Genomic DNA, 59944 nt, shown 5'->3' on the forward strand with positions numbered 1-59944 from the left:
CTGTCCCCCAGTTAATCCACACTTGGGTACATTAAGCATGAGTGTGACAGACACTCTTCCAAGACTTCATGCAAAGTCTCCGTACAGGTCCAGAGGTAAGTATGGCGTTCACATGAATCTTCACTGAGACTGGCTGCCCAGCTGGTGAGTGAGTCAACCCTGGGGGCTTTTTGGAAGTTATTTATTGCTCCTCATCATCACTGTCCTTCGCCCTTGGTTTTAATCAAGTGCCAAAGAAACTAGATTCATTAACATTTCAAATGTGTACAATGAAAGGAAAGGCTATGTAACTAAAAATACTACTAGTCACATTCTAGAGACAATTTTATTTTCATTATCTACTGCAATTCACGTCTAGACCATCCCCCAACAGCACTGTTGTTTTATCTGATGTCTGCACACTGGCTTCTATATAGTGTCTACAAGGATATGTGGGCTGGCTTGTTACTTTTTACCTGTTTGCTTTAGATTTAAAGACTCTTTCAACTTCTTTATCTCAACATCATTTTTTTTTAGTTTTCTTGTTGTTGTTATTATTGTTTGTTTTTTTCATCACCAGGGTTATTGCTGAGGATTGGTGCCTGCACAAGGAATCCATGATACTTTACATATTAATTTGCTTTTGTTGCTTAAGATGGCATCTTTAATCTATTTCCAAACCTACAAAATTATGCTACTACATAATTTTGATAATTGAATACAAAATTCTGCCATTTTCAGATTTTCTTTTTCCACCAGGGTTATCATTTGGGGCTTGGTGCTTGCACAATGAATCCACTGACCCTAGTGACCATTTATTTTTCCTTTCCTTTTTTTTTTTGGTTTTTGTTTCCTTCATAGTTGACAGGACAGAGAGAAACTTACATGGGTTGGGGAGAAAGAAGGAGAGACACAGAGGCATGCCTGCATCCTGGCTTCACTGCTCATGAAGCTTCTTCCGTGCAGATGGAGGCCAAGGGCTTGAACCTGGGTCCTTGCACATGTCAATATGTGCACTCAACTGGGAGTGCCACTGCCTGCCCACAGATGATTCAATTTTGAAAGGTTTTTATTAGTGATTTAATATTGATTTACACAATTATAAGACAACAGAAGTTCCATTCCTTCTCTGCCCCTTCACTGGAAACTGCAGTGGTTCTCCCAAGGTTAAAGATATGAGTTGACTTATTCCTTCTGTAAATAGTCATCTTCGAGTCACCTTCCCATAACATTTCTCCTTCCTCTGGGAGTATGGACCAGAATTCCTTTTGGGGTGCAGAAGGTGAGAGTTCTGCCTTCCGTAACTGCTTCTCCTCTTAACATGGGAGTTGGCATGTTGATCCATACACCCAGCCCATTTGTGTCTTTCCTTTGTGGTGCTCCGTTTTTTAAAAAAGATATATATATATCTTTCTAAAATTTATTATCTTTATTTATTGGATAGAGACAGCCAGAAATTGAGAGGAAAGGGAAGTTAGAGAGGGAGAGAGACAGAGAAACACCTACAGCCCTGCTTCAACTCTTGCAAAGCTTTCCCCCTACAGCTGGGGGTTGGGGACTTCAACCCGGGTCCTTCAGCATTGTAACATGTGTTCTCAAACAGGTGTGCCACCACCCAGCCCCAGACACACTTATTTCTAACACACACACACACACACACACACACACACACACACACACACCAGGCTGAACCTGGGTGTCTATGCATCTATGTTCTGTGCTCTGCTTATGAGCTATCTTCCTGGAACTTAACAGTTTTTCTTTAAGATTTTATTTATGATTCATGAAAAATTATTGGAGGGAGAGCAAGAACCCCACATCACTCTGGTAAAATTGCTGCCAGGGATTGAATTTAGGACCTCATGCTTGAGAGTCCAATGCCTTATCCACTGTACCACCTCCCAGTCCACAGAACTTAATATTAATATTTTACTTATTTAATAGAAACAGAAAAATCAATATGGAAAGAGATATTGAGAGAGAACAGGAGATAGATATAGAGATAGATAGATAGATAGATAGATAGATAGATATAGATAGATCTGCAGCCCTGCTTCACCACTTATAAAGCTTTTTCCCACAGGTGGAAACTGAAGGCCTGACCAAGGGTCCCTGCACATGTCATGTCTGCGCTCTATCAGGGGTGCCAATGCATGGCTTCCAAGCCCATGTGATTTTTTCAGTTTAACAATCATTTGAGAAATTTTTCTCCTGAAAGTGTGCATCAATTTGCAGCCAACTCAGCAATGCTCGTAAGAATGTCACTTCCCCAGCCTCACTGACACTGAGTAGAATCACTGATTTCAAAAACTAACCAAACTATGAGTCAAACAGTATTAAGTTGTAATTTTGTATAAGGGACAGGCCAGAGCACCATTCACTCCAGGACAGTACATGCTGCGGTGGGTAGTAAGCTAAGTCATCAAGCACACGCTGTGCTGTGCTCCTACTCATTTGTGAACCTTCAGTTCCTACAAGTATGTTACACATCTGACTGACTGATCCAATGAGCCTTAGAATGCAGTTGGCTTTACACTACTGAGAAAATATTAATAAGCCTATGAATACCTATGTGGCACATACCAGTCACTAGAGTTTTGATGTAACTTTCTAAGTCAATATCTACAGAAAGTCTAAGAGGTGAGTGCAATCAACTTCAGTGTCAGCAAGAGAAACTCGGCCAATTAATGAACACAATCTGTAATTAGCTAGTGGTCACATTTCTTCAGTGTCTGATTAGTTAAAAACATATCTCTAGCTGCAATTTCAACTGTAAATTGGAATGATAGTGATAATAGCTGTATCACAAGATTAAAGTCAGGACCACCTTACTGATTGGACAGTGGCAATAATAATGAAAACCATATTTTAATATGAGTTAAAGAGTAAAGGTCAGGCCAGGCGATGCTTCACCAGGTTAAGTGCACATAGTACAAAGTGCAAGGACCTGCACAAGGATCCCAGTTCAAGCCCCTGGCTCCCATCCTGCAGGGGGGTCATTTCACAAGCAGCAAAGATAGTCTGCAGGTGTCTATCTTTCTCTCTTCCTCTCTGTCTCCCCCTGCTCTCTCAATTTCTCTCTGTCCTGTCTAATAACAGAAAAAATGCCCACAGGAGCAGTGCATTCATGGTGCAGGCACTGAGCCCCAGCAACAACACTGGAGTCAAAAAAAAAAAGAGTAAGAGCCAAATGAAACACAAGTGCAAATAGTATATAAATACAATTATTGTTCATCTCCAGGGATGAGTTTTAAATTGAAAATTCATTTTAAGATCAGACATTTTATATTTCTAAAATTAGCACTGATTGTAAAAATAGCATGTAAGCATACCCATATCATTGCAAGGAAGACCTTAAAACTAGAAAATAGGGGGCTAAGCAGTAGCAGTGCAGTGGGTTAAGCGCATATGGCACAAAACACAAGGACCTGCGTAAGGATCCCAAAAAGGTCAAGGCCCTGGCTCCCCACCTCTAGGGGAGACGCTTCACAGGCAGTGAAGCAGGTCTGCAAGTGTCTTACTTTCTCTCCCCCTATGTGTCTTCCCTCCTCTCTCAACTTTTCTCTGTCCTGTCCAGCAGCAACAACAGCAATGGCAACAATAAAAGTAACAACAAAAACAAGGGCATCAACAAAGGCAGCAAAAATGGGGGAAATGGTCTCCAGAAGCAGTGGATTCGTAGTGCAAGCACAGAGCCCCAGCAATAACCCTGGATATACATATATATATGTTCCAGGTGGGATAAATAGACAGCTTTAGGATGCAGGAAAGATGAAAGATTTGTGAGCAATCCAAAGACGTCCTTGTGGGCAGTGAAAGAAATCTTGTTGTGTAAGCTCTCTAGAAAGAGTGTATCCCATTCATACAGGCACAAGGAAGCCTCTCAAAACCAGACTCACAGTAACACCTGAGGCAGCATTCCTTCTTTATTTATCTGAGTGCTGAAGACAAGGCTGTTCAAGTCAGAAAGCAGCAGATACGTAGACTCAGGTTTCCTAAAAAACCTGTAGGTGAAATCACTGGGGCTCACGGGGGGATTTTTTAGAACAGCTGAGTTCTATGGACTGCAAAGACTAGAGGGAAACAAAACAGTGAAATAACCTCAGAAGTCAAACTCATGCAGTTGAATGAAAAAATAACTGTATCTGTACTGTTGGATTTAAAATGTCTTCTCTCTGAAAGAAAGGCAAGGATACTAGGCATTGATTTTTTTTAATTGTCTAACACTGCCCTCCAGTGGCAGCTCCTCTCTTAGCACTGGGGGTGGGGGGGAAGTCCTAAACTGAACAACCTTAGACTTGGCCAATAGCCAAACAGCCAACAGCCCCAAATTCCACAATTATTTTGGTTTTTCATAAGGTGGTAAATTCACATACATCTTATAGGTATCTATGGATTTTTGTGCATGTGTGTATGTAACCTATAAGGCATAAGATAACCCAATCCAATAGCCCCAAATTCCACAATTATTTTGTTTTTTCTTACCATGGAAAATTTACATACATGTGTGTGTGTGTGTGTGTGTGTGTGTGTGTGTGTGTGTGTGTGTGTAAAAGTCATTTTATTAAAACATGTCATCCATTTCACAAATAAGGATGGATTTTTTTTAGAACAAAACTTTAGGTCACAAAGGGTTAGAGCATTGGCAAATTGAAAGCTACCAATGCATCAGCAGCCCCTGGGCTACTGTGTCTTTGGTGCACATGCTTGATCTCAGCAAGACCTACCGACATCTATGGGGCCCCAGGGGAGAAACTAGCAGATGTGTTCTACTAATGAAAGCTAACAGCTGCTGAGTCAGGCAGAATATCCCCAATAAGGAGAGTGGACGAGCAAGAGGATCCCCAGGGAGTAACTGACCATTAATAGAAACCTAGAAGGCAGGATAGCAGTTGAACTTTGTTGACTCCTGATCCAGCAAACTATGGAGACTTTCAAGTTTTTCTGGGTGTTTTGTTCTCTTAGTGAATTTGCCCAATAAAGCCATCTCCAGACTGTACACAGTTTAAAGGGATAGCACATATTTAGACAATTACAAGGTATGGAGAGACATATTTACACCATTGACCACTATATTTACAATATCTGTTTATAATCTTTAAACACCATTTGATGAATGACAATGATGTGATTGTGACATTATTTTTAGGCATTTGGCAAAATACACTTGTGTGTAAGAGCTGCTTTTTAATTTTAAAAATGTTTATATATATACAATTGTCCTTGTATGCTAATATAAATAAGAAAAGTAAACAAAACAAAACAAAAATAAAAATATGTGTTTATGGTTAGCATATGGGATATTGACCTCTCAAAGCTGTAAAGTCCTGCAGAAAAAAACATCCTATGTGCCTTAGCCCTGCATGGGAGACATCCCCTTAAGATCAACTGTTTACATGTGATACATTGAAACCGTTTACTTCAACTTTTATAGAAACCCAGCCTCACAGAATCACTGCAAATCTATCTGCTTCTCAGACAAAAAAAAAAAAAAAAAAAACCTCCAAATGCAACAGAAGAGAGGTAGCCAAAAGGCAAATATCAGATCTCCATACCATTTTCTTTTTGCTCACTGGCTTACTATTTAACTGATCCATGAAAAGAACTACTGAAATGTTACACTCCAGTATGGAACAATAAAAGTATTGGTGTACTAGTGGATGATCTGCATGACAGATATTATGTAGAAGTATCACTAAATTGGCTCACAAGACCCAAATATAGCAAGTTTCCTAAGGGACAATAATGGATTCAGAATTTGTCATTCTGAAGCACATCCTCATTGTAGACAGTAATGCTATGTGCATGAAGCTTTTGTTTGCTTATTATTTTCTACATTTAAGGAAATAGGATTTCATAATAGAAATTTTCATACATCTTATAGGTATCTGTGGGTTTTGTGCATGTGTGTATATAACTTATAAGGCATAAGATACTTCATTCTGAGTCTGAGCTATCTGGGGCAAATAATGAGAATGAAGGATGCCATAAATCAAACAAAATAAGATTGCAACTAAACCTCAATTATTTTTAGGTCAAATGATATTTTTCATTTAAAATAATTAATATCACCTAAGGAGATTTCTATAGCTTCATTATGCTGACCCTTAATACATGTATATAAACTCAGAAATAGATCACTGCTTTCTCATTTAGGATAGACATGGACCTTCCATATGACCCAGTAATTCCTCTCCTGGGGATATACCCCAAGGATTCCATAATGCCCAACCAAAAAGATGTGTGTACATCTATGTTCATAGCAGCACAATTCATAATAGCTAAAACCTGGAAGGAACCCAGGTGCCCAACAGCAAATGAATGGCTGAGAAAGCTGTGGTATATATACACAATGAAATACTATGCAGCTATTAAGAACAATGAGCCCACCTTCTCCGACCCATCTTGGACAGAGCTAGAAGGAATTATGTTAAGTCAGCTAAGTCAGAAAGATAAAGATGAGTATGGGATGTCCCCACTCATCAACAGAAGTTGAGAAAGAAGAACAGAAAGGGAAACTAAAAGCAGGATCTGATTAAATTGAGAGCAGGGCACCAATATAAAAACACTGTGGTGAAGGGGAGGGTGGCCATTGGGCTTCCCGGAACATTGGAGGGTGGGGGGGTGAGGGTGGGTGGTGGGGATGGGACACAGTCTTTTGGTGGTGGGAGTGGTGTTTATATACAATCCTATTAAAGTGTAAACATTATATAAACCACTATTTAATTAATATGAGTGGCGAAAAACTGATAATATGCCTAGAACTTCTTAAAACACAGACTGAGTCTTTTTAATACATAGGCTGTCTTTGATATGTTCTCTCCCAAAAGCCTAGACCAGGGAGAACAGAAGCAACCAACAGCACAGCTATATACAAGATGCTGGGTACTATACCCCAAACCCTATCAAAGGGACTTTCCAAAGTTAACCCTATCACCAAATAATGCAACTATAACAATAACTATCCATTGTCTTCTTGAACCCTAAGACAACAGGAACCTCACATTTCCACTATAGAGCCTATATTTCCCCATTCCTGGAACCTTAGGGTGGGGCCCACTTTTCTGCATGCTGCTCTCAATTCAAATCAAATAATATTGCATCCGCAGATCACAACCTAATCAACGCAACGAGTGCCACCCCAGCATGCTTCACTTCAGACTGTGACCAGAGACTTCAGGTGTGGAATGACAACCCTTCAGCTTCATCACTTGGGTGAGACCTTTCCTTTCATAGTATTCTCTAACTCCATTCCAGGTGTTCCACTCCCCAATAAAGTCCCCAAACCTAGGTATAGTCCAGGTCCCCTGAGATAGAGTATAGGTTCACACATGCCCATAAACTAGGGGGAAAATATATACCTGAAAGCAGAAGTACACAAGAGCATGCAGGGAATACCCCAAACACTTCATCTGCACTATTACAGTCTTTAGGTCCATGATTGTTCAACAATTTGTTTGGCTTTGTATGTTAACTCTCTTCTCAGCCACCAGGTTCCAGATGCTGACAAGACTTCCCTGGACAGACGAACCCATCAATGTGTACTGGAGCTCCACTTCCTCAGAGCCCCACTCTACTAGGGAAAGAGAGAGACAGACTGGGAGTAAGGATCGAGCAGTCAACACCCATGTTCAGCGGGGAAGCAACTACAGAAGCCAGACCTTCCACCCTCTGCAACCCACAGTGACCCTGGATCCATACTCCCAGAGAGATAGAGAATGGGAAGGCTATCAGGGGAGGGGGTGGGATGTGACGATAGGGTTATGGGAATTGTGTGGAATTGTACCCCTCTTATTCTATGGCTTTGTTAATGTCTCCTTTATTAAATAAATTTTAAAAATTTTTAAAAAATCTTACAATCAGAGAAGAGAAGAAAACTTTATCCACACTGAGAGGCTTTATCCACACTGAGAGGTGATGGTCCTTCCCTTTCAGAACATGATACATCTGGATGCAGCACTGAAAACAGCTTAGTTCTCTACAATGCCCAGGTGTCTAGGGGTAGACCTCTGCCAAGAAAAAGCATCCAGGAGGAAGATCCCACCTAGAAGTAGCCTTTGGCAAAACTTCTGTTCTGTCTCTAAACAACCTCTATAGGCAAGCTCAGAGGGATATTTTATTTATTTATTTATTCCTTTTGTTGCCCTTGTTGGTTTTTTTAATAGTTATTATTGTTGTCATTATTGGATATGACAGAGAAAAATGAAGAGAGGAGGGGAAGACAGAGAGGAGGAGAGAAAGAGAGACACCTGCAGACCTGCGGCACTGCCTGTGAAGCTACTCCCCTGAAGGTGGGAAGCCGGAGGCTTGAACTGTGATCCTTACACTGGCCCTTGCGCTTTGCGCCACCTGTGATTAACCCTCTGTGCTTCTGCCCAACTCCCAGAGGGATATTTTTAACAACAAATGATCCAGACTTACTTTATCTTAGTAGTATCATTGTCGATAAAGAAGTGACACAGTAAAACACTCCACATGTTCAAGTTACTTTATAAAATCAGCTAGAAGGATAGAGGGTTATCAAGCAAAGAAGTTAGGTTCTGTAGATAAAATAACTTTCAAAGAAAGGTGTTGTTACTATACTAAAACATGGCACTAATTTGAAAAGAGGTTAATTCATGTGAAATACATTAAAGCTGGACACACACACACACACAGGGTAGGGTTGAGTAGGGTTTGGTGGTAATAGCAGCACAAACTTTCTAGTTCTTGGCCAGTTGTTTCCAGGAGTAAGAACATATTAAGATACTGATCCAGATATCTAGTTTCATCATACTGCCTTTTAAAAAATATTTACTTATTTTACTTTTTGTTGCCCTTGTTGTTTTTCATTATTGTTGTAGTTATTGATGTCTTCGTTGTTAGATAGGACAGAGAGAAATGGAGAGAGGAGGGGAAGACAGAAAGGTGGAGAGAAAGACAGACACCTACAGACCTGCTTCACTGCCTGTGAAGCAACTCCCCTGCAGGTGGGGAGCCAAGGGATTGAACCGGGATCTTTAAGCCAGCCCTCGCACTTTGCACCACTTGTGCTTAACCCGCTGAGCTACTGCCTGACTCTCCATTCTGCCTTTCGTAATTCATAAAGACTGACCCCAATGACAGTAAGCTTATAAGGAAATTCTCACAAGTCAATTTCTAGCTTAGTATGCAATGTAATAAATATCTGGTTTTTCATGCACTTTCTTAAATAAAGGAGCTTAAAACAGAGGAATATGACAATTTAGCACTTTTCATGGCTATAGTTATTCCTACAAACACATAAACTCAGTTTCTAATTAATAATTATATTTTTAATTTATTTGAGAAAAGAGAATCAGTGCATTGATCCAATTGATATGGTCAGAATCAAATTTAGGATCTCATGCTTACAAGTCCTGCACTCTACCACTGCACAACACCCAGCCCACAAAACAAAATTGGACTCTTTTTAAAGTTGACTAGAGTGTTTCAGGATCCCTGAGGTGGATCAAGTCAGTGTATCTGTACTCTTCGAATATGAGCCTAAGGGAACTGGGCATTGGCACAGAGGGTTAAGCACACATGGCGCAAAGCACAAGAACCAGTGTAAGGATCCCAGGAGTCACTTCAAAAGAGGTGAAGCAGGTCTGCAGGTGTCTATCTTTCTCTCCCCCTCTCTGTCTTCCCCTCCTCTATCCATTTCTCTCTGTCCTATCCAACAACAAACAACAGCACTAACTACAACAATAAAACAAAAAGGGCAACAAATAAATAAATATTTAAAAAGAAGAATATGAGCCTAAAAGACCAGCAGAGAGAGCACCTTGTGTATCAGGGTAGTCAGTTGGCAATCCTTAGTGCTTGCATGGTGATAGTATTTCCTGACACCACTCCCTGCTCCTCTGCACCAAAAAATGCCATTGTGATTACTAAAATGATTAGACTTCACATCTTCTTATTTCTACTCTATGCAATTTAGATCAGAGTTAAATTATATGCACTGAAGACTGACGAAGGAAAACTCTACTTACATGTTTAAACTATCAGGCAGAGCTGAGCAATGTCTCTTTTTTTTAAATTTTTTATTTAAGAAAGGATTAGTGAACAAAAGCATAAGGTAGGAGGGGAACAACTCCACACAATTCCCAACACCCAATCTCCATATCCCACCCCCTCCCCTGATAGCTTTCCCATTCTCTCTCCCTCTGGGAGCATGGACCCAGGCTCATTGTGGGTTGCAGAAGGTAGAGGGTCTGGCTTCTGTAATTGCTTCCCCGCTGAACATGGGCGTTGACTGGTTGGTCCATACTCCCAGTCTGCCTCTCTCTTTCCCTAGTAGGGTGGGTCTCTGGGGAAGCTGAGCTCCAGGACATATTGGTGGGGTCTTCAATCCAGGGAAGCCTGGCCAGCATCCTGGTGGCATCTGGAACCTGGTGATTGAAAAGAGAGTTAACATATGAAGCCAAACAATTTGTTGAGCAATCATGGATCCCAAGCTTGGAATAGTGGAGAGGAAGTGTTAGGGGGGTACTCACTGCAAACTCTAGTGTAGTCCTGCTTTCAGGTATATATTTTGCAGTAGTTTATGGATACGTGTGCACATAAGCTCTCTCTCACAGAAACTGGTGTATATCTAGGTTATGGGACTTTGTTAGAAAGTGAACTACCTGAGATGAAATTAGAGTGTACTATGAAAGGAAAGGTCTCACCCGAGTAATGAAGCTGAAGGGTTGTCATGGGGGGTGGGAGTGGGCGGGAGGGATGGGTCACAGTCCTTTGGTGGTGGGAATGGTGTTTATGTACACTCCTAGCAAAATGTAGACATATAAATCAGTAGCTAGTTAATATGAGAGGGGGGAAATCAATTGTATGTCTCAAAGTTTCTCAAAAGACAAACTGAATCTTTTTAATATATAGGCTATGTATTTGATATGCGGACTCTCTCAAAAGCCTAGACCAAGTAGATTAGAAGCTTCCAATAGCACAGCTATATACAAGATACTGGGTACTGTCCAGTAAACCATAACAAAGGGACTTTTCAAAGTTAACCCAATTAACAAATAATGTGATGATAATATTAACTATTGATTGTCTTTTTGAACCCTAAGACAGCAGGAACCTCACATCTTCACTATAGAGCCCCTACTTCCCCCAGTCCTGGAACCCTTGGATAGGGCCCACTTTCCCGTATGCATCTCCCAATCCAAACCAAATAACATTGCATCTGCTGATTACAACCTAACCAAAGCAACGATTGCTACCTCAACATGCTTTACCTGAGCAATGTTTCTAAGTAAGACCCAAGAAAAGTTATCAGTGAGCTAACAGGAAATTCTAATTCTCCTCTATTTTTCTCTATGACTGAAGAGGGAGCTGCTACATGCTATAAAGCAAACTGTTGGAAGGAACTGCCTTTTTATAATTGTTTTACTTATTATCTTTATTTATTTACTGGATATAAAGAGCCAGAAATTGAGAGTGAAGGATGATAGGAAGAGAGACACCTGCCGCACTGCTTCACCACTCACAAAGCTTTCCCTCTGCAGGTGGAGACTGGGGGCTTGAACCTGGATCCTTCCACATTATAATGTGCACTCAATCAGGAGCACCACCACCTGGCCCCAGGATTCTTTTGTTTTTCCATAAAGAAAGAACTAGAGATTATATCAGCAACGTCAAGTAAACATTTTCTATATGTCATAATGTTCCAAAATCCCCCATAAATCTTGGCAAAGCAGCATCAAGCAAATCATTTAGTCTGGAGTCTAACAACTCTCTCATTGCGGAAAACCTGAGGTTACAACATTGTCACAATATGACAGAACTGAAGTGTTCCATATGTGACTGTAAATGTGGTGAAAACTACAAGATGTCTAATGTATATGCCACAAATTGAGCCTAAACATTTTAATTTTATTTTTAATTTATTCTTTAATTTTTTTTGATACCAGGGTTATCGCTGGGGCTCCCTGTCAACACTACGTATCCATGGTTCCTGGCAACCAATTTTTTCTTTTTTTTATCTAACATGACAGAGAGAAATTGAAAGAGAAGGGTAGAGAGAAAGGGAAGCTAGAGAGAAAGACATGTTCATCAATCATGAAGCTTCCTCCCTCCAGGTGAGAGTGGGGGTTCGAACCCAGATCCTTAAGCATGGTGATAATATGTGTACTTATCCCAATGCACCACTGCCTGGTGCCTATTTTTGATTTTTTAAGCAAGTTATTTTTTTAACTGGACTATGAACCCACCATTCCCGGAGGCCATTAGTCCATTTGTCCTTTTTTTGTTTTCCCTGTATTTTATAGGACAGGAAGAAACTGAGAGGGGCTAGATAGAGAGAGGGAGAGGGCTAGGGAGACAGCATAATGGTTCTGCAAAAAGTCTTTCAAGTCTGAAAGTCTGAGACCTAGGTTCACTCCCCAGCACCACCATAGGCCAGAACTGAGCAGTGTTCTGGCTCAAAAAATAATAATAATAAATAAAAAAGAGAGAAGGAGAGAGAGAGAGAGACACATGCAGACCTGTTTCATTTACTTGTGAAGGAGCCTAAACATTTTGTTCCAAAGAAGTAAACCGTGAGAGAAAGATGATCAAAAAAGATGGGGGAGTCAAGAAAAAAAATATTAGTAAGCCTTTATTTTTTAAAAAGATTTATTTATTCATAAGAAAGACAGAGGAGAGAGAGAAAGAAGCAGACATCACTCTGGTGCATGTGCTGTTGGGGATCGAACATCATCCCCAACATCATCAGAACCTCATCCTTGAAAGTTCAATGCTTTATCCATTGCACCATCTCCCAGACCACATTAGTAAGCCTTTTTAAAATCAGGACTTAATATTTTCCAATAAAGACTGATTATAGAAACAAGAGGTGGTGCACCTGGTTAAGCGCACATGGTACTAAGTGCAAGTTCCCACACAAGGATATGGCTTGAGCCCCTCTCTGAGCCTCCACTCCCCACCTGCAGAGGGGTTACTTTACAATCAGTGAGACAGGTCTGCAGGTGTCTCTCTTTCTCTCTCCCTCACTATCTCCTCCTCCCCTCTCAAATTTTGTCCTGTCAAATAAAATGGAAAAAAAGCCTCCAGAAGCAGTGAATTCATAGTGCTGGCACTATGCCCCAGTGATAATCCTAGTGGCAAAGAAAAAAAAAAAGGTTGATCACAAAGCTGATTAGAACACAGGAATATAATTTGATATTTTAAAGTTTACATTTTGAATCCCCAAAGACATTTTTACTGTTGCAACAATTTTACATTCAGGTAAAGAATGATAACTGAGGTACTTCTTGTAGATCCTGATCGGATAACCTGTGAGTTCCGTATTTTAATCAGGTTCAGTCCCCAGCATCACCATATCTATATATATATATTTCTCTGTCTCTTACTAATAAAACATTAAAAGCATATTTATAAAATATAATATGATAACAGGTTCTAATCAGAAATGAAAAGGGAGAAATCAGAGCTAGGATGGGAGGGGTACAGAACACAGGAATAATGCTGCAGATAACCCAGAAATAAACTTAATAAGTGCTGTTCTGAGATGTCTTCTTTTCAGAAATGATAACAAAATGAATATGAAAGATAAAAAATAATTCAGAAGAAAAAAATAACAACAATTGTTCCAGCTTTCTCATTGAATGGCGGTTTCAGTGCCTTGGCAAAATCTCCATTAAAGATTAGACCCGCACCAGGGAGGAGCTCAGCAGGTTGAGCACGTGCTAATGACAATAGGCCCTGGATTTGAAACCCAGCTCCCCGTGGGAGTGCTATTTATTACTAGAGGAAGCTCTACTGGATGGAGCAGTGCAGAGAGACCTATTCATCGTTGACTGTCTATCTAAATCTAGTTTAAGTTTGTAGCATGATTCAGTGCTGTTTCATTATATTACTGATGAGAAAAAGGCAATGATGGTGCAAGTTGAACAGAAGGGCTTTGTTCAAGAATCTGCATTTGCATCCTTGACCTGCCAACACCCATGTCCAGCAGAGAAACGATTACAGAAGCCAGACCTCCCACCTTCTGCACCTCATAATGACCCTGGGTTCATACTTCCAGAGGGCAAATAACAGGAAAGCTGCCAATAGAGGGGGTAGGATGGAAAAATCTAGTGGTGGGAATTGTGTGTGGAATTGTACCCCTTTTATCAAACGGACTTGTCCTTCGTAATTAAATCAATTTTAAAAGGAAGAAAAATACACATAACATTTATATTCACAGCAATAACATTGTTCTTTTTTTTTTTTCCTCCTCCAGGGTTATTGCTGGGCTCGGTGCCTGCACCATGAATCCACCGCTCCTGGAGGCCATTTTTCCCCCTTTTGTTGCCCTTGTTGTAGCTTCGTTGTGGTTATTATTATTTCCCTTGTTGACGCAATTCGTTGTTGGATAGGACAGAGAGAAATGGAGAGAGGAGGGGAAGACAGAGAAGGGGAGAGAAAGATAGACACCTGCAGACCTGCTTCACCGCCTGTGAAGCAACTCCCCTGCAGGTGGAGAGCCGGGGGCTCGAACCGGGATCCTTACGCCGGTCCCTGTGCTTTGCGCCACATGCGCTTAACCCACTGCGCCACCGCCCGACCCCCAATAATATTGTTCTTATCTTACACACCATCCAGTGGCCTCAGACTCCCTGAATTGCAGTCCATTTAAAATCCCTTACAAACCTTCCTATGCAAAGAGAAAATTGTAAAACCTTATAAGCTGCTCTTCAAAAATAAAAATAATCTGAACGCAAAAAAAAAAAAAAAACTGTTTTTCATTTTTAAGCATGTACTTAAGGAGAAAGACACCAGCAAACACCACTCATCTCTCACACAATCAGTGCTGGCACAGAAGCCAAAATCTCCCACATCCAAGTTTTGTGTCACAAAGATGTCACAAAGACTCTCAAAGATAGTTCTCGCCCAACTGCCCAAATCCACCTAGTCCTCAACCATCCAGCTCAGTGCTACTGTTGCCAAAAAAGAACCCGCTGCCAGCAGCTTCTCTCCTCAAGGACTAAGCTTTCTGCTTTCCACAGCACCTCAGTGCCCATCTGCCACGTGGCGCTGGTGTGGTCGGTCACAGGCAGGATACTCAGGAGACAGCATTTCAAGCGCACGAATGAGCACCACCACAACTGCAAACTGGACAGAGCCAGGTGGGCTCTCCGGGGCAGGGAGAAGCCTGTCCACCTACCTGTCTGCATCCTCTTCTCTGGGCTCACATCTCCCAGCACTGCACCGGCCGGGCTGCGGCTGCACTTCTGTCCAGGGTCCTACTGGCACGGTCACTCAGGGCTGTGGATGGAGGGAAAGGTTGTCACAGGGTGAGGATGAACAAGAACCGGGTGTGTGACCCACAGGAAGGGCAGTGGGGACCCTGCTCTGGGCCCAAGGGGGCGGGGGCTTTAGTCCTCCATCAGTCTCACTAGCAGGAGGGCCCAGCTCCACCCAGCGCCCTGCATTTTATTAAGTGAGTTCTTCCTGAATAGTAGGAATAATGATATTTTAGTGCAAAGTCTCCAGGATTTTCTCTAAAGGGATTTATTTCTTTATTTTCACCAGGATTACCACCAGGATTTGCTGTCTGTGTGAATGATGAATCGACAGCTGCTAGTGGTCTTTTTTAAAAAAAAAAAATTCAAATATTTATTTATTTATTTTCCCTTTGTTGCCCTACTAGTGGTCACTTAATTTTATTTTGGATATATAGAGAGAAATTGAGAAAGGTGAGATGAAACCTCAACAAAATGAACACAATAAAAAAGTAGTCAGGATATACGAGTAGGTGACTCTCTAAAGAAGAGATACACATGGCCCACAGACACCTGCGGAAATGCTCCAATTCACTCATCATCAGAGACTTGCAAATCAAAACTACTTTGAGATTCCACCTCACACCTGTGAGAACGGGCTCCATCAGTCAAACAAGAGAAGGTAAGTGTTGCAGAGGATGTGGAGAGAGGGGAACTCTACTGCACTGTCAATGGGATGCAAATGGGTGAACCCAGTCTGGAGAACAGCATGAACACTCCTTAAACAAATAAAAATGAAACTGCTACATGACCCAGCAATTCCACTCCTAGGCATATACCCAAAAGATATAAAAGCACTGACTCAGAGGGATATGTACACCCCCCATGTTCAGGGCCTCCTGGCTTTCTGCAGGTGTGGAGGCTGGGAGTTCATTTTTACCTCCTCTGTTCTGACAAAATGTTTCCCTGCTCTTTAAAGGGAGTTCCAAGGTGTGGGAAACCTATAGCTTCCGGCTGACAGTCCCTTTTGCCAGCTGAGACCTGCCTTGGTGATTATTTCAGCCTCAGAGCTGCAGCAGGTGGTGAAAGAAGGTTATTATTATTATTATTATTTATTGTATAGAGACAGAGAGAAATTGAGAGTGGAGGGGGAGATAGAAAGGGAGAGAGACAGAGAAACACCTGCAGCCCTGCTTTACCACTTGTGAAGCTTTCCCCCAGCTGGTGGGGACTGGGGACTTGAACCCTGGTCCTTGCACACTGTAATGTGTGCACTTAACCAGGTGCACCACTGCCTTGCCCCAGAAGGTTATTATTTTTGCATCAAGACTCTCACATGGTGGAGAACCATCATATGACAAAGGTTTACTTCACGCCTTTGTTCATGAGAGAACCATGTAGAATGTTACAACCAGTTCAATGGAGAATTCAAAGCACACATGCAGAGGGCAGTCAGGACTCTTAAATTTGCAAGTGGTGGTCAAAGGGACACTTTCCCAGAGCAATAATCACTTTAATAAAAGCATTGCTATTAGGAGTCTGGCGGTAGGGGAGTGGGTTAAGCACACATGGTGCACAGCGCAAGGACCCGCATAAGGATCCCAAGTTGGGTCCCCAGCTCCCCACCTGCAGGACAGTCACTTCACAGGCTGTGAAACAGGTCTGCAGGTGTCTATCTTTCTCTCCCTGTCTCTGTATTCCCCTCCTCTCTCCAGTTCTCTGTTTACTATCTAACAACGACAACATCAATAACAACAATAATAACTACAACAACAATAAAAATACACAAGAAGTGCAACTAAAGGGAAAACTAAAAAAAGACTATTAACCCCCTGCTATTTTTTGCATAGCTTCCATAGTCTAAGAGAGGAAGGATGAGAGACGTTCCGGTCGGTACTCTTTCTCCCCCTCAAAAATAGTCTTTTTATAAAACGTTTATTTTACTCATTTCATATGAGACAGAAGTGGTTCCCCCACCCACAAACCAGGTTTTTTGCTGGAGCCTGGTGCCTGCATGATGGATCCACTGATCCCGGCATCCTTTAAAAAAACTACACACACACACACACACACACACACACACACACACACATTTATAGAGAGAAATAGGGGCAGGTAAGAGGGAGAGAGCGAGAGACTTACAGTACTGCTCCACAGCTTGTGAAGCTTCTCCTTATCCCCAGTACCCTACAGGTGGGGACGCAGGGCTTGAATCTCCGGTCCTCATGCATGGTAATGTGTGGTGCACCACTGCCAAGCCCCATAAGTAAACCTTAGTTTAATAAAAGCTAGAACTCTTTGGGGAGGTGGGTTTGAGTTAATACACTCTAGTCTTTTAAAGACTTTTAAGCCAGAGGCTTTGAGATCCCAGGTTCAATTACTCCACTGCCGGGATAGCCTGAGGGTACTTCTTCCCGAGCTAGTGCTCTCTGGCTTGGAGAGAACTCAACTGGAGCCGATCTAGGCTGCTGCGTGGGAGAGGGATCAGGAACTTGTGCTGCACTAACTTCCGCAGGAGATACACTCTGGAACTCTCGGAGCAATTTCCAAGTGTCTTTAATCAGAAGAGCAGCTGTTTTTATACTCTCCAAGTAGGGTGGAAACAGGATGTGATAAAGAGAGGGTGGAGAGAAAAGTGACTGGTGAAAATCAGAGTGTGACAAGGAGGGGGCGGAACAGGCGAGAATCCTATCACTGAACCACCAATGCCCTGGAGGGAGTGCTTTATGTAAATGTAAAAGTGATTTATGTAAATAGACCAAAGCTTTGGATCAGTAAATCCCTATAGAGGCATATGGTTAAGCAGAAGCCAGGGGGAGGTGGCATACTACCCAACACTCCACCACCATTAACCAGAGCTGAACAGTGCTCTGGTCTGTCTGTATCTCTATCTCTCATTAAAATATAATAAACAAAATTTCTTTAGAAATCTAAAAAAGAACTAGGGAATGGACAGGGATAGGCTGGTCCGGAAAGAATGCTCACTGGGCAAGGGCACCTGTCTCGCCAGGCGCTCATCCAGGCTGGAGCCCTGGTCCCACCAGGAGAGCTGCTATGGCTGCACAGGGAGCCTGGGGTTGTCTTCTCTCTTCTCTCTCTACCTGAACAAAACCAAGGTTTGGAGAGGTGAAGTCACTCTTGCGTGAGACTTCAGCTCCAGCATTACTATTATAAATAAAGAAGTTGAGGCGGGCTGTTTGCATGTACACAAGAGGCCAGGAAAGAGCCCCACACAGAGCCGCCGCCCCACCTGCCTGCCTTGCCCACGTGACTGGAGGCTGCTCAGAGCCCAGCAGGGAGGGGCTACGTGTCCCATGTTTCCTGAGGCGCCGCCGTTGCTCCATGCAGAGGAGGCCGGGAGGGCGGCACAGGTGACAGGGTGCCGCTTGCCTGGGGTTGTGGCGGCTGGGTGGAAGCTGTTGGATCCTCCCTCAAATAGAAAGAGAATTTCCACACGTGGGCCAGGAAAATAGCTCCCTTGGGTAGTGCGCTGCTATACGGTCTGCAACCCAGGCTCTCAGAGGCTTTGATGCTGGGGCCGCTTTCACTCTCTCATTTCTAATGAGGAAAGGACGAGGTGGAGGAGGGGGAGGAAGGGGCTTTCACTCTCTCATTTCTAATGAGGAAAGGACGAGGTGGAGGAGGGGGAGGAAGGGGAGGGGGGAGGAGGAAGAGGTGGAGGAGGGCCCAATCATAATGTGCTAGGTCAAAACCGGGTTGACGCTTGCAGGGGTCTGTGATGAGGTGTTTGTTCTTTACCTCAGCTGACTGCCAACTCTGTTTCCAACTCTTGTTTGCACTGATCTGATTTGTTACAAGGGAAGAAGCAAGGCTGAGGTAGTCATTCACCCACCAAATCACACATCTTATAGTGGTTGTGAACCTAGGTGCAATCCCCAGTCCCCACCTACAGGAGAAATGCTTCTCTGTGTCTCTATTCTAACAAATATAAGGAATGAATGAAAATAAGTTTATTATTAAAAAGGGCAGGAGAAAATGCCAGTCAAACCAGCCAGTGGTGCCTCCTTGTCTGATTATAAAGGTCAACTTCCTCAGGCCCTGTTTGTCCAGACTTCCTGTCATGATGGGGTCAGTCCTGCTCAGTCACATGTTCTTACAGAATCCACTGTCACCTCCCTGCATGCTCATGGGCTCTAAACTGTGCAGATGACCAATGATTTCTAAAGAGACTGCAGGCCACTCTGGGTTCCCCCAGCCCCTGACCACTGGGGATGAGGGTCAGAGCGACTCCCTAGGGAGTCCCAGGGTAACTCTGGGTGTCGGGGGTGATGTGCTTGAGAGAAACTCAGATTCATTCAAATGCAGGAGCAGCCTTGGAAGGTGGGAAACTCATTTACTGAAAGAAAAGTCCAGCAGATATACCCTTAACTCAGGGTTAAATTGAGGTATCCATTAACCCAAACACAGAGCAACACAATGCATAGTCAGACTTTGACAAACAGACTCTTTGATCACAAGTAAAAGGTTACGGTACAAGGTTTGTTCACAAGGTTTACAATGTTCATTTTTCTGGAGGTAGACTGCAGGCCCTTTAGGGCAGCAGGGGGAGAAAGGAAGGCAGCTGAGCAATCAGGATATTTGCTGGTGGTGTTTAAGTTGATCACACCCGGTAATCCATGGCTTCTAATTAAAGAAGGAAAGGGGGGAGGTGTGGCATATGAGAGAGATTCCCATGTCCAGGGGTCCAGCTGTCATAAATTTCAGAGGTCAGGGGGGACCAGCCATATCTCAACCATGGTGGGAGGGATTGGGGACTGACCCACTCAGACCTCATGGAAACTACGGCCTGGACTTTCCCAGGCAATGGGTCCAGCAAGAGACTACTGTCCATTCCATTATTTGTATCACATGAAATCTTATCTGGTTCATTGTAAAACTAAAAATATCTGTTTCTAACATCATAGTTGGTATAATATAAAGTTCAGCAAATAACCAGAGTTTTCAGCAGAAAACAAGTCAGCACAGCAGAGAAGCCAGGAGCCCAGGAGGCATCCGTTCTGTCAGAACCCAGCCCTTCCTGTTCCTCTGAGGAGCCCCTGCTGCTCCAGGGACCCTGGGAGGACAGAGCCCCTCTCCCCTGGTCAGTGGTCTCTGTAGGAGTCATTGTGCCAAGTGTGTCAGTGTCCTCAGAGCCAGCACCTGGGCTCTTTGCATCAGCATCCCCAGTCCCCAAGGATGCCCTGTCACTGCCACTTCTGGTGACATGCTCACTGGGGCTCAGCAGGTAGGTGAGGTCACTGATCACAAGGCCATATCTCAGGGTCTGGCTGCATCTGCTCACACAGGCAGAGGCCATGGCCCCTTCCCACCAATTCCCCGTCCCTCAGCAGCAGAGAGCCAAGACCACCTGTGCCAAGAAGGAGGCACAGCAGGAGTCTGGTGAGGGACTTTCAGCTAAGGGGTTCTGTGGGGACTAGACTCCAGTCCCAGTGACAAAGAGATAGAGAGTAACATCCTCTGTTTACTACCCAACACTGCATATCTCTCTCTCCTCTTAATTCCCTCCCTCACTCTCCCTCTTGTACTAAAGAAACGACTCTTCAGATGGACCTTAACTTTTTAAATGAATGCTCAGTATTCCTTACAGAACACACCGATACCACTTTTTGGAGTGGTGCCTGGAATTCCCAGGGGCCAGTTATCAAGATCAGGAGGGTGGGCTTGGACCCTGGTACCCACTGCCCTAATGGAACGACAGTGTCTGGGAATTGAAATTTTTTCTCTAACACCTGCTTGCACTGCAGTTCAGTCAGACCGACTCTGTGACTCCTGGAGGACTCCTGTGTCAACTCCTTAGCCCGGATTCTCCCTTGAATTAAGACATCGCAGGTAAGCGATAAAACTGTACCTGCTGCAGACGTCAGTTGTTGTGGGCATGTTGTGCTTTCTGCTGTTTTCTGCTTTGCAAATATTTTTGCACCAATCAGCTTAACAAGTAACTCTTCATGTCTTTATTTCTCACTCTAAATTCTTAAGGGTTTTTTATCATAAATGGGTGCTGGACTTTATCAAATGCTTTTTCTGCATCATCTGATAAGTTCATACGAATTTTATCGTGTGTGTGTGTGTGTGTGTGTGTGTGTGTGTGTGTGTGTGTGTGTGTGGTGGATTACACTGATTGACCTGCAAGTGTTGAACCATCCCTGTTTCCCAGGCAAGAATCCCCCTTGGTCACAGTGGATTATTCTCTTAACATACAGTTAGATTCTATTAGCAAAGACTTTTTTTTAATGTTTATTTTATTTATTTATTCCCTTTTGTTGCCCTTGTTGTTTTTCATTGTTATTAATGTTGTCATGAATAGGACAGAGAGAAATGGAAAGAGGAAGGGAAGACAGAGAGGGGGAGAGAAAGACAGACACCTGCAGACCTGCTTCACAGCCTGAGGAGCAACTAGCCTGCAGGTGGGGAGGCAGGGGCTGGAACCAGGATCCTTATGCAGGTCCTTGCCCTTAAGCACCACATGTGCTTAACCTGCTGCACTACCACCTGATTCCCTAAGCCAACACATTTTTTGAGAGTCAATATTTGTCAGGGATATAGATCTCTCATATTTTTTTTGTTTGTTTTGCTTTTGTTTTTTTGGTGGAGTCCTTTTCTGTTATAGGGACCAAAATGATATATTTTCCTCATAAGAGATGTTTGAGAGGATTCCCTCTTCTTCTATATTCTGGAAGAGTTTGAGGAGAATACCCCACTCTACACAAGGTTTCACAAGTCTTGCCCTACTGCTCTTTAGTTCACGAGGGTATGAAGAGAGAGTTCTGTGGGGTGAGATAAGAATTCATCTGTCTCAATAATAACAACTTAAATTGTTTACATAATGTTTTATGTCTCGTAGATCATATAGAATGGGACTTAGTGAGGAGGGATTGTTCAGCACCATGACCTGTGACATTGTTCTTGTGACCCTGACATGACAGTGAACCAGGGTCTCTGTGACAGTGAATGGCCAGTCAGCTGTGTGTTGTGCAGGTCCGTGTGGGCAGGGGCAGGACTCTAATCACAGTCTACAGAAACATGTCCTTGTAATGAAATGGTAACTAGGATTTTCAACTATGACTGTGATGTTTACTGACAGAATTCTCACACATGAAAAGAAAATGAGAATAACAAAAACAAGAACACGTGTTGTGTGAATGACATGAGCTGTTCAAAGCAAGAAACGTCTCCACAGAACTGACTCATCTGAGTCCCAGATGTCCCCGCTGAGGAGTGTGGCAAGTGGAGAGCCCTGGTTTTACCATCATTCCCCTCCCACTCTGCTGCTGAACCCCGTGAGTCTCCTTATCTATGTCTAATCTTCGTCCCTCTGCACAGTGAGATGAGAGGAACGTGCGTCTGTGGAGACACCAGTCTGAACATCTCTGATCTTGTCTGATCTTGGAAACCAAGCAGGGAGGGGCAGGGCTGGTTAGCACCTGGATAGGAGACACGAGCCTCTGTGGCATGGTCATGAACACAATGACATTGCCCTGAGCTCAGTGCCTCAAGTAGAAATACAGACTCAATGCTAGTGAAATGCCAGCAGAGGTGGAGATTCCACTGTCTCAGTGCAAATGACAGATTGTCCACAGGATGGGCTGGACTGACTGAAGAATATTGAATTTCAGAGAACACTGTCCCTCTGCCTCCAGCCTTCTGTTCCCTGCAGGCTTCTCTGACAGGAAGGCAGACCGCTGTCTCCTGGAAGCCAGTTGAATGGTGTCTCAGCACATGGCACTGGGACTCGTTTTTGCTTTGCAGACCTCAGTGGGGACCCTGGGGAATTACTTGCTGCTTTTCCACTATGTCTCCCTGTCCCTCACAGGAGACAGGATGAGGCCCACAGACATGATTCTCAGACACCTGACCATCGCCAACTCCGTGGTCATTCTCTCTAGGGGAGTCACACAGACCATGGCAGCTTTGGGGGTGAGAGACTTCCTCAGTGATTTGGGCTGCAAACTTGTCTTCTATCTTCACAGGGTGGGCAGGGGGGTTTCCATGGGCACCACCTGCCTCCTGAGTGTGTGTCAGATGATCACCATCAGCCCCTGGACCTCCAGGTGGGCCCAGCACAAAGACAGGGCTGCCAGGAACATTGAGCGCTACATAGTTCTGATTTGGATACTGCACCTGTCAGTCAACTACATTATTTTAGCAAGTATGACTAGTACACTGAGAAGCAAAAACATGACCCAGAAACAGGATTTTGGATATTGTTCTGCCACATTTAAAGGTGGAATCGTAGCTTCACTCTACAGTGCACTGTTCTCAGTCCCTGATGCGCTGACTCTGGGCCTCATGCTCTGGGCCAGTGGCTCCATGGTGTCCATGCTCCACAGGCACAAGCAGCAGGTCCAGCACCTTCACAGAGCTCGTGTCACCCCCAGAGCTGCCCCTGAGACCAGGGCCACCCAGAGCATCCTGGTGCTGGTCAGCATCTTTGTCACCTGCTACACCCTCTCCTCCACCTGTCACCTCTGCATTGCTTTGTCAAAGAATCACACCTGGTGGATGGTGAACCTCTCTGTTCTACTGGCTGCATCTTTCCCCACTGTCAGCCCCTTCCTCCTCATGAGCCATAGCTCCAGGCTGTGTGGGCCCTGCCGTTTCTGCATGAGGGACTCGACTAACCACCACTATCATGAGGAAGGTGTACTTTCTGTGCTTTTGCACAGTATTGAGTCTGTCCTCAGATGCCCCTGCTTTATTATTCCCCTATCAGAACACAATCAACAAGGCTGAGATGGTATCTAATGCTTAAAATCCAAGTAAAATGTAGTGATTGGGAATGTAAATACAATTTATTGGCATTTTTATCTTTATTTAATGGACAAAGACAGTCAAAAATTGAGAGGGGTGCAGAGTGTAGATAGCATAATGTTCATGCAAATTGTCTCTCATACCTGAGGTTGCAAATTCCCAGATTCTATCCACTGCACCACCATGAGCCAGAGCTGAGTAGTGCTGTGGTAAGAAAGAAAGAAAGAAAGAAAGAAATTGAGAGGGAAGGGGGAGACAGAAAGGGAGCCATTCAGAGATACGACTGCAGCCCTGCTTCACCACTTGTAAAGCTGCCCCACTGCAGGTGGGGACTGGGGCCTCCAACTCAGGTCTTTGCACATTGTAACAGGTGTGCTCAGCCAGGTGCACCACCACTGGACCCCAACACTTTCTTAAATCTTTATTTGCCCGCAGAGTTGTTGCTGTGGCATGGAGCCTGCTAATGAATCCGGTTCCCAGTGCTTATTATTACCCTTTTAACTTATTCTTTTCAATTTGATAGAAATATATAAACTGAGAGAGAATGGGGAGACAGACATGGAGAAAGAGACGGAAAGACACCTGCAGCCATGCGTCATCTCTTGTGAAGTTCCCCCACAGAACTTGCTGTGAGGAGACTTGAACTCAGGTCCTTGTGAGTGGTGATGTGTGATCTCTACTGGGTGCACCACTGTACAACCCATTCTTCTCCTTCTAATTCTCCTCTTCCTCCTCCTCCTCCTCTCCTCCTTCTTTTTTGTTTCCCAACACCAGTGGCACTTGAAGGAAATACCAGTTGACACAGTCTCAGTTGTCACAAGAGAGCATTTGCATATTTTCACAAGAAGGGTGTCAGTTGACTTCATGATTTTTTTAGGTAGTTTCTTCATGAAACTGGGAAGCACACTTGCCTATATTAGCCCCAAACTGTGCTTTTAAGAGACACAGAGAGAGAGAGAGAAGACACAACAATAAAGCCTCCCCCATTGCCAAAGCTCCTTACCCATTGTACCAGGGCTGAAACATGCATCCCTTGTGTGTACAGCCCCTTCTTAACCCTGATAGTGGAGCGTTTCTGAGTCTGTGTGTTAACAGAATATTTTTTCCTAAGTCAGTCTGGAGAGTAGGCAGTGTGTGTGTGTGTGTGTGTGTGTGTGTGTGTGTGTGTGTTGTCATGTGCATTTCAATATGGCAAATTGAAACTCCCTCCTGTTATCTGGACCTGGGTTGCTGACTGGTGGTTGGTACAGATCAGGGAAAGTCAGTCAGACATGGAACCAAAGGGATGTTCAAGGGCTAAGTCACTAAAATGGTGACAGTGTTTGACATTGGATTAATCAACATACAAAGGTTGGCAAAGTCTACCTGAAAGTATTGATCCCATGATAAAAACAAAATCCACTGTAAACAGAATAATGACAATGAGATGAGAGACAAGAAACAAGTATGAACACAGGGGTGAACCTGGTTGAGTTCAGACTGCCACGTGCAGGGGCCTGGGTTCCAGCCCCGGCTCCTCTCCTGCAGGGGGGAGGCTGTAAGAGTGGGGAAGCAGGTCTGCAGGTGTTGTCTCTCTCTCTCTCTTCCCTCTCTATCTCCCCCTCCTCTCTCTCCTTCTCTAGGTCTTTTCCACTCTGGAATGATGCTCTTAGATACGGATGATAGATAGATGAGAGGGTAGATAGATAAATGAAGGTAGACAGACAGACAGACAGAGACACTGAGAGACACAGAGAATGAACCCACATCACTAAGCCATCCTCCAGTACAGTGGGCACAGTCTGGACCTGGCCCTGCTGTAGGTAAAGCAGTGCACATCAAGGGAGACATTGTTCCAGTGCCCATCTTATTTTAGCTTTGCCACCATGAACTAGCCAGGGGCTTCAATTTTTAAAAATATTTTATCTTTAATTTATCTGTAAAAAAATATTAACAACACCATAGGATAAGAGGGATACAATTCCCACCACCTGGGTTCCATATCCCACCCCCTCCACTGGAAGATTTCCTATTCTTTATCCCTCTGGGAGCACAGACCCAGCATCATTATGGGGTGCAGAAGGTGGAGGGTGTAGCTTCTGTAATTGCTCCTCCACTGGACATGGACATTCGTAGGTCAATCTATACACCCTAGCCTGTTTCTCTCTCTCCCTAGTGGGGCAGGGCTCTAGGGAGGTGGTGTTGCAGGACACACTGGTGAAGTCATCTGTCCAGGGAAGTCAGGTTGGTGTCCAGGTAGCATCTGAACTTGGTGTCAGAGTCCTGGAGCTGAAGGGTTGACATCACAGGCCTGGCATCTGTGGGCCTAGTCTGAAGTGAAAGAGGTCGAGGTGGTACTGGTTGCATTGATCAGGCTGGGGTCAGCAGATGCATATCAATTGGTATGAGTTGAGAGAAGCCTGTAGGAAAACAAGCCACAACTCAGAGGTTCCAGGACTGGCAGAAATGTGTGTTTTATGCAGAATGGGGAGGGATCCTGCTGTCTTAGAGTTGAAGAAGGCAATAGACAGGTGCCTGTGAACTCTGTCACCTGGATGAAGCACCTGCTTTTCTCTGCGCTCCAGGTTAGAACCGGGTCCCCAATTCACTGCTGGGAGCTTCAGTGCTCTGGTGTTTTCTCTCTCTACCTCCATCTCTCTGTCTCTGTCTCTCTCACTCTATATGACAAAGCCTGCAGCAGTCAAGGCCCAGTACCAACAAGAGCAGCAACACAAATGAAAATAACTGGATCAAAAGAGACAACACTTTGTGACAGGATGTGTCAGGAAAAGGAAATAATCAGCTTTTGACTCACGTGATGTCGGTACACCCTGTGCCCTGTCTCCTGTCCCACTGGTGGTTTCTCTGACAGGAAGACACACAGTTGTCACCCAGGAAGCCAGCAGAATAGCCTCTCAGCATGTAGCATTGGGACACCTCTTTGCTTTGCAGACCTCAGTGGGGACCTTGGGGAATTATTTCCTGCTTTTCCACTATGTTACCCTGTCCCTCACAGGACACAGGGTGAGACCCACAGACGTGATTCTCAGACACCTGGCTGTTGTTGAACTTCTCTGCTCTACTTACTGCATCTTTCCCCAATGTCAGCCCCTTCCTCCTCATGAGCTGGTGCTCCAGGCTGTGTGGGCCCTGCCGTGTCTGTGTGACAAACACTAACCCCCCAGTATAGTCAGGAAAGAATCACTGATGTGCTTTGGTTCAACCCTGCTTCTTCCTCCTCTTCCTCAGAGCCCTCAAGATGGGCACTGACCACGACACAGTCGAGCAGTGAAGAAGCAGCTTTGCTCCCATTAGAAAACATTCAAGAGTAAAAGCAACAGGAAGGGAGGGACAGTTCATTCTTGTGTCATCACATAAATGAATTTTAACAAGCTTGACAGTGGAAAGGGCCTACTTCTGGTTTAATAAGACAGGTCGTCATAAAATATTCTGGGCAAGGGGAGTCGGGCGGTAGCACAGCCGGTTAAGCGCAGGTGGCGCTATGGACAAGGACCAGTGTAAGGATCCTGGTTTGAGCCCCCGGCTCCCCGCCTGCAGGGGAATCGCTTCACAAGCGGTAAAACAGGACTGCAGGTGTCTATCTTTCTCTCCCCTTCTTTGTATTCCCCTCCTCTCTCCATTTCTCTCTGTCCTATCCAACAACAACGAGATCAACAACAACTACAACAATAAAAACAACAAGGGCAACAAAAGGGAATAAATAAATAAATAATTTTTTTTTTTTAAATTCTGGGCATGATATTCTGTGTGGGCTGCAATGTGACAAACTGCATCTCTGGCATGTCCTCTCTCATGGACACTGTGGAACGGAGGGGAGCCTGTGAGATGGTTGCCCACGGCGCTGAAGAGAGATTGAGCCCTCAGAGCTAGGAGGTGTCCTGGGCAGCTAGAGGGCAGCCTCACTGCGGGGCAGCAGAGATGCTGTGGTCAAAATGCAGAATGTGTGCAGCTAAGTGTGCAGTGTGGAGGGACTAGAGTGTTATCTGACAGTCATGTGGAGATGACCACAGAAGTTAGACCCGGGGGAGTCAGGTTGTAGCGCAGTGGGTTAAGCGCACATTAAGGGCACAAAGCACAAGGACCAGCATAAGGATCCCTGTTCGAGCCCCTGGTTCCCCTCCTGCAGGGGAGTTGCCTCAAAGGTGGTGAAGCAGGTCTGCCAGTGTCTTTCACTCCCCCTCTCTTTTCTATTCCTCTCTCCATTTCTCTCTGTCCTATCTGACAATAATAACTACAACAATAAAAAAACAAGAGCAACAAAAGAGAATACATAAATACATATTTTAAAAAAAGAAGTTTTAGCCACACTGCAGCGGAAATAGCAAGGCAGGCTTTCTGATTAAATGGATCAGGTTCACAGTGAAAACGAACAGGTGCTTGGCTCAAATGAGCTGTGTTTTCAGGGACGTAGACAATTTCTTTTTTTATTATTTTTATTTATAAAAAGGAAGCGTTGACAAAACCATGGCATAAGAGTGGTACAACTCTACACAATTCCCAACACCACCTCTCTGTATCCCATCCCCTCCCCTGATAGCTTTCCTACTCAAAAAAGAGTATTTATTTTGATTTGACTTGATTTTTTCCTCCAGGATTATTGCTGGGCTTGATGCCTGCACCATGAATGCACCTCTCCTGGAGGCCATTTTTCCCCCTTTTTGTTGCCCTTGTTGTTGTAGCCTTGTTCTGGTTATTATTATTGCCATTGTTGATGTTGTTCATTGTTGGATAGGACAGAGAGAAATGGAGAGAGGAGGGGAAGACAGAGAGGGGGAGAGAAAGATAAGATACCTGCAGACCTGCTTCACCGCCTGTGAAGCGACTCCCCTGCAGGTGGGGAGCCAGGGGCTCGAACAGGGATCCTTATGCTGGTCCCTGCACTTTACACCACATGTGCTTAACCCACTGCACCACTGTCCAACTCCCTATTTTATTTTATTATTTTATTTTTTTACCAGAGCACTGGTCAGCTCTGGCTTATGGTGGTGCGGGGTATTGAACCTGGGACATTGGAGCCTCACGCATGAGAGTCTGTTTGCATAATCACTATGCTATCTACCCTCCACATAGCTTTCCTATTCTTGAACTCTCTGGGAGTATGGACCTAAGGTCATTGTGGGATGCAGAAGTGGAAGGTCTGGGTCTGTAATTGCTTCCCCACTGAACATGGTTGTTGACAGGTCCATCCATACTCCCAGCCTGCCTCTGTCTTTCCGAGTAGGGCAGGGCTGTGAGGAAGCAGAGCTCCAGGACACATTGGCGGCGTTGTCTGTCCAGGGGAGTCTGGTCGGCATTTTCATTCACTCCTTTTGCGATTGACCCTTAGCCATGTCAGTAAACTGAGTGTCTGGAGGACATTCTTGATCTTCAGCATGAGGGAGCTTTGATGAAGTGCATTCCTGTAGGGAAACTGTGAGGATATGGTTGAGTGTGGTTCCTGAGGAAGGCGGTCTTCCTGTCAGCCTCTCTCTACCAGAGACTGAGCATGGGCGAGAACGGCCTTCAGGTTCAGCTTCACCTGTCAGACTCTCCGCCTCACAGGGACTCTGCACTCCCAATACAGGAGCTTACTTCCTTGTCTTAAACCAAATGGTCTGCTTATTCAAAAGCTACCAGAACCTGTCATACCTGACCCATCTTCTCTCCGCCCTCAGGACACCTCTCTGTCTGCTAGCCATGGATAACCCTCCTTCCTCATTCCCAAAACAGCTCCCTGCTCACACAGATGCTATCAGAGGCCCCTTTTCTCACTTCTTTCTTCTTGCCTTTCTGAATAGGACTAGAACCGAACCTCACCCTCCTGACACACAAAGACCCCTACACCCATGCACATCATTGCCTAGTTTCCTCATTCCTTAGATCACTCACCTGATAGTTTTCAGAACCCCTTACCTCTCTCTGTCCCTTTTCTGCTTTAACCATATATGGTATAAACAAGCTACCTCCTTCTGCAACCCCTTAAAAACCTTGCTACTGATCAATAAGTGGATCATTGCTACCAGCTTGGTCTCCGGGTCATCCCTTGTGGCGTCACTAGCAACGGACACAGAGTGAGTCCCGTAAGACTCAGCCCCTGCTACCGCGGGTGACATTCTTCTTGACCCCCACATCTGGTGTGCAACAGGGCGGGCACGCCAGGAGTCTGTGCCTGAGAAGAGGCCTCCCCATAAGAAAAAAGACACATTCCCTCACATTGAGGACATACTAGTTGTAGCTCCGTCTCAAGCAACATTACCTGACTTGCAATACTGAGACCTCAGAATAGAGAAATTCTCAGTTCTCCTAATTGCATGTGACGTTTGTTACTGCATATGTAAGGATGCAAATAAAAGAGACACATCTTCAGAAAGATCTCCTGTGAAATAGGACCACTGTTATGGGACAGCAAGTTCCCAAAATTGGTAAGGGATCTAGTGTGTTCTGTTCTCCTTTTTTAAATTTTCCCCCTTTATTGGAGGATTAATGTTTTATATTCGACAGTAAGTACAATAGTTTGTACATGCATAATATTTCTCAGTTTTCCACATAAAACTACAATCCAAAGGGGGTCGGACGATAACTCAGCAGGTTAAGAACACATGGCGCTAAGCCCAAGGACAGGCTTAAGGATCCTGGTTCAAGCCCCCGGCTCCCCACCTGCAGGGGGGTCACTTTGAAGGTGGTGAAGCAGGTCTGCAGGTGTCTGTCTTTCTCTCCCCCTCTCTGTCTTCCCCTCCTCTCTTCATTACTCTCTTTCCTGTCTGGCAATGATGATGACATCATCAACAACAATAATAATAACCACATATAATAATATAACCACATATAATAATAACAACAATAATAATAATAACCACAACAATGGTTACTAACCACAACAATGGTTACTGGGTGGGGAAGATAGCAAAATGGTTATGCAACCAATGTGCAAGGACCCATGTTCGAACCCCTAAACCCTACCGCAGGCGGGAATCTTCATGAGTGGTGAGCAGGTCTACAGGTGTCTATCCTTCTCTCTTCCCTCTGGATTTTCTCTTTGCCTCCCAATTTCTCTGTCCTATTAAGAAAGACAGTCTTTTGGTAATTGGAATGGTGTTTATGTACACTCCTATTAAAGTGTAGTCATATAAACCACTATTCAATTAATATGAGAGAGGAGAAGTTGATCATATGTCTAGAACTTTTTAAAACACATACTGAGTCTTTTAAATACATAGGCTGTGTCTATGAATTGTTGACTCTCTAAAAAGCCTAGACCATATCAAATACACAGCCTATATATTAAAAAGACTCAGTCTGTGTTTTAAAAACTTCGAGACATACAATTAATTTGCCCCTCTCATATTAATTAACTAGTCATTTATATGACTACACTTTACTAGGAGTGTACATAAACACCATTCCCACCACCAAAAGATTGTGTCCCATCCCACCCATCCACCCCCAACCCCCACCGGCCAAGGAAGATGCATGTCTACCCCTCACCACGGGGTTTTACTTTGGTGCCCTACTCCATATTTAGTCAAATTCTGCTTTTAGTTTCCCTTTCAGATCTTCTTTCTCAATTTCTGTTTTTGAGTGGGATCATCCCATACTCTTCTTTATCTTTATGAGTTAGCTCACTTATCATAATTCCTTCTAGCTCTGTCCAAGATGGGTCAGAGAAGGTAGGTTCATTGTTCTTGATAGCTGCATAGTATTCCATTGTGTGTATAGACCACAGCTGTCTCAGCCATTCATCTGTTGTTGGGCACCTGGGTTGCTTCCAGGTTTTAGCTATTATGAATTGTGCTGCTGTGAACATAGGAGTACACACCTCTTTTTGGTTGGGTGTTATGGAGTCCTTGGGGTATAACCCCAGGAGAGGAATTATTGGGTCATATGGAAGGTCCATGTCTAGCCTTCTGAGAGTTTTCCAGACTGCTCTCCACAGAGGCTGGACCAATTTTCATTCCCACCAGCAATGCAAAAGGGTTCCTCTGTCCCCACAGCCTCTCCAGCACTTGTTGCTGCTGTCCTTTTTGATGTATGCCATTCTTACAGGAGTGAGGTGGTATCTTACTGTTGTCTTAATTTGCATTTCTCTGACAATCAGTGACCTAGAGCAGTTTTTAATATATTTGTTGGCCTTTTGGACCTCCTCTGAGGTGAATGGTTTGTTCATATCCTCTGCCCATTTTTGAATGGGGTCATTTGCTTTTTTGTTGCTAAGTTTGCTGAGCTCTTTATATATTTTGGTGATTAGTTTCTTGTCTGATGTATGGCATGTGAAGATCTTCTCCCATTCTGTGAGGGTCTCTTTGTTTAATAGTTTCTTTGGATGTGCAGAAAATTTTTAATTTGATATGTGGACTCTCTCAAAGCCTAGACCAAGTAGATAAGAAGCAACCAATGGCACAGCTACATACAAGATACTGGGTACTATACAGCAAACTCTAACAAAAGGAATTTTCAAAGTTAACCCAATTATCAAATAATGTGATGATAACATTAACTATCCATTGTCTTTTTGAACCCAAAGACACAAGGAACCTCATATCTCCACTAGAGAGCCTATATTTTCCCCAGTCCTGGAACCTTAGGATAGGGCCCACTTTCCCACATGCCTCTTCCGATCCATATCAAAAAATATTGCATCTGTCGGTTGCAACCTGATCAATGCAACGATCACCACCTCAACATGATTCAGCTCAGACTGTGTCCAGAGACTTCACGTGTGGAATGACAACCCTTCAGCTTCATTACTCAGGTGAGACCTTTCCTTTCATAGTATTATCTAATTCCATCCCAGGTGGTTCACTTTCTAACAAAGTCCCAAAACCTAGATATACACTAAGTTCTGAGAGAGAGCATTTGTTCACACTTATCCATAAACTACTGCAAAATATATACCTGAAAGCAGAAGTACACTAGAGTTTGCAGTGAGTACGCCCCTAACACTTCCTCTCCACTATTCCAAGCTTTGGGTCCATGATTGCTTAACAATTTGTTTGGCTTTGTATGTTAACTCTCTTTTCAACTACCAGGTTCCAGATGCCATCAGGATGCCGGCCAGGCTTCCCTGGACTGAAGACCCCACCAATGTGCCCTGGAGCTCTGCTTCCCCAAAGACCCACCCTACTAGGGAAAGAGAGAGGCAGACTGGGAGTATGGACTGACCAATCAATGCCCATGTTCAGCGGGGAAGTAATTACAGAAGCCAGACCTTCCACCTTCTGCAACCCACAACGACCCTGGGTCCATGCTCCCAGAGGGCTAGAGAATGGGAAAGCTATCAGGTGAGGGGATGGGATATGGAGATTGGGTGGTGGGAATTGTGTGCAGCTGTATACCTTCTATCCTATGGTTTTGTTAATTCATCCTTTCTTAAATAAAAAAATTAATTAAAAAAAAAAGCCTAGACCAGGGAGAACAGAAGCAACTGGTGGCACCACAAGACACTGAGTATTATATAGCAAACTCTAAAAAGGGACTTTTCAAAGTTAACCCAATTAACAAATAATGTGATGATAACAATAACTATCCACTGTCTTCTTGATCCCTAAGACAACAGGAACCTCACATTTCCTGCTTCAGTTCAGACTGTGTCCAGAGACTTCAGGTGTGGAATGACAACCCTTCAGCTTCATCACTCGGGTGAGACCTTTCCTTTCATAGTATTCTCTAATTCCATTCCAGGTGGTCCACTTCCCAATAAAGTCCCCAAACTTAGATATAGACCAGGTCCCCTGAAATAGAGTATATGTTCACACGTGTCCATAAACCAAGATAAAATATACACCTGAAAGCAGAAGTACACAAAAGTCTGCAGAGAGTACCCCCACAACACTTTATCTGCACTATTCCAGGCTTTAGGTCCATGATTGTTCAACAATTTGTTTGGCTTTGTATGTTAACTCTCTTTTCAGCCACCAGGTTTCCAGATGCCAGCATGATGCCGACCAGACTTCCTTGGACTGATGACCCCACAAATGTGTCCTGGGGCACCGCTTCCCCAGAGACCTACCCTACTAGGGAAAGAGAGAGGCAGGCTGGGAGTACAGATTGACCAGACAATGCCCATGTTCAGCATGGAAGCAATTACAGAAGACAGACCTTCCACCTTCTACAACCCACAATGTCCTTGGGTCCATACTCCCAGAGGGATAGAGAATTGGAAAGCTATCAGGGTAGGGGAGAGGATATGGAGACCAGTTAGAGGGAATTTTGTGAAATTGTACCCCTCCTATCCTATGGTTTTGTTAATGTCTGCTTTCTTAAATAAATAAAAAAATAGAAAAAAAATTAAAGAAAGGAAAAAAATGTCCGGTACTTCTTCTTCTAGCGTTTGCCCTTCTTCCATAGCCAGTCAACAGGTCAGGTTGAAAGCTGTCAGGAGCTGCTTGTTGCTGGCTTTGAAAGTGACTGGGATCCATGTGGATTCAGTCGGCTAGGAAGGATCGTCAGTTTCCCCAATGAATGGGTACTCATGGGATGCACCACTAGAAGGTCGATCCAATGCATCCCATGTCCGGTACTGATACCCAGTCACAATCCTAGTGACAATAATAATAAAAATTTATATGAAATCGAGACAGCATAATGGTTCCTTGGATGGTGTACTGCTTTGCATGTGTGCAATTCGGATGAGACCAGCCCGCATGCACTGAAGGAGCTTCAGTGCCATGGACACTTTCACTCTGCATCCCTGTGTCTAATTTCTTTTCGTGTCAAGATGGGACCAGGGTTCCTAACTGTGAAGGGGAGGGAGCCAGAAGGGGGTGGACCCAGGGATCAGGAAGGGGTGTCAGAGGGGTAAATTGTGGTGGCACGTATTTTAGGGAGATATGGAAGTTACCCTGAGGTCGCAACTGTCTTCTACAATCATCAGATAAATAAAGTGACTTTAAAACTATACAACAGAGGGCTGGGGAGGTAGCATGTGGTTATGCAAAAGATTTTGGATGCCTGAGTCTCAAGAGTCCAGGTTCAATATCCAGCATCCACATAAATAGAAACAAACTGTCCTGTTTTTATTTTGTTGTTGTTGTTGTTTTTCATTTGTTGTTTTTGTTTATAATCTCCATTAAATAGAAACATCCAGTTGAGGGCTGGAGAGATAGGATAATGTCTATTCAAAAAGCCTTTTATGATCAATGGTCTCGGGTTCAATCCCCGCACCATTGTAAGGCAGAGTTAATCAATACTCTGATAAAATGAAAAAAAAAAAACATGATCACCCAATTGTTTACTGGTGCGGCCCCTGTGGAAAGCAGGCTGGTGAGTCCTCACACAAACAGACAAGAGAAACCTTATGAACTAAAAGTGCCACTACTGCTTATGTCCAAATATTAAAAAGCACTAGTGCAAAATGTATTTGTGGGGGGTGGGTAGTGGCGCACCTGGTTGAGCACACATGTTACAGTGCTCAAGGACCTATGTTCGAGTCTCTGGTTCATACCTTCAGGGGGAAAGCTTTGCAAGTGGTGAAGCAGGGCTGCAGGTGTCTCTCTGTCTCTCTTCCTCTCTATCACCCCATTCTTTTATGATTTCTGGCTGCCTCTATCCAATAAAAAAAGATAATACAAAATTTTTTTATTGTATTTGCTTCCTATGCCCATGGTTCAGCTATTCACGTAGACAAAATGAAGACCCAACCTAAACTCCCAACAACAGAACAAGACAAGGTAAAAGAAGTTATGGGAGTTGGAGAGATGCCTAGTGGTTGTACAAAAGAGAAAAAGAAGGATGAATATGCGATGATCCCACTTATAGACAGAAGTGAAAAATAAGAAGAACAGAAGGGAAAACACTTAGCAGAACATGGACTGGAGTTGGAGTACTGCTCCAGAGTAAAAGACTCAGGGGTGGTGGGGAGGGTTCATGTCCTGGAACAAGATGGTGGAGGAGGACCTAGTGGGGGTTGAATTGTTACATGGAAAACAGAAATGTTACAAATGTACCGACTACTGTATTTCACTATCAACTGTAAACCATTAATTCTCCCAGTAGTAAATCAATAAATGAATAAACAAAACAGATGGATCAAAAATACTATCCCTCAATCACAGAGAATCAGACTGTAGTGGGCTGGGTGATGACACACTCACCTGAGGAGACATATGCACAAGGATCTGGGTTTGAGATCCCACTCCCCATCTGCAGGAGGAAAGCTTCACTAACAGGTGAAGCAGGTCTGCAGATGTCTCTTTGTCTCCCTCTCTATCTCCTCTTCATTCTCTGTATCTCTCTTTCCTGTCAAATAGAAAGAAAAAACATGGCAAAGTGTTTTCCAGGAGTTGTGGATTCACAATGCTGGCACAGAGCCCCAGCAATAACGCTGGAGGCAATTAAAAAAATTAGAGAAGTAGATGGAATCATTTGGTAAAAGCTATAAAACAGTCAAGAAAGGGTTGATACCCATAATTTTTTCAGTTGTAGTTGGTAGTTGTAATTTTTAAATTTTTATTTATAAAAAGGAAACACTGACAAAAACCATAGGATAAGTGGGGCACGACTCCACGCAATTCCTACCACTGAAACTCTGTATCCCATCCCATCCCATACCCTGATAGCTTTCCTATTTTTTATCCCTCTAGGATTATGGGACAGAGGGTCATTGTGGGATGCAGACGGTAGAAGGTCTGGCTTCTGTAATTTCTTCCCCGCTGAACATGGGCGATGACAGGTGGATCCATATTACCAGCCTGCCTCTCTCTTTCCCTAGTGTGGTGGGGCTCTGGGAAAGCAGGGATCCAGGACACATTGGTTGGGTCATCTGCTCTGAGAGGTAGTTGGCATCATGGTAGCATCTGGAACCTGGTGGCTGTAAAAACAGTTAACACATATCTCCGGACAAATTGTTGACTAATCATATTCATAAAGGATGGAAGAGTTTATATGAAGAATAGTTTATATGAAGGTAGTTAGTAATTTTGAATTTTTTATTAGTGATTTACTATTAATTTGCAAGATTGTAAGATTACTGTGGTATAATTCCATACATTTTGCACCATAAGAGTTCCTTTCTTTATTTTTATATTTTTGAAGAGGTGTTCAACTCCACACAGTTCCCACCACCAGAACTCCATATCCCATCCCCTCCCCTGATAGCTTTCCTAATGTTTAACTTTCCTGAAGCATGGACCCAGGGTCATTATGGGGTGCAGAAGGTGGATGGTCTGGCTTCTGTAGTTTCTGTCCCCCTGAACATGGGCATTAGCAGGTCGTTCCATACTCCCAACCTGTCCACCCTGAGAGTTCTGTGTCCCATCCTCTCCATTGGAAATTTGTCTGTTCTTTATGACTCTGGGGTACGGACCAAAATTATTTTTGGTGGTGCAGAAGGTGGGAGTTCTGCCATCTGGAATTGCTTCTCCACTGGATGTAGCAACTGGAAGTTCTATTTGATTCATGCCCTTAGCTTTTTTTTTCACTTTTTAAAATATTATTATACTAGTGATTTACTAATGATCCAGAGTATTGTGAGATTAGAGAGGTATAACTCTAGGGCCAGGTGGTGGCACACCTGGTTAAGTACACACATTACAGTGCACAAGGACACAGGTCCAAGGCCCTGGTCCCCAACTGTGGGGTTGGTGGGAAGCTTCATGAGTAGTGAAGTAGGACTATGGGTATCTCTCTTTCTCTTTCCCTCTCTACACCCCCGCACTCTCAATCTCTCTGTGTCTCTATTCAACAATAAAAAAATACATTTTAAAAGTGGGATGTAGTTCCCACCACCAGAGTTCTGTCTCCTAGCCCCTTCTGTATCCTGTCCCCTCCCTGGAAGTGTCCCTACTCTTTACCCCTCTGGGAGTATGGACCAAAGATCTTTATGAGACGCAGAAGGTGGGAGGTCTGCCTTCTGTAATTGCCTCTCAGCTGGCCATGGGTGTTGAACAGCCAATCACTACTTCCAGTCTCTGTCATTTTCTTTTTCTTTCTTATTTTGTTAAAAGGGAGAAACTGCCAGTGAAGCCTGATGATGATGATGATGATGATGATGATGATGATGATGATAATGATGGCCCCTACCTACTTATTTCATTTCCCCTGCAGGTTCATGGGCTCTGAGCTGTGCAAAGAACCAAATGGTTGTAAAGATCTTCAGTGATGACTATTCATCCCATGACTTGTAGCACAGAAAACAAACACCTTATCTAGCCTGTCAGGTTCCAAATACCTGCTCATCACCTAAGAGTTGGACTCACTCAATGGGACACAGATCACTAAGGTTCTCAGCAGAAAACAAGTCAGCACAGCAGAGAAGCCAGGAGCCCAGGAGCCATCAGCTCCTGTCAGAGCCCAGGCCTTCCTGCTCCTCTGAGGAGCCCCTGCTGCTCCAGGGACCCTGGGAGGACAGAGTCTCTCTCCCCTGAGCAGTGGTCTCTGTGGGGGCCATTGTGCAAAGTGTGTCACTGTCCTCACAGCCAGCACCTGGGCTCTTTGCATCAGCGTCCCCAATCCCCAAGGCTGCCCTGTCACTGCCACTCCTGGTGACATCCTCACTGGGACTCAGCAGGGAGGTAAGGTCACTGACCACAAGGCCATATCTCAGGTCTGGCTGCATCTGCTCACACAGGCAGAGGCCATGGCCCCTTAACACTGAGTCCCCTGTCCCTGCAGCTGCAGAGAGCTGGGACCTCCTGTGCCAGCTCAGGGCAGAGTCTGTAAGGAAGGAGGTGCAGCAGGAGTCTGGTGAGTGACTGTCAGCTAAGAGGTTCTGTGGGGCTGGGGCTCCAGTTCCAGAGACCCAGGGTGGGAGGTTCCTAAGACTGGAGCTGGGCTGGGAGGAGAAATGGGGCTGCAGACTACACACCTTGTCCCAGCTGCAGACCATGCTGGCAGGAACTGCTGCCATTATTTCAAACACAAATAACACGTGAATGGCTGGCAAGGTGACACAGGGGATAAACCTTGGACTCTCCAGCATGAGGCCCTCAGCTGGACCCTGGCATCATATGTGCCCAGTGATCACCAGTTCTCTTCCCTGTCTAATACTCTCATAAGTATGTAAACACATTTGAAAAAACAAATGATGTTTGACTTTCAGATATTTAATATTTACTGTTTGGAAGTCTAACTTCAGTAATTCTTACAGAAACTGAATGTCCCTTTTCAGTTTGAGAGGAGATTCCTGTTAGTCCCCCTGTAAAGAGCAGAAGGACCCAGCCTTTCAGCAGCTGCTAGTTCAGTCTATAGTGGGAACATTCATGTCTGAGGAGGAAGATAAGACTGTTTGCTTTATGCAACTACAAGGTAGGACATTTTGCATTTATATTTCAGAAAGCAATTTCAAGCAATATACCTGATGGCATTTTGTTGTTGTTTATATCAATCTCCATTTTACCTTGCCTTTCTCTGCATGTCCCTTTACCACCGGTGAAAGTTGCTGTGTTTACCTTCATTCTGCCTCTCTTAAACTAGGGAGGAATCAATACACTCCAAAGAGCGTGGTAATCTGAAACCTTCCCTGCTGCACTTGATCTAAGACTTGTGTGTGTTGTTACATAGTCAGTGTGTCACTAGGCTGCATCAGAACTGGACATTCCTCTCAGCTCCTGTGCCCTGTGACGTGGCCCCTGGGATTCTGGTGGAAGATCCAGTGGGGCTTTTCAAACATGTGGTCAGCACGTGGACATTTAGCTGACCATGGTCAGAGGAACCTGCCTTTGTAGTTGACAGCAGTAGCTCAGCTGGGCTCACCAAAAATTGTCAGTTCGATTTAGAATTGACTGATGAAAAACATAAGTTACTATAAGAACTGAATCTGGAAGCTGTCAAAACTGTCAGGAAGTCCTGTCAAGTCACACAGAATGTATAAGAGACAGTGAGATCACAGCCTAGCACTCCTGGTGCCCCAGCTATCCTGACTGAGGAGTGTGGAGAGGGGCTGAACGTCCTGCCTTTGCCACAAGCTGCACCACTCTGCTTCTGAGTCATGTGTTTCTGACAGAGGCTTCCTCATCCATGTCTCATCTCTGGCCCTCTGCACAGAGAAATGACAGGAGAGCCCATGTCTCAGTTCTGAGTTCTTTATACTACACAGTGCTCTGTGTAGTGAGGGGTTTATACAAAGTGTTATTGAGAGGTCACCAACATCACTGGTTAAAACTTTAACAGGAACCAGCAAAATAGTTCATTTAGACTATACACCTGCTTTGCCATGTTGTGATCTAACTTTGAGTCTGGCCCCTGCTTCACTGCAGGAAACATCAGTGCTGTGATATCTTTCCCTCTTCCATGTATGTCTCTGTCCCTTGCTTTATATCTCTAAAAGCCTGGAGCTTGAAGTCCCAGCAGCATATTAGTGGCTTCCAGCTCCTATGCTGCCTGCACAGCCTGTCTCCCTGCTGCTCTGAGCATGAAGGGGAACGGCCGTCATCTGGAAACCAGAATGTCCTCTGGGCATGTGGCAGTGGGACTCGTCTTTGCATTCCAGACCTTAGTGGGGTCTCTGGGGAACTGCTGTCTGCTTTTCCACTACCTCTCCCTCCACTTCTCTGAGCTCAGGGAGAGGCCCACAGATGTGATTCTCAGACACCTGACCATCGCCAACTCCGTGGTCATTCTCTCCAAAGGAGTCACACAGACCATGACAGCTTTGGGGGTGACTGACTTCCTCAGTGATTTGGGCTGCAAACTTGTCTTCTACCTTCACAGGGTTGGCAGGGGGGTTTCCATGGGCACCACCTGCCTCCTGAGTGTGTGTCAGATGGTCACCATCAGCCCCTGGACCTCCAGGTGGGCCCATCACAAAGATAGGGCTGCCCACAACACTGAGCGCTACACAGTCCTGATATGGATACTCAGCATGTCGATCAATCTTGTGACTAACATAAAAATGAGCAGTTCTAACAATAAAAATATCACAAATAGAAAATTTCTTGATTATTGCTCTGTGACATTTCAAGATGGATTGTCAATCCCACTCATTGCAGCACTGTTCTCAGTCTCTGACGCGCTGTCTCTGGGCCTCATGACCTGGGCCAGTGGCTCCATGATCTGCATGCTCCAGAGGCACAAGCAGCAGGTCCAACACCTTCACAGAGCTCGTGTCCCCCACAGAACTGCCCCTGAGACCAGGGCCACCCAGAGCATCTTGGTGCTGGTCAGCACCTTTGTCACCTGCTACGTCCTCTCTACCACCTGTCACCTCTGCATTGCTCTGTCAAAGCAACCAAGCTGGCTGTTGTTGAACTTCTCTGCTCTACTGGCTGCATCTTTCCCCACTGTCAGCCCCTTCCTCCTCATGAGCTGGCGCTCCAGGCTGTATGGGCCCTGCCATGTCTGTGTGAAGAACACTAACCCCCAGTATAGTTAGGAAAGCATCACTGATGTGCTTTGCTGCAACAATGCTTCTTTCTCCTCTTCCTCAGAACTCACAAGATGAGCACTGATTGCAACTCAGTCAAGCAGTGAAGAAGCAGCTTTGCTCCCACTAGAAAGCATTGAAGAGTAAGAGTGACAGCAAGGGGGACAGTTCATTCTTGTGTCATCACATAGCTGAAGTTTACCAAGCTCGATTTTGGAAAGGGCCTACCTCTGGTTTAAGAAGACAGGTGGTCATAAAATATTCTGGGCGTGATGATCTGTGTGGGCTGCAATGTAACAAACTGAATCTTGGCATGTCCTCTCTCATGGACACTGTGGAATGGAGGGGAGCCTGTGCAGTGGTTGCCCAAGGTGCTGTAGAGAGACTGAGCCCTCAGAGCAAGGAGGTGTCCTGGGGCAGCAGGGGAGTCACTTCACAGGTGGTGAAGCAGGTCTGCATGTGTCAGTCTTTCTCTCCCCCTCTCTGTCTTCTCCTCCTCTCTCGACCCTCTCTGCCCTATCTGTCAACAATAATAACTACAACAATAAAAAAAGCAAGAGCAACAAAAGAGAATAAATAAATATTAAACAAAAGAAGTTTGACCCAGACTACAACAGACACTGCAAGGCAGCTTTCCAATTAAATGCAGGTTCACTTTAAAAACTGTGAGTTGTTTGGCTACATGAGCTGTGTTTTCAGGTCTGTAGATGATTCCTTTTTTTTCTTTATTTTTATTTATTAAAAGGAAGCACTGACAAAACTATAGTATAAGAGGGGTACAACTGCACACAATAACCACCACCAGATCTCGATAACCCATCGCCTCCCCTGATAGATTTCCTATTCTTTATTCCTCTGGGAGTATGGACCTAAGGTCATTGTGGGTTGCAGAAGGTGAAGGTCTGGCTTCTATAATTGCTTCCCTGCTGAACATGGGCATTGTCAGGTTGATCCATACTCCCAACCTATCTCTCTCTTTCTATAGTGTGGTGGGGATCTGGGGAAGCAGAGCTCCAGGAAAGATTGATGGGGTCGTCTCCCCAGGGAAGTGTGGTTGGCATTTTTCTTACTCCTTTTGGGATTGACTCTTAGCCATGTCGGTAAACTGAGTGTCCGGGGGCATTCTTGATCTTCAGCATGAAGGAGCTTTATGAAGTGCATTCCCTCATATTGAGGACATAATAATTGTATCTATGTCTCAAGCAACATTACCTGACTTGCAATATTGAGCCCTCAGGACAGAGAAACATTCAATTTTCCTAACTGCATGTGACGTTTGTTACTGTACATGTAAGGATGCACATAAAAGAGACACATCTTCAGAAAGATCTCCTGTGAAATAGGACCACTGTTATGGGCCAGCAAGTTCCCAAAATGGGAAGGGATCGGGTTTATTTATTTATTTTTTTAATTTCCCCCCTTTATTGGAGGAATAATGTTTTATATTCGACAGTAAATACAATAGTTTGTACAGCATAAGATTTCTCAGTTCTCCACATAAGAAAACAATGCCCACGAGGTCTTCTGCCAGCCTTTTCCTGCACCTGTATTCTCCCCCCCACACCCCAGAGTCTTTTACTTTGATCCAAAACACCATCTCCAGTGCAGGTTCTGCTTAGTGTCTTCTCTCATCTTGTTTTTCAACTTCTGCCTGTGGGGAAATTGTGAGAAGCCTGCATTCCTGATACTATGGCCTATCTACATAACCATTGTTTTGCATCACAGATCCCCATCCATTCCATTCCTTTGATCTATCTTCTTTCTACCCTCAAGACCATCCCTGCATGCAGGCTAATATTAATCCTACCAGTGAAAACCCTTGCAGCAGTTGCTAAGGAAGTTTCTACATGCCCTGCCCCCTTTGCCTTTCTCTGCCCTTTTACTTTTCTGACTTGCCACTTCCAGGTCTGTTCTTTAAAAGACTCAGCTCTCTGGTCAATAAAGATTTTGCATTGCCATGTGTCCACTTGTTTGGTTCCTGAGTCATCTCCCTGGAGTCACTGCGTGAGTAGCAGCCCAGGCTGGCTCTGGTCAAGTTCTCTCCACCCCAGAGAGCACTGTTATGCCAAGATTTCAGATCCCATCCCACAGAGTGGAAGCCAGAATCACATGTGAAAGCAAAGAGCCTTGACTGAAGCAAGCTTAAGCCTGGGCTCCATGCACCTCCCAATAGTGGCATGTGAGCCCCGAAGAGAGGCAGACAGACTGTTTTTATGCACATCAGGAGGGGGGTTTGGGGGGTAATCTGTGGTTGAGACTTGCTTGTCAAGGAGTCTCTGACACTGTCCTTGACTGCAGTCCAGCAGTCTTGTCTGTTAAGCAGATTTTGGGTTTCGGGGCTGTCATGACCTTCGTTTACAGAACTATGGCTTATCAGTAAAACATTGAGAATGGTTTCTCAAGGATAAGGGGCAGCTGCTCTGCAGCTGTAACAGGTTGGGCTGCAGTATGGAGGAACTTCAAGGACAATGTGAAGTAACAGTGGCCCTCACAGCACACTCCCGGGAAGAGGCACCTCCACGCTAGCCAGGCACTGCCTGTGAGTGTGATCATCCCACATTTATCCTTCCTTCCTTTTTTAAAAAATTTTTTATTTATGAAATAGAGACACTGATAAGACGAGTACAATTCCCACTACCAGAACTCTGTATCCCCTTTCTCCCCTCCCCTGGTAGCTTTCCTATTCTTTTTCCCTCTGGGAGTTTGGACCCAAGGTCATTGTGGGATGCAGAAGGTGGAAGGTCTGGCTTCTGTAATTGCATCTGAAACCTGGTGGCCGTAAAAAAGAGTTAAACTGGGAGTTGTGCAGTAGCACAGCAGGTAAAGTGCACGTGGCGAAAAGTACAAGGACCAGCATAAGGATCCTAGTTCAAGTCTCAAGCTCCCCACCTGCAGGTGAGGCACTTCACAAGCAGTGAAGCAGGCCTGAAGGAGTATATCTTTCTCTCTCCCACTCTGTCTTCCCCTCCACTCTCTATTTCTCTCTGTCCTATCTAACAATGACAACATCAATAATAATAACAACAACAATAAAAAACAAGGGCAACAAAAAGGGAAAATAAATAAATAAAATATTAAAATAAATATTAAAAATTTAAAAAGAAAAAATATATTTAAAAAAAGCAATAACATATAAAACCATACAAATTATTGACTAATCATGAACCTAAAGACTGGAATATTGCAGAGGGAGATTTGGGATCTACATTTTGGAAATAGCTAGTGGTCTAATTAAGGCTTATTCAAAGGGGCCCATGACTTTACTAGTTTTTACCTGAGCCTGACATCTGATGTGCAGGTGGGCCAAAGTTATTGTCTGGGAGATGATGTCATGTCTGGACAAAGGACAAGAAAGCTGGATCAGGGGAGAGAGTAGCTCCCAAATATGGGAAAAGTGTATAAGTATTTCTTACTGTAAACCCCAACCATTTGAACTGTTTTTGAGTCAGGTTTCAACCCATCCTCACTGCACTGAGGGAAGCTTTGGTGCTGTGTCATCTAGTCACTTCCCTATTCTACTTCTGTCCCCTTCAATCTTTAGCTTCTGACAGGGCCAGTCAGGTGGACCTCAGTCAGTGTTACCCTTCCTCTCTTCATCCTTCTGGCTACTTTCTTTTTACCACAGCAGTACTAGGGCACTGAGCCTGCATGACTCAGTCATCACCAGTGGCCAATTTTTCCTTTTTATTTCATTTGAGAGAGGGTGAAAGACAGAGAGAGAGCTAGTTTGAGAGGGACAGAGGGAGAGACCTGTGCAGCACAGTTCCGAGCTCATGGGAATTTGTAACTGTAATTTCACAAGGAGTAGGATATGATATTATCTTTTCTTTTTTGTTTGTTTTACTTTTTTGCACATCCTTTAAACTTTACATTTTATTTTTATTAGTGAATAATTACTAATTTACCAAATTACAAGACAACAGAAGTACAACTCCACAGCAATCCCACCACCAGAGTTCTGGGTCCCCAATCCCTCCATTGTGAGCTACAGCAGTTCTCTGGGACGTTGAGCCCCAGCAATCACCCTGGTGGGAAAATGAAAGTAACTGTCTGTACTGGGCACCTGAGTCTGTGGAAACACTCTGGGCCACACAGATGAGTTGTGGTGTGATGCTTCATAAGAACCTTGGCAGAGCTTAGAAAATGGGTTTGAAATCAGCCACAGGACCTTTGGAATATAACTAAAATATGCCTACTAGCCGGCTACACACTGGAGGGCCCCCTACTCTTCTTCTGCACTATTCCAGCCTCTGGTTCATGATTATTCAACAACTTGTTTGGTTCTATATGTTAACTCTCTTTTGAGCCACCAGGTTCCAGATGCTAGCATGATGCCAACTAGTTTTCCCTGGACAGACAACCCCACCAATGTGTCCTCGAGCTCAATGTGTCCTCTATGCCCCACTAGAGAAAGATAGAGGCATGCTGGGATTATAGACCCTCCTGTCAACGCCCATGTTCAGTGGAGAAGCAATTGCAGAAGGCAGACCTTCCACCTACTGCACTCCATAATGACCCTGGGTCCATACCCCCAGAGGGATAGAGAATAGGAAAGCTATCAAGGTAGGGGATAGGATACGGAGCTATGATGGTGGGAATTGTGTGGAGTTGTATCCCTCTTATCCCATAGTCTTGTCAATATTCCATTTTATATATAAAAAATGATCAAAATAAAAAGTAAATTCCAGGGGTAGTCTTATTCAGCACAGGCTGGGGGAAAAGGCAGAAGTATCATTAGCTGCAGCTGTGACTTAGAAGAAAAGGTAGCTGGGAATACAGATCTTGGTTATACAAGTTGGTATAATATAAAGTTCAGCAAATCACCAGAGTTTTCAGCAGAAAACAAGTCAGCACAGCAGAGAAGCCAGGAACCCAGGAGCCATCAGCTCCTGTCAGAGCCCAGCCCTTCCTGCTCATCTGAGGAGCCCCTGTTGCTCCAGGGACCCTGGGAGGACAGAGCCCCTCTCCCCTGAGCAGTGGTCTCTGTGGGGGTCATTGTGCAAAGTATGTCACTGTCCTCACAGCCAGCACCTGGGCTCTTCCTATCAGCTTCCCCAGTCCCCAAGGCTGCCCTGTCACTGACACTCCTAGTGACATGCTCACTTGGGCTGAGCAGGGAGGTGAGGTCACTGAGCACAAGGCCATAACTCAGGGTCTGGCTGCATCTGCTCACACAGTCAGAGGCCGTGGCCCCTTCCCACCGAGTCCCCTGTCCCTGCAGGGCAGAGAGCCGGGACCTCCTGTGCCAGCTCAGGGAAGAGTCTGTAAGGAAGGAGGTGCAACAGGAGTCCCGTGAGTGACTGTCAGCTAAGGGGTTCTGTGGGGACAGGGCTCTAGGCCCAGTGACAAAGAGATAGAGGGTGACATCCTCTGTTTATTACCCAACACTGCATGTCCCTCTCTCCTCTTCTTTCCTCCCTCACTCTTCCTTTCCCTAACAAAGAAATGAGTCTCTTCAGATGGACCTTAACTTTTTAAATGATTTCTCAGTATTCCTAACAGAACACACCGATACCACTTTCTGGAGTGGTGCCTGGAATTCCCAGGGGCCAGTTACCAAGAGCAGGAGGGTGGGACCCTGGGACCCACTGCCCTGATGGAAGGACAGTGTCTGGGAATTGAAAATTTTTCTCTAACACCTGCTTGCACTGCAGTTCAGTCAGACCGACTCTGTCACTTCTGGAGGCCTCCTTTGTCGGCTCCTTATCCCGGATTCTCCCTTGAGCTAAGACATCGCAGGTAAGTGATAAAATTGTACCTGCTGCAGACATCAGTGGCTGGGGGCATGTTGTGCTTTCTGCTGATTTTAATACTTTGCTAATATTTTTGTACAAATCACTCAACAAGTAACTCTTCATGTCTTTACTTCTCACTCTGAATTCTTTTTTTTTCTTTTTTATTTAAGAAAGGATTAATTAACAAAACCATAGGGTAGGAGGGGTACAACTCCATACAGTTCCCACCACCCAATCTCCATATCCCACAACTGATAGCTTTCCCTGAATTCTTAAGGGTTTTTTTTTTTAAATCATGAATGGGTGCTGGACTTTATCAAATGTTTTTTATACATCAGCTGATAAGTTCATGTGTATTTAGTATTTTTTTTTTTTGGTATGTAGGATTACATTGATTGACCTGCAAGTGCTGAACCATCCCTGTTTCCCAGGAAAGAATCACCCCTGATCACAGTGGATTATTCTCTTAACATATGGTGGGATTCCAGTAGCCAAGACTTTTTTAGAGAATCAATTTTTGTCAGGGATGTAGGTCTCTAGTTTTGTTTGTTTGTTATTTTTGGAGGAATCCTTTTCTGTTTTAGGCACCAAAGTGATATATTAGCCTCATAAGAGATGTTTGAGAGTATTCCCTCTTGTTCCATTTTCTGGAAGAGTTTAAGGAAAATACCTCACTCTACACAAGGTTTCACAAGTCTTGCCCAACTGCTCTTTAGTTCATGAGGGTATGAAAAGAGAGTTCTGTGGGGTCAGATAAGAATTCATCTGTCTCAATAATAACAACTTAACTTGTTTACATAATGTTTTATGTCTTCTAGATCACATAGAATGGGACTCAGTGAGGAGGGATTGTTCAGCACCATGACCTGTGACATTGTTCTTGTGACCCTGACATGACAGTGAACCAGGGTCTCTGTGACAGTGAATGGCCAGTCAGCTGTGTGTTGTGCAGGTCCGTGTGGGCAGGGGCAGGACTCTAATCACAGTCTACAGCAACGTGTCCTTGTAATGAAATGGTAACTAGGATTTTCAACTATGACTGTGATGTTTACTGACGGAATTCTCACACATGAAAAGAAAATGAGAATAACAAAAATTAGAACACGTGTTGTGTGAATAACATGACCCGCTCAAAGAAACAAACCGCTAGACAGAACTGACTCATGTGAGTCCCAGATGTCCCTGCTGAGGAGTGTGGAAAGGGGAGAGTCCTGGTTTTACCATCATCCCCCTCCCACTCTGCTGCTGAACCCCATGAGTCTCCTCATCGTGTCTAATCTTCATCCCTCTGCACAGTGAGATGAGAGGAACGTGTGTCTGTGGAGACACCAGTCTGAACATCTCTGATCTTGTCTGATTTTGGAACCCAAGCAGAAAGGGGCAGGGCTGGTTAGCACCTGTATAGGAGACACGAGCCTCTGTGGCATGGTCATGAATACAATGACATTGCCCTGAGCCCAGTGCCTCAAGGAGAAATACAGACTCAGTGCTAGTGAAATGCCAGCAGAGGTGGAGATTCCACTGTCTCAGTGCAAATGACAATTTGTCCACAGGATGGGCTGGGACTGACTGAAGAATATTGAATTTCAGAGAACACTGTCCCTCTGCCTCCTGCCTTCTGTTCCCTGCAGGCTTCTCTGACAGGAAGGCAGACAGCTGTCACCCAGAAGCCAGCTGAATGGCCTCTCAGCATGCAGCATGGGACTCCTCTTTGCTTTGCAGATTTCAGTGGAAACCCTGGGGAATTACTTCCTGCTTTTCCACTATGTCTCCCTGCCCCTCACAGGACACGGGTTGAGGCCCACAGACGTGATTCTCAGACACCTGACCATCTCCAACTCCGTGGTCATTCTCTCTAGGGGAGTCACACAGACCATGGCAGCTTTGGGGGTGACAGACTTCCTCAGTGACCTGGCCTGCAAACTTGTCTTCTACCTTCACAGGGTGGGCAGGGGGGTTTCCATGGGCACCACCTGCCTCCTGAGTGTGTGTCAGATGATCACCATCAGTCCCTGGACCTCCAGGTGGGCCCAGCACAAAGACAGGGCTGCCCAGAACACTGAGCACTACACAGTCCTCATCTGGATACTGCACCTGTCAGTCAACTACGTTATTTTAGCAAGTATGACTAGTACACTGAGAAGCAAAAACATGACACATAAACTGGATTTTGGATATTGTTCTGCCACATTTAAAGGTGGAATCGTAGCTTCACTCTACAGTGCACTGTTCTCAGTCCCTGATGCGCTGTCTCTGGGCCTCATGCTCTGGGCCAGTGGCTCCATGGTCTCCATGCTCCACAGGCACAAGCAGCGGGTCCAGCACCTTCACAGAGCTCGTGTCACCCCCAGAGCTGCCCCTGAGACCAGAGCCACCCAGAGCATCCTGGTGCTGGCCAGCACCTTTGTCAATTGCGACACCCTCTCCTCTACTTGTCACCTCTGCGTTACTCTGTCAAAAAATCCCAGATGGTGGATGGTGAACCTCTCTGCTCTACTGGCTGCATCTTTCCCCACTGTCAGCCCCTTCCTCCTCATGAGCTGGAGCTCCAGGCTGTGTGGGCCCTACCGTGTCTGCATGAGGGACTCAACTACCCACCTGTATCATGAGGAAGGTGGACTTTCTGTGCTTTTGCACAGTATTGAGTCCATCCTCAGATGCTCCTGATTTATTGTTCTCCTATCAGAACACAATCAACAAGGCTGAGACAGTATCTAATGCTTAAAATTTCAAATAAAATATAGTGTATTGGGATGTAAACACAATTTATTGACATTTTATTTTTTATTAATATCTTTATTTAGTAGACTAAGATAGTCAAAAATAGAGGGATACAGAAAGTAGATAGAATAATGTTTATGCAAAGTGACTCTCATGCCTGAAGCTCCAAAGTCCCAGATCCCAGATTCAATCCCCCGTACCACCATGAGCCAGAGCTGAGCAGTGCTCTGGTAAGAATAAAAGACAGAAAGAAAGAAATTGAGATGGAAGGGGAAGATAGAAAGTGAGAAAGTCAGAGAAATATCTGCAGCCCTGCTTCACCACATGCAAAGCTACCCCACTGCAGGTGAGAACTGGGGGCTCAAACCGGGTCTTTGCACATTGTAACATGTGTGCGCAGCCAAGTGCACCACCACTGGACCCCAACATTTTCTTAATTCTTTATTTGCCCACAGAGTTGTTGCTGGAGCATGGGGCCTGCACAGTGAATCCGTGTTACCAGTGCTTATTATTACTCTTTTAACTTAATCTTTTCATTTTGATAGAAATATAGAAATTGAGAGAGAAGGTGGAGACAGACATGGAGAAAGAGACAGAAAGACACCTGCAGCCCTGCTTCATCTCTTGTGAAGTTCCCCCACAGAACTTGCTGTCCGAAGGCTTGAACCCAGGTCCTTGTGAGTGGTGCTGTGTGATCTCTACTGGGTGCACCACTTACAACCCATTCTTCTCCTTCTCCATCTGCTCCTCCTCCTCCTCCTCCTCCTCTCCTCTCCTCCTTCTTTTTTGTTTCCCAACACCAGTATCACTTGAAGGAAATACTGGTTGACACAATCTCAGTCTTCACAAGAAAGCATTTGCAGATTTTCGCAAGAAAGGTGTCAGTTGACTTCATGATTTTTTTAGGTTTGTTTCTTCATGGAACTGGGAAGTACACATGCCTATATCAGTCCCAAACTGTGCTTTTAACAGAGAGAGAGAGAGAGAGAGAGAGAGAGAGAGAGAGAGGACACAACACTACAGCCTCTCCTGTTGACACAGCTCTGTACCAGTTGTACCAGGGCCTAAACATGGATCCCCCATGTGTACAGCCCCTTCTTAGCCCAGAGAGTTTAGCGTTTCTGAGTCTGTGTGTTAACAGAATACTGTTTCCTATGTCAGTCTGGAGAGTAGGTAGCGTGTGTGTGTGTGTGTGTGTGTGTGTGTGTGTGTGTGTGTGTGTGTGTGTTCATGTGAATTTCAATATGGCAAATTGAAACTCTCTCCTGTTATCTGGACCTGGGTTGCTGACTGGTGGTTGGTACAGATCAGGGAAAGTCAGTCAGACATGGAACCAAAAGGATGTTCAAGAGCTAAGTCACTAAAATCGTAACAGTGTTTGACATTGGATTAATCAACATACAATAGTTGGCAAAGTCTATCTGAAAGTATCAATCCCATGATAAAAACAAAATCCACTGTAAACAGAATAATGACGATGAGATGAGAGAGAAGATACAAGTATGAACACAGGGGTGAATCTGGTTGAGTGCAGACTGCCACGTGCACGGGACCTGGGTTCCTGCCCCGGCTCCACACCTGCAGGGGGGAGGCTGTAAGAGTCGGGAAGCAGGTCTGCAGGTGTTGTCTCTCTTTCTCTCCTCCCCCTCTATCTTCCCCTCCTCTCTCTCCTTCTCTAGGTCTTTTCCACTCTGGAATGATGCTCTTAGATACGGATGGTAGATAGATGACAGTGTAGATAGATAAATGAAGGCAGACAGACAGACTGGTAGAGACACTGAGAGAAACAGACCCACTGCCCTGATGGAAGGACAGTGTCTGGGAATTGAAAATTTTTCTCTAACACCTGCTTGCACTGCAGTTCAGTCAGACAGGCTCTGTGACTCCTGGAGGCCTCCTGTGTCAGCTCCTTAGCCCGGATTCTCCCTTGAGCTAAGACATAGCAGGTAAGCGTTAAAATTGTACCTGCTGCAGACGTCAGTGGTTGTGGGCATGTTGTGCTTTCTGCTGTTTTCTCCTTTGCAAGTATTTTTGTACCAGTCAGCTTGACAAGTAACTCTTCATGTCTTTATTTCTCACTCTAAATTCTTAAGGGTTTTTTTGTTTATCATAAATGGGTGCTGGACTTTATCAAATGCTTTTTCTGCATCAGCTGATAAGTTCATGTGAATTTTGTCTTGTGTGTGTGTCTGTGTGTGTGTCTCTGTGTGTGTGTCTCTGTGTGTGTGTCTCTGTGTGTGTCTGTGTGTGTCTGTGTGTGTGTGTGTGTGTGTGTGTGTCTGTGTGTGTGTGTGTGTGTGTGTGTGTGTGTGTGTGGTGGATTACACTGATTGACCTGCAAGTGCTGAACCATCCCTGTTTCCCAGGGAAGAATCCCCCTTGGTCACAGTGGATTATTCTCTTAACATATAGTTGGATTCTATTAGCCAAGACTTTTTAAAATATTTAATTTATTTATTCCCTTATGTTGCCCTTGTCGTTTATAATTGTTGTTGTAGTTATTATTGTTGTCATGAATAGGACAGAGAGAAATGGAGAGAGGAAGGGAAGACAGAGAGGGGGAGAGAAAGACAGACACCTGCAGACCTGCTTCACAGCCTGTGGAGAAACTCCCCTGCAGGTGGGGAGCCAGGGGCTGGAATCAGGATCCTTATGCTGGTCCTTGCGCTTAATACAGTTTGTGCATAGCCTGCTGTGCTACCACCTGACTCCCTAAGCCAACACATTTTTAGAGAGTCAATATTTGTCAGGGATATAGATCTCTAGTATTTTTTTGTTTTGCTTTTGTTTTTAGGTGGAGTCCTTTTTGTTATAGGGACCAAAATGATATATTATCCTCATAAGAGATGTTTGAGAGGATTCCCTCTTCTTCTATTTTATGGAAGAGTTTGAGAAGAATACCCCACTCTACACAAGGTTTCACAAGTCATGACAAACTGCTCCTTAGTTCACGAGGGTATGAAGAGAGAGTTAGTGTTTTTACTCCAAAAAGCAGCTTGTCTATATACTCGCCATGTAGGGTGGAAACAGGTTGTGACATCGAGAGGGTGGAGCCAAAAAAAGGCTGGTGGAGATCTGGTGTAGCTTAGGTCTCCTATCATTATGTGATAGAACAGTTCTTTCTCTCAAAGACTATCATGGGCTTCATCCAGGGAGCATAGTCAAGTACAATCTCATGCCGACATTCCAGAGATTATGATAATTCTTTACAAAGAATATTTAACTGCTCAAATAGAACGCTGAGAGTAGAAGTTACACAGAGTGACATATGAGATACACACACACACCACACACATACAAACACACACACATACACACACAAGGAGAGAGAGAAAGAGTGAGAGAGAGGAATGTCTAATCAGAGAGAGAGAGAAGAGAGAGTGATTTTTATTACAACGGTTATACGTTATTGCCAGGTATTACTACTCCTTCTTATTATGGAAAGAAGTTTACTTCTCAAAATAGAGCAAATGCTGATAGTGTCTACAAATTCTCTAACAATGTATATTGATATTGGTTTTCCAACAGAACTTGTCTAGATTTTCTTTTGTAATATTTGAGATGCGTGTCCTTAGGGTGCTTGGATTTATATGATAATTTAACCTGCAAGTGAAATGAGTAGGGACCGGGTGGTGTCACGCTGAGTCCAGTGCACATTGTTCAGAGCTCAAGGACTTGCACAGAGGTGTGGGTTTGAGAACCTGTCCACACATGCAGGGGTCCACTTCCTGAGCAAGTGACTTTCTTTGGCTCTCCCTGCCTCCCTCCCTCCAACCTCCTCTCTCTTTGGCTGTCTGTCCTATCTAATAAAATGGAAAAAGATGGCTGGCCGTGGAAGGGGATTGGGAGTAGAGTTGCAGAGCCCAATTGTTGATGTGAGAGGAAGAAATACAATAAAAGAAAATAAGACAAAAGAAAATAAAACAAAGGAAGGTGGAATCAACTGAAGTACTATGAAATGGAATGAAAGGAAATGAAATGCAAGAGAAAAATTCAATAGAAACCATGAAACGAAGAGTTCTGTGGGGTGAGATAAGAATTCATCTGTCTCCATAATAACAACTTAACTTGTTTACATAATGTTTTATGTCTTGTAGATCACATAGAATGGGACGCAGTGAGGAGGGATTGTTCAGCACCATGACCTGTGACATTGTTCTTGTGACCCTGACATGACAGTGAACCAGGGTCTCTGTGACAGTGAATGGCCAGTCAGCTGTGTGTTGTGCAGGTCCGTATGGGCAGGGGCAGGACTCTAATCACAGTCTACAGCAACGTGTCCTTGTAATGAAATGGTAACTAGGATTTTCAACTATGACTGTGATGTTTACTGACTGAATTCTTGCCGGGATAGCCTGAGGGTACTTCTTCCCGAGCTAGTGCTCTCTGGTTGGAGAGAACTCAACTGGAGCTGATCTAGGCTGCTGTGTGGGAGAGGGATCAGGAACTGGGAGTATGGACTGACCAATCAATGCCCATGTTCAGCGGGGAAGCAATTACAGAAGCCAGACCTGCCACCTTCTGCAACCCACAACGACCCTGGGTGTATGCTCCCAGAAGGATAGAGAATGGGAAAGCTATCAGGGGAGGGGATGGGATATGGAGATTGGGTGGTGGGAATTGTGTGCAGTAGTATACCTTCTATCCTATGGTTTTGTTAATTTATCCTTTCTTAAATAAAAAAATTAATTAAAAAAACAGCCTAGACCAGGGAGAACAGAAGCAACTGGTGGCACCGCCATATACAAGACGCTGAGTATTATACAGCAAACTCTAAAAAGGGACTTTTCAAAGTTAACCCAATTACCAAATAATGTGATGACAACAATAACTATCCACTGTCTTCTTGATCCCTAAGACAACAGGAACCTCACATTTCCTGCTTCAGTTCAGACTGTGTCCAGAGACTTCAGGTGTGGAATGACAAACCTTCAGCTTCATCACTCGGGTGAGACCTTTCCTTTCATAGTATTCTCTAATTCCATTCCAGGTGGTCCACTTCCCAATAAAGTCCCCAAACTTAGATATAGACCAGGTCCCCTGAAATAGAGCATATGTTCACACATGTCCATAAACCAAGATAAAATATACACCTGAAAGCAGAAGTACACAAGAGTCTGCAGAGAGTACCCCCCAACACTTTATCTGCACTATTCCAGGCTTTAGGTCCATGATTGTTCAACAATTTGTTTGGCTTTGTATGTTAACTCTCTTTTCAGCCACCAGGATGCCAGCATGATGCCGACCAGACTTCCTTGGACTGATGACCCCACAAATGTGTCCTGGGGCCCCGCTTCCCCAGAGACCTACCCTACTAGGGAAAGAGAGAGGCAGGCTGGGAGTACAGATTGACCAGACAATGCCCATGTTCAGCATGGAAGCAATTACAGAAGACAGACCTTCCACCTTCTACAACCCACAATGTCTCTGGGTCCATACTCCCAGAGGGATAGAGAATTGGAAAGCTATCAGGGTAGGGGAGAGGATATGGAGACCGGTTAGAGGTAATTTTGTGAAATTGTACCCCTCCTATCCTATGGTTTTGTTAATGTCTGCTTTCTTAAATAAATAAAAAAATAGAAAAAAAATTAAAGAAAGGAAAAAAATGTCCGGTACTTCTTCTTCTAGCATTTGCCCTTCTTCCGTAGCCAGTCAACAGGTCAGGTTGAAAGCTGTCAGGAGCTGCTTGTTGCTGGCTTTGAAAGTGACTGGGATCCATGTGGATTCAGTCGGCTAGGAAGGATCGTCAGTTTCCCCAATGAATGGGTACTCATGGGATGCACCACTAGAAGGTCGATCCAATGCATCCCATGTCCGGTACTGATACCCAGTCACAATCCTAGTGACAATAATAATAAAAATTTATATGAAATCAAGACAGCATAATGGTTCCTTGGATGGTGTACTGCTTTGCATGTGTGCAATTCGGATGAGACCAGCCCGCATGCACTGAAGGAGCTTCAGTGCCATGGACACTTTCACTCTGCATCCCTGTGTCTAATTTCTTTTCGTGTCAAGATGGGACCAGGGTTCCTACCTGTGAAGGGGAGGGAGCCAGAAGGGGGTGGACCCAGGGATCAGGAAGGGGTGTCAGTGGGGTAAGTTGTGGTGGCACGTATTTTAGGGAGATATGGAAGTTACCCTGAGGTCGCAACTGTCTTCTACAATCATCAGATAAATAAATAAAGTGACTTTAAAACTATACAACAGAGGGCTGGGGAGGTACCACGTGGTTATGCAAAAGATTTTGGATGCCTGAGTCTCAAGAGTCCAGGTTCAATATCCAGCATCCACATAAACTAAAAACAAACTGTCCTGTTTTTATTTTGTTGTTGTTGTTGTTTTTCATTTGTTGTTTTTGTTTATAATCTCCATTAAATAGAAACATCCAGTTGAGGGCTGGAGAGATAGCATAATGTCTATGCAAAGAGCCTTTTATGATCAATGGTCTCAGGTTCAATCCCCACACCATTGTAAGGCAGAGTTAATCAATACTCTGATAAAATGAAAAAAAAAAAAAAAAAGATCACCCAATTGTTTACTGGTGCGGCCCCTGTGGAAAGCAGGCTGGTGAGTCCTCACACAAACAGACAGAGAAACCTTATGAACTAAAAGTGCCACTACTGCTTATGTCCAAATATTAAAAAGCACTAGTACAAAATGTATTTGTGGGGGGCTGGGTAGTGGCACACCTGGTTGAGCACACATGTTACAGAGCTCAAGGACCTATGTTCGAGTCTCTGGTTCATACCTTCAGGGGGAAAGCTTTGCAAGTGGTGAAGCAGGGCTGCAGGTGTCTCTCTGTCTCTCTTCCTCTCTATCACCCCATTCTTTTTTTATTTCTGGCTGCCTCTATCCAATAAAAAAAGATAATACAAAATTTTTTTAATTGTATTTGCTTCCTATGTCCATGGTTCACCTATTCACGTAGACAAAATGAAGACCTAACCTAAACTCCCAACAACAGAAAAAGACAAGGTAAAAGAAGTTATGGGGGTTGGAGAGATGCCTAGTGGTTGTACAAAGAGAAAGAGAAGGATGAATATGCGATGATCCCACTTACAGACAGAAGTGAAAAATAAGAAGAAGAACAGAAGGGAAAACACTTAGCAGAAATTGGACTGGAGTTGGTGTACTGCTCCAGAGTAAAAGACTCTGGGGTGGTGGGGAGGGTTCATGTCCTGGAACAAGATGGTGGAGGAGGACCTAGTGGGGGTTGAATTGTTACATGGAAAACAGAAATGTTACAAATGTACCGACTACTGTATTTCACTATCAACTGTAAACCATTAATTCCCCCAATAATAAATAAATAAATGAATAAACAAAACAGATGGATCAAAAATACTATCCCGCAATCACAGAGAATGAGACTGTAGTGGGCTGGGTGATGACACACTCAGCTGAGCAGACACATGCACAAGGATCTGGGTTTGAGCCCCCACTCCACACCTGCAGGAGGGAAGCTTCACTAGCAGGTGAAGCAGGTCTGCAGATGTCTCTTTGTCTCTCTCTCTATCTCCTCTTCCTTCTCTGTATCTCTCTTTCCTGTCAAATAGAAAGAAAAAACATGTCAAAGTGTTTTCCAGGAGTTGTGGATTCACAGTGCTGGCACAGAGCCCCAGCAATAACCCTGGAGGCAATTAAAAAAATTAGAGAGAAGATGGAATCATTTGGTAAAAGCTATAAAACAGTCAAGAAAGGGTTGATACCCATAATTTTTTCAGTCGTAGTTGGTAGTTGTAATTTTTAAATTTTTATTTATAAAAAGGAAACACTGACAAAAACCATAGGATAAGTGGGGCACGACTCCACTGAAACTCTGTATCCCATCCCATCCCATACCCTGATAGCTTTCCAATTTTTTATCCCTCTGGGAGTATGGGACAGAGGGTCATTGTGGGATGCAGATGGTGGAAGGTCTGGCTTCTGTAATTTCTTCCCCGCTGAACATGGGCAATGATAGGTGGATCCATATTACAAGCCTGCCTCTCTCTTTCCCTAGTGTGGTGGGGCTCTGGGAAAGCAGGGATCCAGGACACATTGGTGGGGTCATCTGCTCTGAGAGGTAGTTGGCATCATAGTAGCATCTGGAACCTGGTGGCTATAAAAAGAGTTAACACATAGATCCAGACAAATTGTTGACTAATCATATTCATAAAGGATGGAAGAGTTTATATGAAGAATAGTTTATATGAAGGTAGTTAGTAATTTTGAATTTTTTATTAGTGATTTACTATTGATTTGCAAGATTGTAAGATTACTGTGGTATAATTCCATACATTTTGCACCATAAGAGTTACTTTCTTTATTTTTATATTTTTTAAGAGTGGTTCAACTCCACACAATTCCCACCACCAGAACTCCATATCCCATCCCCTCCCCTGATAGCTTTCCTAATGTTTAACCTTCCTGAAGCATGGGCCCAGGGTCATTATGGGGTGCAGAAGGTGGATGGTCTGGCTTCTGTAGTTTCTGTCCCCCTGAACATGGGCGTTAGCAGGTCGTTCCATACTCCCAACCTGTCCACCCTGAGAGTTCTGTGTCCCATCCTCTCCATTGGATATTTCTCTGTTTTTTATGACTCTGGGGTATGGACCAAAATTATTTTTGGTGGTGCAGAAGGTGGGAGTTCTGCCATCTGGAATTGCTTCTCCACTGGATGGAGCAACTGGAAGTTCTATTTGATTCATGCCCTTAGCTTTTTTTTTCACTTTTTAAAATATTATTATACTAGTGATTTACTAATGCTCAACAGTATTGTGAGATTAGAGAGGTATAACTCTAGGGCCAGGTGGTGGCACACCAGGTTAAGTGAACACATTACAGTGCGCAAGGACACAGGTCCAAGGCCCTGGACTCCAACTGTGGGGTTAGTGGGAAGCTTCACGAGTAGTGAAGTAGGACTATGGGTATCTCTCTTTCTCTTTCCCTCTCTACACCCCCGCACTCTCAATCTCTCTGTGTCTCTATCCAACAATAAAAAAAATACATTTTAAAAGAGGGATATAGTTCCCACCACCAGAGTTCTGTCTCTTAGCCCCTTCTGTTTCCTCCCTGGTAGTGTCCCTACTCTTTACCCCTCTGGGTGTATGGACCAAAGATCTTTATGGTTCAGAAGGTGGGAGGTCTGGCTTCTGTAATTGCCTCTTAGCTGGCCATGGGTGTTGAACAGCCAATCACTACTTCCAGTCTCTGTCATTTTCTTTTTCTTTCTTATTTTGTGAAAAGGGAGAAACTGCCAGTGAAGCCTGATGATGATGATGATGATGATGATGATGATGATGATGATGATGATGATGATGGCCCCTACCTACTTATTTCGTTTCCCCTGCAGGTTCATGGGCTCTGAGCTATGCAAAGAACCAAATGATTGTAAAGATCTTCAGTGATGACTGTTCATCCCATGACTTGTAGCACAGAAAACACCTTATCTAGCCTGTCAGACTCCAAATACCTGCTCATCACCTAAGAGTTGGACTCACTCAATGGGACACAGATCACTAAGGTTCTCAGCAGAAAACAAGTCAGCACAGCAGAGAAGCCAGGATCCCAGGAGCCATCAGCTCCTGTCAGAGCCCAGCCCTTCCTGCTCCTCTGAGGAGCCCCTGCTGCTCCAGGGACCCTGGGAGGACAGAGCCCCTCTCCCCTGGGCAGTGGTCTCTGTGGGGGCCATTGTGCAAAGTGTGTCACTGTCCTCACAGCCAGCACCTGGGTTCTTCCCATCAGCATCCCCAGTCCCCAAGGCTGCCCTGTCACTGCCACTCCTGGCGACATGCTCACTGGGGCTCAGCAGGGAGGTGAGGTCACTGACCACAAGGCCATATCTCAGGTCTGGCTGCATCTGCTCACACAGGCAGAGGCCATGGCCCCTGTCCCTGCAGCTGCAGAGAGCCACGACCTCCTGTGCCAGCTCAGCGCAGAGTCTGTAAGGAAAGAGGTGCAGCAGGAGTCTGGTGAGTCACTGTCAGCTAAGGGTTTCTGTGGGGCTGGGGCTCCAGTTCCAGAGACCCAGGGTGGGAGGTTCCTAAGACTGGAGCTGGGCTGGGAGGAGAAATGGGGCTGCAGACTACACACCTTGAACCAGCTGCAGACCTTGCTGGCAGGAACTGCTGCCATTATTTCAAACACAAATAACACGTGAATGGCTGGCAAGGTGACACAGGGGATAAACCTTGGACTCTCCAGCATGAGGCCCTCAGCTGGACCCTGGCATCATATGTGCCCAGTGATCACCAGTTCTCTTCCCTGTCTAATAC

General features: G+C 44.6%; 2 protein-coding genes across 2 annotated transcripts; both read left to right on the forward strand.

Moving 5' to 3' along the window:
- The first annotated feature begins 22922 nt into the window (after window positions 1-22922).
- On the forward strand, window positions 22923-48642 carry LOC132532715 (vomeronasal type-1 receptor 4-like). The gene is made up of 4 exons (XM_060171096.1): window positions 22923-23844; window positions 38345-38440; window positions 38541-38612; window positions 48596-48642. The coding sequence occupies exons 1-4, from the start codon at window positions 22923-22925 to the stop codon at window positions 48640-48642; spliced, it is 1137 nt and encodes a 378-aa protein (XP_060027079.1).
- A 20-nt stretch (window positions 48643-48662) lies between these two features.
- Window positions 48663-49631, forward strand: LOC132532718 (vomeronasal type-1 receptor 4-like). Its single transcript, XM_060171105.1, has one exon. The coding sequence runs from the start codon at window positions 48663-48665 to the stop codon at window positions 49629-49631; it is 969 nt and encodes a 322-aa protein (XP_060027088.1).
- The last annotated feature ends 10313 nt before the right edge of the window (window positions 49632-59944 follow it).

Source organism: Erinaceus europaeus, chromosome 2 (assembly GCF_950295315.1).
Source record: "Erinaceus europaeus chromosome 2, mEriEur2.1, whole genome shotgun sequence".
Taxonomy (NCBI): Eukaryota; Metazoa; Chordata; class Mammalia; order Eulipotyphla; family Erinaceidae; genus Erinaceus; species Erinaceus europaeus.

What these genes read in the sequence shown, in the direction of transcription:
- LOC132532718 (XM_060171105.1), top strand. Translation starts at nt 48,663, where the DNA reads ATGGGACTCCTCTTTGCTTTGCAGATTTCAGTGGAAACCCTGGGGAAT.
- LOC132532715 (XM_060171096.1), top strand. Translation starts at nt 22,923, where the DNA reads ATGGCACTGGGACTCGTTTTTGCTTTGCAGACCTCAGTGGGGACCCTG. An exon ending in CCACCACTATCATGAGGAAG is followed by an intron (nt 23,845 to 38,344) that starts GTGTACTTTCTG and finishes CTGTCCTCACAG; the next exon opens with CCAGCACCTGGGCTCTTTGC. An exon ending in GGAGGTGCAGCAGGAGTCTG is followed by an intron (nt 38,613 to 48,595) that starts GTGAGTGACTGT and finishes TGTTCCCTGCAG; the next exon opens with GCTTCTCTGACAGGAAGGCA.